The 72,089-nt window shown below is 41.8% G+C and overlaps 1 long non-coding RNA gene across 2 annotated transcripts; it reads right to left on the bottom strand.

The window, feature by feature from the left end:
• Nucleotides 1-47,110: 47,110 nt before the first annotated feature.
• LOC141583190 (uncharacterized) lies at nucleotides 47,111-62,439 on the bottom strand. Of its 2 annotated transcripts, none has more exons than XR_012515898.1 (3): nucleotides 62,419-62,439; nucleotides 49,221-49,310; nucleotides 47,111-47,593 (listed from the first exon to the last, which is right to left on the bottom strand). It is a non-coding gene; the product is annotated as an uncharacterized LOC141583190 (long non-coding RNA). The 2 variants fall into 2 exon arrangements; XR_012515899.1 differs by lacking the exon at nucleotides 62,419-62,439 and adding an exon at nucleotides 60,705-60,765 and having other exon boundaries at nucleotides 49,221-49,306.
• Between the last annotated feature and the right edge of the window lie 9,650 nt (nucleotides 62,440-72,089).

The raw sequence follows: 72,089 nt of genomic DNA, 5'->3' as shown, positions 1-72,089 counted from the left end.
TTCCACCTTTCCAGAGGACTGCAATCTCCACACAGAGTGAAGGTGATATTTGATTCCTGACACTGAGATTAGGTGTTGGGATATGCCTGCTGTGAAAGATGGGCCATTGTCACTTTGCACGCTTTTAGATGATACAAACTGAGGAATTATATCTTCTTGTAAACACTTTTCAGATAGGATGGGTAATGCCTTGATCTAACCAGTGAAGGTATCGGTAAGCATTGGCAAATATTTTAATTTCCTATAGAAAGGTGCCTGAGTAAATTAGAGTTTTCAGTCCTCACCTGGAGAGGTTTCTTAGTGTTGGACAGGTTAAACTAGAGGAGGAGACAATTGCTGGCTGTTTGTGTTATTTCAGGCACAGAGCTCAGGTCAGAGTCACCCGTGTTAGTGTCTTGAAAAGATTTATCCCCCAAAACCAATGAGACATTAACTGAAACAAAGAATCCCTTCTAAGGTGAAAATAATCATGTAAGTGTTTAACTATTTTCCTATGATTAGTACTTGGCATTAGTAATGTATTACCATGAGTCAGCCAGCCAGAGGGGTTCTGGACTAAACTGGAATCCCTGGCTCGTTTTTGTTCTTCTTTGGAGCATTCTGTCTCAACTCCAGGTACGCTGACCAGCATGCCCGTCGGCTTCAGTGTAGTGACCTTGCCTATCACATCTGCAAGGGCAGTTTCTTTCACATGGTCAATCTCTCTTTTGATGTCCTCTGCAATCAATTATAGTCACTTTTCTCTGGCAGCCAAGCAGCACTCTAACAAGCTCAAAATCTGAGTGATGTTGTCCGGAAAAGCCCTTTGTGGTCAAGAGTCCCTACCCATTCCAAATTGCAGCATAAGCATGAAGCACTCAAAAGTCATACTTAGTGTAAATGTTAACTTTTAAATTTTTCCTTGACTACAGGGCTCTGGTAAGTTCAATTAACTCAGCTTTTTGAGCTGAGGTCGAGGTCAGCAAGGCATGTGACTTGATTAACTTGTGCTGACTAATCAGAGCATTAGCCCTCCTGTTTTCCTGATGCATAAAACAACTTGCATCTGTTAATCACTCTTCCTTGGGATGGTCAAGGAGCTCATTTCAAGTCTGGCCTGATAGAATAAATTTGTTTCATAACCTGTGACATGGTTTGGCTGTGTCTCCAGTCAAATCTTATCAATTATAGCTCTCATAATTCCCATGTGTCTTGGGAAGGACCCAGTTGGAGGTAATTGAATCGGGGAGTGAAGCGAGTCTTTCGCACACTGTTCTTGTGACAGTGAATAAGCCTCATGAGATATGATTATTTTATTTTTATTTTTATTTTATTTTTTGAGACATATTTTTGCTCTGTTGCCCAGGCTGGAGTGCAGTGGCATGATGTCAGCTCACTGCAGCATCTGTCTCTTGGGTTCAAGGTATATTCCTGTCTCCGCTTGAGTAGCTGGGATTACAGGCACCCACCACCATGCCTGGCTAATTTTTGTATTTTTAGTAGAGACGTGGTTTCACCATATTGGCCAGGCTGGTCTCAAACTCCTGACTTCAGGTGACCCACCTGCCGCCTTGGCCTCCCAAAGTGTTGGGATTACTCCCCTTTATAAAAAGGAGTTTTTCTACACAAGCTCTTTTGCCTGCTGCCATGTAAGAGATGTAACTTTGCTCCTCATTTGCCTTATGCCATGATGGTGAGGCTCCCCCAGCCATGTGGAACTGTGAGTCCAATAAACCTCTTTTATTTATGAATTACCCAGCCTCATATATGTCTTTACTAGCAGCATGAGAACAGATTAATACAACCTGTATGCTGGGAAGGCTGGGAGCACCTGTGTGCTCTAGCAGATAAGTAGCTGGGTTTAGAGTTTGTCAGACTTCAAGGGTTATGTCTGGAGTGTCTAGCAATAAGAACTGAGACTTTAATAAATGTTCTCCTATCATCCACTGGTGCCCTTTAGCTTCTAGAACCACCTTCCCTTGGTTTGGGGTCAAAAAACCTTTAGGTGCTGTCCTAATGCTTATTAGCCTTGCCTACTAGAAAAGTTGTAGCAGCAACAGCGCTAAGAAACCTAGGACACCCTGAGCCCACCCAGTCTATCTGCTCAGAAAAGTCGGCTACTGGCCTTAGAATGTTCCCCAGTTTTGGGACAAGATTACCCAAGGCCTATGCCTTGCTTTTTGGTCACATAAAGAAAGATGGTTCATCTCACTTATGGACACCCAAGGCTGCAGCAGAGCCTCATTTCTCTTTGTGAGTATTGAAGGTTAGCTTGCGGTTCTAATTACATTCAAGGAGCTCTAATATTTTCCTTTGAGTGTGTTATATAAAGGCTTGGCTAGATGTCCAAATCTGGGCACCCATAAGCTGCAGTACCCAACTGTCCCCTAATAAGGCCCACAGTCATTTGTTGGACTGGGACTCTTGGATGACTAAAAAAAACTTTTTTTTCCTTCAAGGAATGTTGATCAGTTCCAGAGGTTAAGACTCATTCCAAATATTTGAGTCTTTGAGTCATAATCTGAGCCTTGTATGGTGATACCCTATAGCTGCCATTTCCCAGGAAATTTATCCATTTAACAGTATTATATTATCTGAGTCTTTTTTAGTCAGGTTAGCAATGAGCAAGTCATCTACATACTGAATAACTGTGCCCCTTTGCACTTGTGAATTTCTTAAGTCCTTAGCCAGAACATTTTCAAATAATTGGGGCTAACCCAGAACTCTTCAGAGAGGACTGCCCAGGTTAGTTTGGAGGCTAAATGAATATCTGGATCAGTCCATTCAAAGGCAAACATATGGTGAATCTGGATGCATTGAGATGCAGAAAAATGTGTCTTTCATATCTAAGAATGTAAACCAGCTTGCATCCCCCGAGACTTGGGTAAGAATTGGGAACGATGGGGTTTGTGGAGACAACAATTGCATTTATTAATGCTCTGTTTCTGACAAATCTGTAGGCTTTTGATCTGGTAACATGGGATCGTAAGGAAACTCTCATGGTCTTAGTAAGTCAAATGGCAAGAATTTGGCAATAAGGGGTTGAATTTCCTCTCCTGCTCCCTGCCTTAAAGTGTATTGTCTTTTCCAAGGGTGAGGAGCATGAGGCTGAAGTTGGATTTGAATCAGGGTGGTCTTTAGTGTGTTTCCCAGAGCCTGTGTGGCCCAAACCTCAGGATTTACTTGAGACAACACCTCAGGTTGTAAATGTGACACCGATTCTTAAATTTTTCCCCCCTGAGGGGTCAGGAACAAAAGTAATATTTTATTTGCTTTATGAATACACACACACACACACACACACACACACACACACACACACCACTTATTTCTCAAAGACAGAGAAAGAATATTTCCTTCCATTTAGGCATTCCTAAATTGCTGCCCAGTAAACCCTGAGCTCTTGGAGGAGGCCAAGGCAGAGCAGACCCTCAGATAGCAAGGCAATGCACTTGACCCTGAGGAGATCAGGTACCAGGCCCGCCAGCCCCCGCCCACGCCGGAGCTGCCCCTGCAGCCTAGACCTGGCGCCGGCAGCAAGTGGCTGGGCACCCCAGACCAGGCTAGCCCCCCAGCAGCAGGGATCCTGCGGCCGGGCGCCCAGGCGGCAAAGTCAGGCTGTCGCCCCGCCAGCAGCCACTCAGTCTCATCGGTGTGGATTCAGAGTGCCCAGCGCAGGGGCCCAGGACCCGGAGAGGTTTCCAAGAGAAGCGCACCCTCAGGCCATTTGGGCTGTGCACTCCGCGACCCTAACGCCATCCCGCGCCAGTGCCAGAGCTGCACCTGCAACCTGCGCGTCCGACGTGGGCAGCGGTGGGGGCGGGGCGGGGCAGGAGCAACCGCTGACTCTCTCGCTGCCGGACACCTGCCGGGCAGAACCCGGGGCCAGAGCCTCAGGGCTGAAGCCAGGCCATCCGCGAAGCCGTTCCGTGGCCCGGAGTGCCCATGCCAGACCCAATCTCCCTTCCGAGGGGGAGTGGGGCGCCGCGAAGTGAGACGGGGCATGCTCCTCGGGCCGGGCGGGCTGCGCGCCTGCGATCCTGCGCCTGCGGTCCTGGGGCCGCCCGGGCGAGCCCAGGAGAACCCGGGGCCCAGCGGCGCCTGCCCGGAGCTGCAGCCCCACCCGCCTGCGCGTGCACGGGAGTGACTTCGGAGCCTGGGGGCCACCGAGGGGCGGGCGCGCGCCTAAAGGCTTCGCCCGGCTCGCTCGGTCGGAGAGGTCGGAGGCTGCAAGCTCGCTGCTGACGGCTGTGGTGGACCCGGCTGGATCGCGGATTCTGGACTAGAAATCAGCTTTGCGGATAGGGGGTTGGATCGGGGATTTGGGGCTGGAGTGTGGGCGGTGAAAAGGTGACAGGGACCCGCCGCTGCCCAGGAGCGGGTGGCTGGGGATATGAGAAGTCACCGCCTTGAAGTTCCTCCGCCTCGGAGCCCCAGGGGCCAGGCGGTCCTGGGCTTCCTAGACCTGGTCTACACTGCGTCCACGCACCGAATCCGGGACGCGGAACCGCGGAGGATCCGCAGGGCGGCTGTCAGGGGCGACGCTGCAGAGGTGGAGCCGCCGTGCGCGCCGGAGCTGAGACCTGGACGCCCGGACAAGCCGCTCAGGTACCGGCGCTCAGCCCGGGCTGGGAGGGTCCCGAGGCGCGGCTTCCCCGCAGCCCTGGGGACCGGCCCCCTCGGAGCAGCGGAGCCAACGGAGCCTCGGCTGCTTTCCGTCCCTCCTAATTCCCGGCCGGGGCACTTGGTGGAGAAGACGGAAGATGGAACTCATTAAGTGCAGCAGATGCAGTGTTTGGTTGTTGCTGTTCTTACCGTTCACGTTGAAAACACGGTGTTTCATACATTATAGGAGGTTCCTGATGAGAGAACTCACTCCCCTCTCAAAAATCCCGGGAGTCATTTTCAGTAAGCGAAGAGTTCTCAGGTAAAACTGCCCGTTTGACATCGAAATCCACCTGTGTAGATCGGTTCTTTACTGAAGGTTCTCAGAGGGAGACTTGGAAGTGGGAGTGGGTTCTGTGTTCTTCGATGGAAAGACACGTTTTTCTCAAAATGTGAGCTCTTTCTGTGTTTATCAATTTTACATAAACCGAATGAAAATATCGGGGTTTTAACATTGTTGCATGACACCTGCTGTCTTGTAGTATTCTGATGACATTTTAAAAAATGTCATAATTGAGTGAAAAAAACACTTGCTTCTCTAGATACGAAAATGTGCTACTAATTTATTCAATTGTTTACTAACAGCTGGAAAGACAGAAACATGGAATAGTACAGGAAATCCAGAAACGCTGAAATTATGTAAGATATATGTAAGAGTTGATCATAACAGTTATGAATGGGAAAGGATTAATTACTTATGAAAACATGCCTGCTTTTTGAAGACGACTAATAAAATTTTCTGTCACAAACATGAGTTCCTGATGGAATGCAGGTTGAAATTTTTACATATGCAAGTTACAAAAGTACCAGAAGAAAACACAAATGCTTATTTTACAGGTACATTTTATGTTGACAAAGACCTTCCTAAGAATTACCTCACAGACAGGCATTCTGAAGGTTGATTTAGCAAACTAAAAATTAAAACTGCCTGCACATCAGAAAAAATATATATATACTTGAAAAGTGTTTACTGTATTATATATATTCCGAGGAAAAGTGTGTTTTCATTTTACAGGGAATTCCTTATATATCATACTTAGAGAGTACTGATATATATAACATTTTATCTGTAATAACAGATAAAATGTTATATCAGTTATATATACAAATTAGATAAAAATTTATATATACACACACATTAGATAAAAAGAGCATCTTCATTTTACAGGGAATATTTTTCAAATCAAATAAAACTCTAAAAGTGGGCAAAGTACTTTTTTTCAGATCTATAAGTTAAAATCCTTTGTGTCCCTGGTATAAGGATTTAAATTAAAATAGGAATGAAACTGTTTTCTGTTCAGTATGTGTGAGGGTTTTGTACTGCTGCTTACAGTTTAAGTTACCTATTACTTTTCAAATAGATAATTGGTGGCAAGTACTACATTTTAAAAATGTGTATACCCTTTACCCATCAATTCCATTGTTGACAAATGTTAAGTTGTTGTGAAATGCTAAGTGCATGAATATTGCAAAATGCCGAGTGTATGATAGAACCTATTGTTTGATGGGAAGAAAGATGGCAAGGAAAACCTTTTTGCCTTCCCCACTCTGAGTAGAAAATGACTTGGGACATTCAAAAGTGGCAGGACAATATATAAATGTCATACACTGGTTAAAACACTTCTTTAAGTATGGAACATCTGACCCTGCCCCATGGCTTCCTCGTGGAGAATACTTTCAGTTTGTCTGTGATCAGTGGTAAGTGGGTACCAGCTGCCTGCGTGGTATATTTTTGTGTTATGAGAAACGACTGAACATCTGTTTGTTCACAATCATCACCTGTTCAGAGAGAATAATTGCATGGGTCAGAGTCTGCTTGAGGCCCACAGCCTCGAATGCTGTCAGCCCCCTGAGGCTGTCAGCTTGGAAGGCTGGTGGTCCCTTGGATAGCTCACTTAGTTGTTCTATCTGGATGTCTGCTTCTCAATTCCTTCAGCGCCACCTGGATGGGGGTCTCTGTGGCTGAGCTGGTACTCAGTATTCCATTATACTAAAACACCCTTAGGAAGTAGAGATACATGCACTTTGTTTTTTGCAGCACTTATTTTAAAAAGAACACATAGAATAAATTCTATAAATAAATTTCTGTTGCATCCAAAGGATGGAATAATAGGTGGCCACTGAATGTGTCAATAGATATAGAATAATGTTAATGTGCGAAGATGTATTTTGTTATAGCCAGCAAGGAAAAAAAATCAGTTTGATTACACATACACACAACATATCATGGTCTTGTGTTAGCAAAAAAGTGCACAAAATATAAAATTTGTAATTTCTGGGGCTTTCTATTTTAAGTAAAGTTTTTTTTTTCTTTTTCTTATCTATAATTGCTAAGTGAGCATGTATAACACTTTCAGGAAAAGTTAATTATTAATGGAATCATCCTTGGGGAGAGAGGAATATGAATCTTGTACAGATAAAAATAATTTCTCACTTTATATTTTTTGTCATTATTGTGTGTCATATTTGAACACTTTTCCTCTTCAGAAATAAAAAGGGAATGTTTTTATCTGTGTTTCCAGATTTTATGTATATAATATGTACATATATTTTTCACATATATAGATTTATTCCATTGTAAACAATGATAGATTAATCATTTCGTTTTACTTGTATTCTTTAAAAATAAAAATAAAAAATATAAGTAATTGCTATTGCAAAAATGCTGCTTTATAGGAAATACATTTTTGTTAAATGTATATTCTTTTAAAATATTGAATTCCCCATCTGTGTTTATCCGTTCTTTCATTCTGTTTATTCATCGAATGTCACCTGAGTACCTGTTATGTAGCAGACATATTCTACTGTCTCTCAGGACCCTTCCATCCTTCAAACTTTATGTTTACCTGCCCTGCCTGCACAAGCTGAGAGATTTAAAATGGGGATACTTATTCTCATTTAAACTTCATCTCCCACCTTTCAAACAATGAATTTCTGAAGTTAGAAAATAGAAGATAACCTTTAACTGCCCTTTCAAAAGTTTATCATTTAGAAATACTAATATTAATTAATGGAAAGTCTGATCTGCATATATTCTGTAAATATGAGTCATACCTATTCATTGGAATCAGGAGATTCCTTTGACTTCAAATTGTTTGAAAATCAAATAATTAAATTGTTTAGAAAATGTGTTATTGTTATTTCAATGATCTTTTCCCATAGTACCTTTAAGAACTAAAATGTATTTAAGTGCCACTTATATGCCTAGAACTGCCCTAGACCTGCTGAGTCGACCATATTCTACTTAACGTAAGGTCTCATGGATTGTGTGATGCCCCATTATTTTATATATCAATAAAATAATTTTTAAAATACTACCAATTATAGTTGTAATAAATCATGAATTATAGGTGGCATTCCAATATTGGAGGTGTTAAAATGTCACCTATTTAAGTCATCCTACAAAGTAGGTATAATTGTATTATTTTACTTAATTAAAATGTCATTGATAAGTAGTAGTAATAGTAAGAATTATAACATCTAGCTGAGTGCAGTGGCTCACACCTGTAATCTCAGAACTCTGGGAGGCTAAGGTGGGAGGATCACTTACTGCCAGGAGTTTGAGACCAGCCTGAGCAACAAAGTGAGATTCTTACTCTACGTATAAATTTAAATTAGTAGCTGGACATGCTGGTGCACATCTGTAGTCTCAACTACTCAGGAGGCTGGGAATGGAGGACAGCTTGAACCAGGGAGTTCCAGGTTACAGCGTGGTATGATTACACCATTGCACTCCAGCCTGAACAAAGAGGGAGACCTTCTCTCAAAATACAAAAAAATCTAATGATTTTTAAGTTGTTGCTGTAGCAACTATTCTAAAGACTACATAGTTTTTCATTTAAGCATCATGATGTCCTATGAGATAGCTATTATCATTGTCTTTATTCATGAAGAAGTTGAGGCACAGAAAGGGTAAGCAATAGCTGGTCAATGACAGAGTTTAAAGTACAACTCAAACCCTACTTGAACTGAATCCAAAGACCAAGCTCTTTCTATTCAAATAGGCTGCTGTTTTCATTACAGTAGTGAGCAATAAGAACTAGCAAATACTGTACTTTCTTCAGAAAAAATGAAGTTTTTGTTTCGAAGGAAGAGGAAAAATATGCTATTCAATGTTTACAATCATAGGAATAACTGTATGTTTTGAGATATTGCACTACAATTTTCTAAAAAGTCCTCTTACTCTCATAGAACTGCTGCTCTACATTTGACCTTTGCTAGTGGCTGTGTGGAACCGGTCACTCTCCTGGCAAACAGAAGATGCCAGGTTGACATTTGTGACAAACAAATCAGCATGCCTTTGATACAGGCGTATAGTAGCCAACTCTTTCAGAATGACATGGGTTTGATTTATATATATAGAATGAAAATAAATTTATCTTCTTTAAATATAACTAGTTAGTGAAACCTGTGGAATGTGTATTTTGAATTGTTAGAATTTACACTCTATTTCTTGATCTAATATGGAAAGGCTGCACATTGCCAGGAAGAGACTTTTACCATCATTCTGCCGATTATGCTGTACATAATGAGACTACATTACTGGCAGAAAAACTACTTTTTTTGTGATGTAAGTATCAAAGCACTGGGCAAGGTACAGATCAATTAACTTTCTTTTCAAAACATTTCTTTTAACCTTAACATAGGTAAGAGTCAACTTTTATATTCAGAAGCTCAAACATTCCCCGAATGCAAGCAAATTAATAATTCTGAAATAATGGTCTAAAATCGTATTTTAAATATTGACACTTAGAAGCATTACAGGAAACAGCTTTTTAAAATACTCTTTGGAAAATATTTGTGAATTTCTTTTTTTTTTTCTTCATCAGCTTATTTCTAGACATCTTTTTTTAAATTGCATTTTAGGTTTGGGGGTACATGTGAAGAACATGCAAGATTGTTGCATAGGTACACACATGGCAGTGTGATTTGCTGCCTTCCTTCCCCTCCCCTATATCTGGCATTTCTCCCCATGCTGAAGTTAAAAGCTTTTCAATTTTTTTTAAAATACGGGTTTTTTTTTTTCTAATTAACGTAAAACAACACAGGAATGAAAATGTGCCATGAAAATAGGCTTTCTCTTAAAACTCAAACAAAACTAAAGCAACTTACGATAAACGGAAACTTTGCTGCTGCTGACAATTTTCTAAAAAACTGATGTATTATCTCTCAGTGGCAAGGCTTAAGAGAAAAACATGGGAAAGGAAAAGGAGAGCCATCAGAAATATGCAGGTCACTTGGAAATTGGGTAATAAGGGAAAATGCCAAGAATTTTTTTTAAAGTTTGTTGTTCTTCCAGTTTATGTGTTGAGAAAAAGTGCTCCAAACGCACCTTTTAGAAGAAATTTGTTTCTAACTCGCTGAATCTAAACATAGTTGCAACTTCCTAAAAGGAACCAACACACAGTGGATCAGTTTGTAAGAAGCGGGTCTTCTGTGTTTTAAACGCATTCTTACTGCTAACTCTTATATGCCAGTATAGGGCTGGAAATGACTGTTGCTACATTCTACAAAGAAAGGGTTTCTGAACTGGTGAAATACCAATCAGTTTAACTCTGTAAGTTGAATGCACACATTGACAACCATTCTACTGTATAGCTCCGTTTTTGTTTTAGAGTCAGATATTTCTCTTTACATCCTGTACTACCTTCCACTCTGGAATGTCCAAACGCAGCTTTTAGAAGAAATGTGTTTCTAACTCGCTGAATCTAAACATAGTTGCAACATCCTAAAAGGAACCAACACACAGCAGGTCAGTTTGTAAGAAGCGGGTCTTCTGTGTTTTAAACGCATTCTTACTGTTAACTCTTATATGCCAATATAGGGCTGGAAATGACTGTTTCTGCATTCTCCAAAAAGGGTTTCTGAACTGCTGAAAAACAAATCAGTTTAACTCTGGAAGTTGAATACACACATTGACAACCATTCTGCTGGATAGCTCCGTTTTTGTTTTAGAGCCAGATATTTCACATTACAGCCTGTACTCCCATCCACTCTGGAATGTCCAAACGCAGCTTTTAGAAGAAGCGTGTTTCTACCTCGGCAAATCTAAATATAGATGCAACTACCAAAAGGAACCAACACACAGCAGATCGGTTTGTAAGAACCGATGTCTTCAGTTTTAAACGCATTCTTTTTTTTTTTTTTTTGAGACGGAGTTTCACTCTTGTTACCCAGGCTGGAGTGCAATGGCACAATCTCGACTCACCATAACCTCCACCTCCTGGGTTCAGGCAATTCTCCTGCCCCAGCCTCCTGAGTAGCTGGGATTACAGGCACGTGCCACCATGCCCAGCTAATTTTTTGTATTTTTGGTAGAGAATGGGTTTCACCATGTTGACCAGGATGGTCTCGATCTCTCAGCCTCGTGATCCACCCACCTCGACCTCCCAAAGTGCTGGGATTACAGGCTTGAGCCACCACGCCCAGCCCAATAAAACTTAATTCTTACAACTGATGTAATAAATATCACCACTATTCTCTAGCAAATCTTACTGGAAAGTCTCCCAAAATCAATTCAAGCATTTGAGAAGTAATATTTAATAAAATGTGTATAAATTCACTACCAAAGTTCTCGCCTTTAATGGGCAAATAACATATTTGCAGCAGTTTCTTCTCAGCAAGGCAAGGCTGTCATAATGCTGAAAAGTCATTTCTTTTGTTAAAATAAAAAGTCATATAATTTCAATTAAACAGTTGTGCAAATATTAAGTATAACCAACAGAGAGAGGTAAATCTCACTGCTTCAGAATTATTTCCACAATTCTTGCTCTCTACTATTAAACTGGCTTGCTGACTCCAAGAACAGGCTCCACAAAGGCTCTTCCGAAGAGTACCAGGTCTGTCTCGTATATTTAGACCAAAAATGCACCTAGTTATGAAGGTGAAGAGTTACACCATATACTATCTCATTACACTATATACACTTCCATGCTATATTTATTCTAAGCAATCCTATAAAATAGGTAATGTTATTTCCAAATGAACAAATTAAAAAAAATGCTCCTGTCTTGAAGTAGGTGGTAATGATTAACCTAAATCTATCTGACTCTGGACCTTCCTTTTGAAAGGTTTATGCTTCTAGTTTTAATCCTTCTAAAATACAACAGCCGGGCGTGGTGGCTCAAGCCTGTAATCACAGCACTTTGGGAGGCCGAGGAGGGTGGATCACGAGGTCGAGAGTTCGAGACCATCCTGGTTGACATGGTGAAACCCCGTCTCTACAAAAAATACAAAAAATCAGCTGGGCATGGTGGCGCATGCCTGTAATCCCAGCTACTCAGGAGGCTGAGGCAGAAGAATTGCCTGAACCCAGGAGGCGGAGGTTGCGGTGAGCCGAGATCGCGCCATTGCACTCCAGCCTGGGTAATGAGCGAAACTCCGTCTCAAAATAAAATAAAATAAAATAAAATAAAATAAAATAAAATAAAACAAAACAAAACAAAATAAAATAAAATAAAATAAAATAAAATAAAATAAAATAAAACAAAACAAAACAAAATAAAATAAAATAAAATAAAATAAAATAAAATAAAATAAAATAAAATACAACATATCATCCTCTTCTCTGAGCATCACTGTCAACAAAGATCTGAGGTTCAGGAGTGGCAGACAGATGAAGCTGCTACATCCTTCCCACCAGGGGCACAACCACTCTACACAAATACCAGCAAGGCTTATACTTGAGACTGCTTCACTTGAGAGCCATGACAGGAATGATTTAGTGTAAAAACAGTCGCCAAACCCCAGCTACAAACAAGCCCCACAATGACAAGTTAGAATCTGCCTAACTGTTCAAAGCTTAACTCCATCAGGTTTCAGCAGAAGGTCTGCATACCAGCCCAGGTTCGCAAACAAAAGTCTCCTCCTAGATTCTGTCTCCCTTGAATAAAACTCTCCCACACGTGTTCAGCAGGCATGTGAGCAATATTCATAACTCACCTGACCTTCAGTAGACTGAATGGAGTCCTAGGCCTGGGAGTCCACCTCTCCCTGGCCCCTTTCTCCTTTCACATCAATTACCCAGATGGAGCCTGTCCTGCCCCATTCCTCTACGTATCCTGCAACTGTTTTCTGAAATAACTCACAATTGCACCATGATTTGAGCACACAGGTATAACTGAAAACTTTGTCAGGGATATTCCCTTTAATCAGTGATAGTATTTTCCTCCTATCAGGAATCAGACAGTGGCTTAAAAGCACTCCTAGGCAAGGCACAGTGGCTCAGGCTTGTAATCCCAACACTTTGGGAGGCCAAGGTAGGAGAATCACTTGAGTCCAGGAATTCAAGACCAACCTGTGCAACACAGTGAGACCATGTCTCTACAAAAAAATTAAAAATTAGCCAGGTGTGGTCCCTCACACCTGTAATCCCAGCTACATGGAAGGTTGATGTGGGAGAATCAACTGAGCCCAGGAGGTCAAGGCTGAAGTGAGCCACTGCACTCCTGCCTGGGTGACATCAAGACCCTGTCTCAGTCAACCAAGCAATCAATCAATGCATTCCTAAGTCTTCAATGTCTCAACCAGGACATCCTGGACTCTCTCTACCCTTAGTCTCTGCAAAACTGAATGGAACAATGCAGCAACATGCCATGTTAGAAACCTTGAGAAATAATGAGCCATTTCTACCTATACAAAGAAATGATGTGAAAATCATAGTAGCTCAATTTCTTCCAAAATATTTCCAATGCAATGTTAGTCCTAGGCCAGTCGCAGTGACTCACACCTGTAATCCCAGCACTTTGGGAGGCCACAGCAGATGGATCACGAGGTGAGGAGTTTGAGACCCACCTAACCAACATGGTGAAACCCCATCTCTACTAAGAATACAAAAATTATCTGGGCATGGTAGTGGGTGCCTGTAATCTCAGCTACTCAGTAGGCTGAGGCAGGAGAATCTCTTGAACCCAGGAGGAGGAGGTTGTGGTGAGCAGAAATCCCACCACTACACTCTAGACTGGGCGACAAAGCCAGACTCCATCAAAAAAAAAAAAAAAAAAGGAAAGAAAGAAAAGAAAGAAAGAAAGGAAAAGGGAAGAGAAGAGAAGAGAAAGAAAAGAAAAGAAAAGAAAAGTCATATTAGTCCTAGCAGATGCCGTGGTCAAAAAACTTTGGCCTCTTTTACTATGGCTCTTAGACAGTCACAGTGCTAACAGGCACCCCCAAAAGCACCCAAAAGGAAACCTGTTTAACTTTGCTGAACTCCGCATTTTACAAAAATCATTTAACCATGGAGGATTGTTTATTTACCGTATTTACATCACATAAAACAGTACTGTGTGGGATACCATATTCAAGGAAGCATTATGGTAGGCAGTTCCTTAAACACTGGAGTGCAAACCTAAGTCGGTAAAACAAAACATCACTGTGACCACATCAGAGATGCATTTCAGAACCCCGGGGTGTGTGGGGGGTGGCTGTAGTATGGTCACATTTATTATCGAAATACACATATGTAATTTGGTTATGTCACCTAAAAATAAAAAGAGATGATATAAGCTTGAAGCAATTAAAACAACAAAAGATATCTGCAAATGAAGAAAGTCTAAAGGTTTAAAACTAGGAAGACAAAAGAGAAGACTCAATCAAACTTTATAAAACTATAAAATGTACTGAAAAACAGAGAATAAGCTTTTTCTAAAGTACATAAAAATGATGCCTGTAATACCGGCACTTTGGGAGGCTGAGGCAGGAAGATCACTTGAGACCAGGAGGTTGAGACCATCCTGGCAACAAAGAGAGAGACTTCATCTCTACTAAAAATTTAAAAAATTGGCCAGTGTTGTAGCACCTGTCAGAGAGGTCCCAGCTACTCAGTCGGCTGAGGAAGGAGGATGGGTTGAGCCCAGGACATTGAGGTTGCAGTGAGCCATGATTGTGCCACTGCACTCCAACCTAGGCAACAGAGTGAGACTAACATGCCCAGATAATTTCTCAAAAAGAAAAAGATGGCCATGTCCATCAAATACTACAAAAAGGTTTTTTTTTGAGACAAAGAATCGACAATTAGTACACTTTTGACAATCATGTCACTGCTGCACTCAACCAGCAAACAGTAAAATGGAATGAAGAATTTCAATCTGAAAGGGTAACCCAGTATCTGAATAACATAATGCTACACTGGAATCAAAAGTTCTCCAACCAAATGCTGGCTCCACCACTCACCAATTATAGGATCTCATGGTTTCTCAATGACCTTTCATGGCAGAGCTGTGCCCAGGGTTCAATACTGCAAACTCGGCCACGAGAGGACTGTGACCACCTCTGAAGGACCACAGGAAAAGTACAGTCTTTCACTGAAATTATTTAAAAAACAAACAAACAAACAAACAAACAAACAGAAAAAAAACGCCTTTCCTAGCAGAAATAAAGAAAGCCCTAAGGCTTCCAAATAGCACATAAATCCAAATGTGGCTACCTTATAAGACATCTATTGCAAAATACATGTGAAAATATGTTGAAAAATTGTTTACCTAAATTTTTCATTTTAAAAGATGGGGAGAAACTTTAGACCATAGGTTTTTCAGTGGCATCTCCACGGACTCATAGCCCATTCCACCTCAAAGAAGGTTGTCAGCATCCTGTTCCAAAGAGCACAGTAGGAGGCCAGGCACAGTGACTCACACCTGTAATCCCAGCATTTTGGGAGGAAGAGACAGGAGGATCTCCTGAGGTCGGGAGTTCAAAACCATCCTGGCCAACATGGTAAAACTCCATCTCTGTAACAATACCAAAATTAGACCGGGCACAGTGGCTCACACCTGTAATCCCAGCACTTTGAGAGGCCAAGGTGGGCAGATCATGAGGTCAGGAGTTCAAGACCAGTCTGGCCAACATAGAGAAACCCCATCTATAGTATACATACAAAAATCAGTTAGGTGTGGTGGTGTGTGCCTGTAATCCCAGCTACTTTGGAGTATGAGGCAAGAGAAATGCTTGAACCCAGAAGGCTGGGGTTTCAGTGAGTTGAGATCACACTACTGCCCTTCAGCCTGGGTAACAAACCTCTGTCTCAAAAAATAAAATTAAAAATTCGCCAGGCATGGTGGCATGCACCTATAATCTCGGCTACTTGGGAGGCTGAGGCATGAAAATCACTTGAACCCAGAAGGCAGAAGGTACAGTAAGCCAAGACTGCACCACTACGGGTACACTCCAGCCTGGGTGACAAAGTGAGGGTCTGCACCACTACACTCTCCAGCATGGGCAACAGAGCAAGACTGTATCTCAGGAAAAAAAACAAGACGACAACAACAAAAAACACAAATTGCATAAGAGCACAGCAGAAGTGGACAGCTGAGTAATGAAGCAGGAATTACAACCTCAGTGCCCAAAGAGCCAAGCAGGTAATGGCAATTAGTGTAGGCAGCAAGTTGTATGTCCAAAAAGGTGGGTATGGGGTGTGATGTGTATTTGGAGACAATCTACTATCTTGTCTAAAGGAGACAGCCGTTAGTCACTGGGAACGCTGCCAGATTTTCTGATTTTTTTAAGCCCAAAATTCCAATTTTATGTGACATTAACCAACTTTTAAAAACATGTTAACATTGCAGAGAAATGCCAGATATAGATGATGGAAAGGAAGGCAGCAAATTACACTGCCATGTATGTACCTATGCCATCATCTGGCATGCTCTTCACATGTACCCCAAAACCTAAAATGCAACAAATTAAAAAAAAAGCTGATTGTGTAGGTAATAAAATAGGAATTCTGTAATTGTATATTTTCCCTAATTCACATTGGTTTTCTTGGTTAGTGAGATCTTATGATACTAAGAAAAAATACATCTTGTATGTCTATAAATATATAAGTATTTTATTTATGGCCATATGGATTAAACATCTATTTTCTTTATGATATTTAACACATTATTTAACAAGTGGAAAAAAAAATGTGGATCAGGCCGGGTGCAGCAGCTCACATCTGTAATCTCAGCACTTTGGGAGGCCAAGGCAGGTGGATCACTGGGATCAGTTCTAGACTACCCTGGTAAACATCGTGAAACTTCATGTCTACTAAAAACTAAATAATAATAATAATAATAATAATAATAATAATAATAATAATTAGTCAGGCATGGTGGCACGCGCCTGCAATCCCAGCTACTCAGGAAGCTGAGACAGGAGAATCATTTAAACCTGGGAGGCAGAGGTTGCAGTGAGCCGAGATCATGCACCACTGCACTCTAGACTGGGTGACAGAGTAAGATTTCATCTAAAAAAAAAAAAAAAAAAAAAAGGTAAATAAAAGAAAATAAATCTGTGGCCAAATCTGCAAAAACATATAGCAGGCATTTAAGAGTCCATACTTATTACAGTAATTTTAAAAAGATGAAGGAAGAGTTTTGGAGACAGACTATAAATATCAGGTTAGTGGTTGTGAGCTTGGGACAGAGAGAACTACTTTAATCAATCATGCATTTGTCCAACACTAAATAGCTTTATTAGTTACTCCATAAACATCTTTTGTGACTGGAGTGAGATTGTAAAGGTGGCAGGAACCCAACAGGAATTCATTCTATGTGCATGTTTTATCTCTCTGTTCCATCACCAATACCCAAATGGCCAAAGAAAAACAAAGTAAAATGGTATAATGCAAAGCCTGGGCAATTCTGAAAACTGAATAACCAACTCCAGAGTAAGTGGGATCTAGCACAGCCCTGAACAAAACTGCGTAACTTCTTAGAGGAGTCTCTGTGAGGCAGCAGAACGGCAGGGAGGCTCGGCTAGAACTCAGCCACTTGCCAGGCACGGGTGACAATTCTGTGAGCGGCACCGAAGACGGCCTGATAATGCATTCTGCTTTGTCCACCAAGTGGAATAGCTACAGTCACTTGCCCGTAAACCTGAGAAACGGCTCCAATATCAACACTGAGACTGTGAAAGCAGCCTTGGATGACTACAAACACTTCCAAGTGAACACACAAAACAGTGATTTTCTTCACTCTGACATATTTTAGGGGCTGCTTTTTCATTTGCTTTACATAAAAGCATAGGTGGCTACAGAAAAATTGATGAAACTGACACACACAATTATGACTCATCTTTTTCTATTGTTTTGAGACAGTGTCTTTCTCTGTTACCCAGGCTGGAGTGCAGTGGCAGGATCTCAGCTCATTGCAACCTCTGTCTCCTGGGTTCAAGCCATTCTCTTGCCTCAGCCTCCCCAGTAGCTGGGATTACAGACATGCACTACCACACTCAGCTAATTTTTGTATTTTTAGTAGAGACAGGGTTTCACAATGTTGGCCAGGCTGGTCTCGAACTCTGACCTTGTGATCCATCATGCCTGGCCTATTAATCTTTTATTGATTGATTGATTGATTGAGACGATGTCTCACTCTGTCCCCCAAGTTGGAGTGCAATGGCACGACCTTGTCTCACTGCAACCTCCACCTTCCGGGTTCAGGTGATTCTTCTGCCTCAGCCACCCGAGTAGCTGGGACTGGAGCCACGTGCCATCACACTCGGCTACTTTTTTTGTGTTTTTAGTACAGTTGGGGTTTTACCATCTTGGCCAGGCTAGTCTCAAACTTCTGACCTTGTGATCTGCCTGCCCTGGCCTCCCAAAGTATTGGGATTACAGGTGTGAGCCACCACGCCCAGCCTATTAATCATATTTTAATGGTACTTCCCATATAATAGAAAAGGAAAAGTCTATATGGACCTGGTTCCCCAAGATTAGGTCAAAACCACTCTCCTGTCTCTCTCTCACTAAGTCTTTCCACATCTTCACCATTATCAGTCTATAGTCCGTCCTCAACAACGACCTTCCCATTTCCTGCTGTCACCCTCAGCACCTTCAGTATTATCCTCATGGGCTGATCTCCAAACAAAACTGAGAACCCCCATCTTTCTCCTGAGTTTCAGTGCCACACACTCAACTCCAAACAGGGCCAATAATGATCAAGAAAAATTTCTGAGGACGGGCGCGGTGGCTCAAGCCTATACTCCAAGCACTTTGGGAGGCCGAGGCAGGTGGATCACAAGGTCAAGAGTTCGAGACCATCCTGGTCAACATGGTGAAACCCCTACTCTACTAAAAACACAAAAAATAGCTGGGCATGGTGGCGTGCGCCTGTAGTTCCAGCTACTCAGGAGGCTGAGGCAGGAGAATCACCTGAACCCAGGAGGCGGAGGTTGCGGTGAGCCAAGATCACACCATCACACTTCAGCCTGGGTAACAAGAGTGAAACTCTGTCTCAAAAAATTTCTGAAACACAAGAATTCACAGGGGGAAATACCACTTCATTAGAAAATCCAATTATTAAAAAAAGAAGATCCACCACCTAGATTCTGTAAGGATCTGAGAAAATACTGAAAGGACCTGTTAAAGATTCTCAAGTTTCCAGGTCTATCCTGTAACTCCAATGAAGTCATCAAAAAGAATACACAGATGGACAGGACTATAGTCTTTCTTCCACCACGAAAATGCCATCACCAAGTTACACTTAGATGTGCTCTTGGTCTTTCAAAGGGCTGACATAGCTAGCACCCATTTAAATTGTCTCTCTCAAAGCTTGTTAACTGTAGGGTTGGGGACACGTCTAATAATCTGGCATGCACCACCAACTGACATGGAATAATTGAAAACAAACAAGTGGTGGGAAAACCCCCACGGTGGAAAAACAAACGCAAAACACGATCTCATTCTGCAGATGAACGCAAGGTGCCCAGTCAGTGACTCACAGGACTCCTGGTTTGATCATTAGAAGAGAGGGTCAAGCACAGCGGCTCATGCCTATAATCCCAGCACTTTGGGAGGCCAAGGCAGGCAGATCACAAGGTCAGGAGTTTGAGAGCAGCCTGGCCAACATGAGGAAACCCCGTCAGTACTAAAAATACAAAAATTAGTCAGGCATGGTGGCAGGCGCCTGTAGTCCCAGCTAAGCGGGAGGCTGAGGCAGGAGAATTGCTTGAACTGGGAGGTAGAAGTTGCAGTGAGCCAACATTGTGCTACTGCACTCCAGCCTGGGCAACAGAGTGAGACTCCATCTCAAAAAAAAAAAAAAAAAAGAAAAGAAAAGAAAATTAGAACAGAGGCTGGGTGTGGTGGCTCATGCCTGTAATCCTAACACTTCAGGAGGCCGAGGTATGCAGATCACTTAAGCTCAGGAGTTCAAGACCGGTCATTGCAACATGGCAAAACCCCATTTCTACAAAATACACAATAATTAGCTGGGTATGGTGACAGTCGCCTGTAGTCCTAAAGACTCAGGAGACTGAGGTGGGAAAAGCACCTTAGCCTGGGAGGTCGAGGCTGCAGTGGGCCACAGCTGTGCCACTGTACTCCAGCCTGGGTCACAGAGTGAGACCCTGTCTCGAGAAAGAAGAAGAAGAAAAACAAACAAACAAGAAAATTAGAACAGAGCAGTGAGTCTCCTTAACAACAAATGTACTGTCTGTCCGGGATATCATAGATCTTTGTAAACAATCCCTTCATAAATACGGTATTGGTCTCATTTTTGTATTTCAGCATTCGAGACATGGTGTTTCTCATTAACAGATTATTGTGCAGTATTAAAAACAACTTAAAAATTTTAGGTAAAAAATAATCATTTTTAACTATTTTTAAAAAGAAAAATTTGGGCCAGGCACGGTGGCTCACGCCTATAATCCCAGCACTTTGGGAGGCTGAAGTGGGTGGATCAGCAAGTCAGGAATTCCAATACAACTCAACCTACATAGGGAAACCCCATCTCTAGTAAAAGTGCAAAAAATTAACTGGGTATGGGGACGCACGCCTGTAATCCCACATACTCAGGAGGCTGAGGCAGGAGAATTGCTTGAACCCTGGAGGCAGAGGGTGCAGTCAGCAGAGATCACACTGCTGCACTCCAGACTGGGCAAGAGCGCAAGACTCTGTCTAGAAAAATACAAAAAAAGAAAAATCTGGCCAGGAGTGGTGGTTCATGCCTATAATCCCAGCATTTTGGGAGGCCACGGTGGAAGGATTGCTTGAGTCTGGAAGTTTAAAACCAGCCTGGGTGATACAGTGGGAACCTGTATCTGCCAGAAAAAAAAAATTGGCGAAAAACAAAAAATAATAACCAGGTATGGTGGCATGTACCTGTAGTCCCAGCTACTAGGAAAGCTGAGGTGGGAGAATGGTTTGAGCCCATGAAGCCAAGGCTGCAGGGAATAATGATGGCACTACTGCACTCTAGCCTAGGTAACAGAGTGAGACCCTGTATCAAGGGGAAACAAATAATTTATGCCTTTCCTCATTTGACTTCTATCATCCTGTTTTAGGACTCTTATCCAGGTCCAGACTAGAATACTGTATCTTTAAAGAAAAGACCGGCCGGGCGTGGTAGCTCGACCATACTCCACTTCTGTGCTGACAAGTTAAAGCTAGGCTGATGTAAACTACGGCCCCAAATTCAAAAGGCTGGAAGAAGTCTTTGAAGTTTCAAAGATAGCACACATATAGAAAAAAAAATAAAAGGGGCTAGTTCTTTATAGATTTCAAAATTCAATCCACATCACAGCATAACGTATAGTCTTTTCTCTATAAAAGAAAATAGTGCCTCCCAATAACTAAATTGAAAGCTCTGGTCTACACTTTAAAATAGACTGAGGATTTCCCTGGATCTTTACACAATAAGAATAAGATTAGACCCATATGGAGTACATTTTGCTTATAGTTAATTACAGTGTTTGACATAATAGTATTTTTGCTGCTTCTTTTCTAAAATGTCCCACATCCACTAAACCTTTATTTTAAAATGAAACTATTTTCCCTTTGGCATTTTTATACAGCAAATACCTACAATTTTACAGCAGTGCTTTCTGTTTTGGAATTCTCAACACTAACCAACATACGGCAAGTTTTGAAAGAAACAAAATAATTCTACCGTGAAAGTGCCACATAAAAAGATAAAGGCAAACATAAATACAAAAAGGACAGAGAAGAAAGGGGGAAATGTCAAGGCAAATAAAAAACCTCAGAGAGCCTGAGACTCCATCTTGAGTCTAGACTACTGAGAGTGTGAAGTCAATGGAGTTCCTGGTTCTAGGCAGAATAACTCCAGTCCTCTTGTGAGAAAAGAATCATACATTTAGATCTGGAATTATTCCACAAATTAAGATCAGGCCTAAGCATACAAAGATTACCGTGCGTACAGGGAGGAAAGCCAGTGAAAGAATCGTTCAGACCACCCCCTCAAGCAGGACCACCAATATTCTGTTGTATTATTCTGTCACCGAGGAATAAGAAATGTTTCAAGAAATAAAAAAATGGAAGCTAAAACAAGCAAAGAAGAATAAACTATTTGGAATGTGCACTCCAACCTGAAAAGAGAGGTGAACTCCTGGAAAACAAATATATCATCATTAAATTAAAAACTGAGTGAAGGAGTTAAATAAGAAAAGCAGTTAACCAGTATTAACAAGCAAGAAAACTGGTTAACCAGAAGATATTTAGGACATTAACACAGCCCAGTACAGAAATACAGTGAGACAGAGAAAATCTGAAAGGCTGGCCTGGCGTGGTGGTTCACGCCTGTAATCCAAGCACTTTGGAGGCCAAGGCGGGCGGATCACCTGAGGTTGGGAGTTCAAGACCAGCCTGACCAACATGGTGAAACCCTGACTTATAAAAAATAATAATAATAAATAATAAAAAAAAGAAAATCTGAAAGGTAAATTAAGCAATACTGAGGCTAGAATACCCAAGATTCTAAGACAGTTCATTATCAGTTCCAGGAACAATGAGAAACACAAAAAAACTAAACAAATTCATAAAAATCTATCTAGCAGAATGGTTGTCAATGTGTGCATTCAACTTATAGAGTTAAACTGATGTGTGTTTGCAGCAGTTCAGAAACCCTTTCTTTGGAGAATGTAGAAACAGTCATTTCCAGCCCTATACTGGCATATAAGAGTTAGCAGTAAGAATGCGTTTAAAACACAGAAGACCTGCTTCCTATAAACTGATCTGCTGTGCCTCGGTTCCTTTTAGGAAATTGCAACTATGTTTAGATTCAGCGAGTTAGAAACACATTTCTTCTAAAAGCTGCCTTGGACATTCCAGAGTGGATGGGAGTACAGGATGTAAAGAGAAATATCTGACTCTAAAACAAAAACGGAGCTATCCAGCAGAATGGTTGTCAACGTGTGCATTAGACTTACAGAGTCTCAAAACATAGTGAGACTCTTGTCTTTGACAATAACGAAAGAAAAAAAAACCCCTCAAAGTTTGGATATACGCCTGATGAAGCACCCCAGAATAGATAAGTACAACAGATAAATTTCTGTATCTCAAAAATGAAAGAAATATCTGGAAGAGTTGCTAGGTGCTACTTTCTTCAATGTTCTCCTTTTCAATAAAATTACCTGTCTTTCTCTACGTCTGTGGCTGGGAAGTGAAAGGGAATATTCTTGGCAATATCTCTCAGCTTACAGAATAACACGTTTTTCTTCCCATCATTGATCCTTCACTGCCATTCAGAGAGTCTTTACAAATTTGCTTATGAGTAATCTTTCACTAGGTAGAGGCTGATCCTTTAATGATTTCATGTTCCTTTGTCACCATACAGCTGATTATATGTCAACAAATGTTGACATATAATTACAACTGGATTTTCTCAATTAAAATAGTAGCCAATCTTAAACATTGTTTTTGAGTTGAAGTTGTATGATGAACTATCTCAGTATGTCTATTATGTTTATAGGGCTTTAGCATAACCAGGATGTCAGCTTTAAACACTGAAATCCATGAAGTCGATAAGAAAACAGATAGAAATCTGAAAAAAAATTTAGTTTTGGCAATCTTATAAATTAATTATCTATTTGGCTACAATCTGGGAAAATATATCTAAACAGACTGTAAATTAATAATTGTCAGAAAAACTCTTGAAGTGGGTATTATGGCTTTTTAGCAGCTTTTATTATATATTGGGGCCTGATTTTTTGGTAAAACACATAATACTAGAGAAGGAACATATTTTACATGCAAATACTTGGATTATATGCAACCATTTAGTTACACATTCATAGCAAATGTAAAAACAAAAGGGCTATATTTTGACTGGGCGCAGTGGCTCAAGCCTGTAATCCCAGCACTTTGGGAGGCCGAGGCGGGTGGATCACGAGGTCGAGAGATCGAGATCATCGTGGTGAACATGGTGAAACCCCGTCTCTACTAAAAATACAAAACATTAGCTGGGCATGATGGCACGTGCCTGTAATCCCAGCTACTCAGGAGGCTGAGGCAGGAGAATTGCTTGAACCCAGGAGGCAGAGGTTGCGGTGAGCCGAGATCGTGCCATTGCACTCCAGCCTGGGTAACAAGAGCGAAACTCCGTCTCCAAAAAAAAAAAAAAAAAAAAAAGGCTATATTTTAAATGTGCTGCACAGATTTGTTTGCCTCTATAAACTGAGTCAACATGTAAAATTTAGAAGGCTTATGCAGAAATCTGGACTTCAGACTTGTCCTAAACTATCAAATATGGTGTCCCCCGAGTTTCTATCACTGTTTGACCTGCTGTGCAGAGGTTGCTCTTTTATGGAAGGCATATATTCTCCAGTTTGCTAGTGTGCCCACATTAGGACTTTCCTTACTTCAGATACTCTTTCTTTGTCCTCGTAATTATCTGAGTTTACAACTCTTATGTTGTAGTAGATTCTGATAAAGATTTCAAGGCTTTTAAGTCAGTGTGTATTTGTTTATAACACATAGTCTATAGATTATAAAAATCCCTCGATTTTGGTGTTTAACTTTAGAATTTAGTTTAAAACTCTTTCTTTATACCACAAATAATCATCTGCCCATAAGAATGTCTAGAAGCCTTTTTAGGTTATTTCTGGTTATAGTTGGATAGTTTAAATATCCCTGACATTATATCTTTCTCCTCAGCAATCTTTCTTAAAAATGCGAGTGATGTATTGGCTTTCATTATGCTAGAAAATCCCATATGGGCCGGGCACGGTGGTTCAATCCTGTAATCCCAGCACTTTGGGAGGCTGAGGCAGGTGGATCACGAGGTCAAGAGATCGAGACCATCCTGGTCAACATGGTGAAACCCCGTCTCTACTAAAAAAAAAAAAAACAAAAATTAGCTGGGCATGGTGGCACATGCCTGTAATCTCAGCTACTCAGGAGGCTGAGGCAGGAGAATTGCCTGAACCCAGGAGGCGGAGGTTGCGGTGAGCCGAGATCGAGCCATTGCACTCCAGCCTGAGTAACAAGAGTGAAACTCTGTCTCAAAAAAAAAAAAAAAAAAAAAAAAAAAGAAAAAAAAAAAAAAGAAAAACCCATACGGATCAGTATGAGAACTTTTATTGATAAGCCATTATATTTTTTTATTTATATTCTATCTAAAAAGAATTTAAATTGCCATTTAAATGGAAACCAATAAAAATGGATTTAAAATATATAGTTGCAGTAGGGTTCCAGGATTACCATTAAAATTGAGAATGGAATTTCTTTTTTTTTCTTTTTTTTCTTTTTTTTTTTTTTTTTTTTTTTTTTTGAGACTGAGTTTCGCTCTTGTTACCCAGGCTGGAGTGCAATGGCACGATCTCGGCTCACCGCAACCTCCGCCTCCTGGGTTCAGGCAATTCTCCTGCCTCAGCCTCCTGAGTAGCTGGGATTACAGGCACGCGCCACCATGCCCAGCTAATTTTTTGTATTTTGAGTAGAGACGGGGTTTCACCATGTTGACCAGGATGGTCTCGATCTCTTGACCTCGTGATCCACCCGCCTTGGCCTCCCAAAGTGCTGGGATTACAGGCTTGAGCCACCGCGCCCGGCCTGAGAATGGAATTTCTTATTGAGCTTTGGTTTTCTTAATATTTATTTTTAAGCTTTTCAAATCTCTCTCTTACACAAAACATACTGAGCTTTCTAACAGTTAAAATGAAAATCTGTTCTCTTGTATTTAAAAAAAAACCCATGGACTATTTAATAATATGGAAATTAAGTATGTTTGAAGCCAATCACTTTTAATTCAGAGGTCATCTTCTTAGTAACCCCTTTGGAGCAGGAGTGCCTAACATTGACATCTGGGATCCTAACATCGTTGATAGAAGTGAATCAAGCAAGTTTGTACCACCCAGAGGAAACCTCCGAATGTATTGGGAAGCTCTGAAAACTGTATCTTAAATGTTAATTTAATTAAATGAAACTCTTAATTTCTTAAATGTTAATATTTGCCACAAAAGTATTGTCAAATGGGGATTATGTAAATTTCAAAAGATTTCTTCATGATTGGATATAAAATAGAGTTTTGCAATACTTCTCATGAGCAGATTGTCATGGAGTCTTTCTCTTGGGGTACAATAAGCGAATATTATTTGGACTATAAGAAACGGTGCTCTAAAGATAATAATTTAGATTATTAATTTCTGTAAAAATCTTAAAGTATTTCCTACTATGTTTTCATTTTTCTTTGGGCCTATAAAGATAAAAGATACAGCCCTTGCCCTGAAGAAGCTCTTGGTTTCAGTTGGAAGCAATGAAGTGATTACAATACACCATGCTAAGTGTGGTGATCAAAGCAAGGATTCTTGGGACTGGTAAATGTTTGGAAGGTATTTTGGCAACGACCTTGGTTAATGCAGGAAGGCAGGGGAGTGATGTTTACAAGGCAAAGAGCAGCATATCAGAAAGCCTGGGGGAGTGAGAGGGAAGGGCCTGCTTTTCATTTACTTCCTTTCTGTATTGTATGTTGAAGTTCAAAGCACCTCAGAGAAGACTTATGGTTCATTTGAGAAATACATAATTTTGTGAATTACTAATTTTTTCTGACGTTTTATAGGACAGAAACACACTACTTCTTGTTATAATTTGCAAGAGACAGCAAATGGTAGAATTTTTAGTGAAAAATCAAGCAAATGTACATGCTGTTGATAGGCTGAGATGGTATGGTAGTTCTTTTGTAAAATAAAAACCTGACTGTTCTAGAGTGGCAAGAGTCACTCATCAGAAATATTAATAAGATGAACATAATTCTTGGCATATAGTGAAAAATTACACAAATAATCAGGTATAAAAGCAAATATTTGGACAGAGCAACATAAAGAACATATAGAAGGGTTCATCTTCCAATACAGAGTGTTCGTTATTTGTAATCTGATGTTTTAGGTCTGGTAATCGTATAGTAGCTAAAGATTTTTGTATTAGTTTTATGAATTTTTAAAGTGTAGACTTTTAGTTTATGACTACTAGTATTGCCATTATTATTATTTATCGTTTTCAGGCTGCAGATAGCTCTTATCTGACCGCTAGCCAATATGAATTACAATATATCAGACTAGGAATGCAATAGGGAAATTTTCATTTAAATCTTTGCCTACTTTAGATAAGTGACCTCAGCACAGTTTCTCGGCCATCAGAGGACTGTAAGACAGCAACTTAGATGATGTCATAACCCAGTGGAACAAGAGGCTTCCCTGTTATCCCTTTCTTTTAACCTTGGTGATAATTTACAAAGATGAACACGAGCACCCAAGATGCTTATAGACACAAGCTAGTACATGTAAATGGTTATTATGTTTACATTGACAGGCAGGATATTAAATGTATAAAGTGTATCACACTAGTTGTTTAGAAATGTCTTTAATAAAATTCTTGAGTGGAGTTATTTCTTTGTTATTTTAGAACAACGTTCATGCTTGCTGTACATGATGGCTCATCAGGTATGGTCAACATTCTTCTTCAGCAAAATATTATTTGTCTTTACTCAAAATAGATGTGGATGCAGTGCTGAAGATTACGCTGTTTATCATGGGTTCACAAGGTAAGTGTTTGTATTAAAAGGCCAGTTAATACTAAATTGATTTTTAAAATACTTGCAACCATTGCATCTTATACATTAGGAGAGAGTTCATAGTTTGTTTTAGGTAGTTTGTGTTTTAAACACATTCTTACTGTTAACGCTAATATGCCACTATAGGGCTGGAAATGACTGTTGCTACCTTCTCCAAAGAAAGGATTTCTGAACTGCTGAAATACAAATCAGTTTAACTCTGTAAGTTGAATGCACACATTGACAACCATTCTGCTGGATAGCTCCGTTTTTGTTTTAGAGCCAGATATTTCTCTTTACATCCTATACTCCCATCCACTCTGGAATGTCCAAAAGCACTTTTTAGAAGAAATGTGTTTCTAACTCACTGAATCAAAACATAGTTGCAACTTCCTAAAAGGAACCAACACACAGCAGATCAGTTTGTAAGAAGCAGGTCTTCTGTGTTTTAAATGCATTCTTACTGCTAACTCTTATATGCCACTATAGGGCTGGAAATGACTGTTTGTATCTACATTCTCCAAAGAAAGGGTTTCTGAACTGCTGAAATACAAATCAGTTTAACTCTGTAAGTTTAATGCACACATTGAAAACCATTCTGCTGGATAGCTCCGTTTTTGTTTTAGAGTCAGATATTTCTCTTTACATCCTGTACTCCCATCCACTCTGGAATGTCCAAGGCAGCTTTTAGAAGAAATGTGTTTCTAACTCGCTGAATCTAAACATAGTTGCAATTTTTTAAAAGGGACCGAGGCACAGCAGATCAGTTTATAGGAAGCAGGTCTTCTGTGTTTTAAACGCATTCTTACTGCTAACTCTTATATGCCAGTATAGGGCTGGAAATGACTGTTTCTACATTCTCCAAAGAAAGGGTTTCTGAACTGCTGCAAACACACATCAGTTTAACTCTATAAGTTGAATGCACACATTGACAACCATTCTGCTAGATAGCTCCATTTTTGTTTTAGAGCCAGATATTTCTCATTACAGACTGTACTCCCATCCAGTCTGGAATGTCCAAACGCAGCTTTTAGAAGAAACGTGTTTCTGACTCGCTGAATCTAAATATAGATGCAACTTTTTAAAAGGAACCAACACACAGCAGATCAGGTTGTAAGAAACGGGTCTTCCACTTCTCCATCCCTCCAGAAGTCAGGTCTCAGCCTGTGCGGACCCAGCAGTCCTCAGGATTGAGTCTCCAGGAGGCAGAATCTCCACTCTCAGAAAACAGCAGCAACATCAAGGGTTACTGGGGTCCTGCTGCCAGGACAACCAGGAAATGCCTCAACATCTGCTCTGCTGGGATGAATCTGCTCTGAATCCCAGGGCAGGTCTCAGCCCCAGTCAGTAGCTCAGCCTTCCAGAGCTTCCCTGGGCTCCAGTAAGTGCAGGAGGTCGATGATGACATTGACCTAGGACAACAGACTCAGTGCTGAGGACACAGTGTTCAAGACCATGGGAAAGGAAACCCTCAATTTTCCTGCACTGTCAGGACTGGGGCCATCCGCCACTCCAGCCAGGCTGCGCCTCTGATGAGTTCTTCCACCCCAACCCAGGGTGCAAGACCTGACAGGCCTGAGAATGCCATTGCCTCTTTTCTCCACCTCTCCATGACTTGGTCATGGGCTGCTTTGCTGCAGATAGCACAATAGTTCTATGTTGAAATCAGTGTTATTGAAGTCGGCTTCATATGAAATCATATGTGTCTATATTAAAAGCACAGCTTGTGAGAAATGACTAATATGTAGAAATGGATAAACAAATGTGTGTGTGCGCGACTGTGTGTATGTGTGTGTGCGTGTGTGTGTGTGGAGAGAGAGACAGAGAGGGAAAATCTCTGAACTGCTCCACAATGAACGTGCAGACCATCCCTCACCCCAAGCGCCAGGGATTTGCTTTCTGTCACTACAGTGAGATTTCTCTCGTGTATGATTTCACCTCGGTAGAAACACGTAACACATCCTCTGTCATACCGACCTTCTAGCTCTCAACACGGCAGCTTTGAAATTCACTCGTGTTGTTGTGTGTTTATGTTGTGCAGGGCTGCACTGGATGGATCTATTTTCATCTATTCACCTACCGACAATCACTTGGGTTGTGTCCGGCTTCATCCATTATGAACAATCCTGCAACGTCCCTTCCTCTGTGGACATTATGTGAACACACAGTTTTGTTTCTCTTGGGCACTTCACAAGGCTAGAATGAGATACCTTCGGGCAGATTCTATGTGAGCTTTGGGAAGAGTGAGCAAGCATTTGCAGAGCGGCTGTTGTCCTGGCAGCGGGTAACAGAGATGAGCTTGTCCACATCCCGCCAAGAGATCTTCACGCTTGACTCCTTCTGTGCCATCGTTGTGTTTGTGTAACGCAACAGCATGATTACTTAATTTTCCACTGGAGACTCTCGATGCTCTATACATGTGACATGCTTAGTGGGCATCTGCACAGATTCTCTGGCCAAGGGGCCGTGCGGTGCCCTTCACGCTCTCCCTGAGCAGTCCCTGTGGGTTCACCAGCATTGCTGCTGCTCTTCGTCCTGCGTCCTCCACGCTGGCCTGTGCGGTGCTCACTGGGAACAGGAAAGGCCTGCGGGAGGAAGGGCAGCATCCTATGCCTCTGGGACCGCAGCGGGCATCTTGGGCCAGGCTCTGCAGGGTAAGGACAGTGGGAAGGCTCCTCCAGGCCCAGGTACCATGAGCCCACAGCGGCTGATCGGCAGCGACTCAATTCGGTGCTATCCCCATCAAGCTACCAATGACTTTCTTCACAGAATTGGAAAAAAAAACCTTAAACTTCATATGAAACTTTAGTATCTTTATTTTATTTTTGTTATACATATATATATATATATATATATATATATATATATATATATATATAATTAAACTGTAAGTTCTGGAATACACGTGCAGAATGTGTAAGTTTGTTACATAGGTACACACATACCTTGGTGGATTGCTGCATCCATCCCCCTGTGATCTACATTAGATATTTCTCCTAATGCTAACCCTCCCCAATCTCGACACCCCCTTCTATCCCTCCCCTAGTCCCCAACCCCTGACAGACCCCAATGTGTGATGTTCCCCTCTCTGTGTGCATGTGTTCTCATTGTTCAACACCCACTTATGAATGAGAACATGTGGCGTTTGAGACTTATTTCCTTTTATCACAAATTATAGGAAAGGTGGTCATAACATAACAACATATTTCCCTGATGTGTCATAAAATTTAATAAAACTTGTTGCTTCAGTTTTTTTCTGCTAGCCACCTAACTTTCACAGCCTCACATAATAACACTAATTGCTAATACTTATACAGAACTTACGATCTTACCATGTGCCAAACACTGTTTTAAATTATTTCCATGAAATATCTTGTTTACTGCAAATCCACATCCTTTGAGGCAGGCACTATTGTTTTCACTTCCTGACCTTTTTTTTTTTTTTTTTTGAGATGGAGTTTCGCTCTTGTTACCCAGGCTGAAATGCAATGGTGTGATTTGGGCTCACCGCAACCTCCACCTACCAGGTTCAGGCAATTCTCCTGCCTCAGCCTCCTGAGTAGCTGGGATTACAGGCACACACCACCATGCCCAGCTAATTTTTTGTATTTTTAGTAGAGACAGGGTTTCACCATGTTGACCAGGATAGTCTCGATCTTTTGACCTCGTGATCCACCCGCCTCGGCCTCCCAAAGTGCTGGGATTACAGGCTTGAGCCACCACACCTGGTCACCAGTTTTCTTCCATTGGATATCACCCTACTTTCTGAGAAACTCCAAGTGAAGGTTTTACTAATGATAGTCTATGTTTTGTTCAGAGGTCTCAAATTTATAACTCTTTTAAACTCTCAATCAGGTGGTCAAAAATTGACACAATTGTTCATGGAGTAAATATCTTAGGATTTGCAGGCCATACAATCTCTGTGACAATGACTAAACTCTAAGGTTATAAAGTCAAACTAGCCACAGAGAATATGCAACCAAAGGGGCATAATCAGAGGTATTGATGGGACTTTGGGGAGACTCCTCAGATGGAGCTACCACAGTGGTGTGAGCCACTACTTTGCCCTTGCATTTTTCCTCCTTCTTGCTCTTTGAAATGTACATAGTTTTTGGTGCAGGCTGGTGCTCCTACAGCCATCTAGTGCCAGAGACAGCCTACAGGATAAAACCCCTCTATCAAAACATCGTAGCAGATAAGGGTGCCAAGAGGGCTGACTAGAAGGAGCGACGGTGTGTGGCTTTCAGGGAAAGAAACAAAGGGGGAAAGTAAATACAGCACCTTCAACTGAAACACCCAGGTATTCGCACTGGGACTAATGAAGAATGGGGAAAGGCGAGGCACGGCAACCGCTCACCCAGAAGTAACACAAACCCAAGGGAACCTGCCCTGTTCAGGGAACTGGTGAGTAAGTGTGTAACCCTGGGAAACCACACTTCTTCCATGGATCTCTGCAACCTCAGTTCAGGAGATTTGTTTATGAACCCATTCCACCAGGGCCTTTGGTCTGACACACACAGCTACATGGTCTTGGCAAAACAACTGCTGAGACACAAACAGAATCTCTGGAGCTTTACATACTTTGGCTCTGGGATCTCTGGAAAAGATGACTGCCACTCAGACAAGGTGGGAGATTGGACCTCCATAAACACCCTAGAGAGGAAGCTGAATCCATGAGCCTGAGCGGTGTCAGTCTGTGGGCCCCATTTCCATGATGCCTCACATGATACGACTCATTGACTTGGAATTCCAGCCAGCCCCCAGCAACGGTGTTGCACCTACTTGGGATGAAACAGCAGAGTTCCCGGAGGCAGGGGTAGGCTGCCATGTTTGCTATTTGAATGACTGAGCCATTCCAGCCCGGACTTAGGAGAGTCCAAATAAAACTGACGATAGATGGAGGGAACCCTCAGCACAGCACAGTGGCTCTACCAAAATGTGGCCAGAGAGCTTCTTGAAGTGGGACCCTGACACATTTTTTTATCTAACAGTGGGGCCATCTGCCAGAGCCTCCAGACAGCCCCTTTCATATTCTCCAGCAGACAGAGTTTTGGTTTCTTCCTGGATGCAGTGCCCAGTGGAAGGAGTGGGCCCCCATATGTGCTGTTTGGACAACTCAGCCATTCCAGCCTGTGGGCGTAGGAGAATCCAAATCATTCAGGAGCAGAAGAGGTATCCTAGCACAGCACAGTGGCTCCATCATAATGTCATCAGCCTGCTTCTTTAAGTGAGACCCTGATATGCTCCTCACCTCTGGGTGGGCCAGATGTTGTCTGGCCAACAGAGGTTTAAAAACTTTCTGAGAGTTCCTAGAGAAAGGAGTGGGCTACCATCTATGCTGTTTCAGCAACTTAGCTCTTTCAGCCTCTCGGCTATGGAGAGCCCAACCTGATGAGGGGTAGAAATGATATCAGCACAGCATAGCTGATCTACGAAAGTGAAGCTAGGCGGCTTCCTTAAGTGGGTCTCCAATCCTGTTCCTCTTTACTGGGTGAGACCTACCAACCAGGGTCTCCAGGCACCTCCTACAGGTGTGTTTACGCCAGCAACAGGTCCGCACCTCCCCTGGGATGGAGCTGCCAAAGTGATGGGCTCCTATATTTCTGGTTTTACAGACTTCGTTGGTGATACTTGCAGTTACTGGGAAATGTGAGGTGACTAGAGACTGGAGTAGAAGCCCTACAAACTGCAACAGCCCTACACAAAATAGCCAAAGTGTTAAAAGGAAAACAAACGAATAAACAAAAAATAGTCCAAAGGTAAGCAACCTCAAAGATTAAAGGTAGGTAAGCACACGAATGTGAGAAATAATTAGCTCAAGAATAGTAAAAACTCAAAAATCAGAGTGCCCCCTTTCCCCAAAATGACCACATTTCCAGCAAGGTTTCAGAATAAGGCTGAGATTGAGACAGCTGAAATAACAGAAGTAGATTCCAGTATGTGGATAAAAATGAACTTCACTGAGCTAAAGGAACATGTTCTAACTCAATGCAAGAAAGTTAAAGATTGGTCGGGCGCAGTGGCTCAAGCCTGTAATCCCAGCACTTTGGGAGGCCGAGGCGGGTGGATCACGAGGTTGAGAGATCGAGACTATCCTGGTCAACATGGTGAAACCTCGTCTCTACTACAAATACAAAAAATTAGCTGGGCATGGTGGCACATGCCTGTAATCCCAGCCACTCAGGAGGCTGAGGCAGGAGAATTGGCTGAACCCAGGAGGCGGAGGTTGCGGTGAGCCGAGATTGCGCCATTGCACTCCAGCCTGGGTAACAAGAGTGAAACTCCATCTCAAAAAAAAACTATACCTGTAAGCCTCAGTGACACGTATGCCACAAGGAAAACTTTCTCTTCCTCTCCCCCAACTAATCCACAACAACATAATGTCAACAAGTCACACAGTCTGCCTCCCCTACGTCCAGGAAGCCACAGGGAAAATGGAGTGCAAAGGGACCATTCTCTGTGTCACTGATAAGTGATGTTCAATAGGAAACAAGAGACATGAGGGGACAAGAGACACCCAAATGTAGGTGACAAGTTTAGTGTCTCCCCTTTGTTTTCCTGCTTCAGGTATTATCTGCATCTTCTGCTCGTTTCATGATAAGGAAGGAAGCAGCAATAGCGTGCCTACTGTGGAAATGTTGGACTACTCATCAGCCATCACGAAACTCAATGTAGGAGTTTACATAACCCTGGGAAGCTTCAGAACCTGGTCTCCTAACACACACATCTAAGATTTCTAAGGATCTTGCCCAAGAAGTGGACTGTGAACCCTCAGGAGTTCACACAGGTTTTCTTTTTCTTTCTTTCTTTCTTTTTTTTTTTTTTTTTTTTTTTTTTTTTGAGACGGAGTTTCGTTCTTGTTACCCAGGCTGGAGTGCAATGGCACGATCTTGGCTCACCTCAACCTCCGCCTCCTGGGTTCAGGCAATTCTCCTGCCTCAGCCTCCTGAGTAGCTGGGATTACAGGCACACGCCACCATGCCCAGCTAATTTTTTGTATTTTTAGTAGAGACGGGGTTTCACTATGTTGGCCAGGTTGGTCTCGATCTCTTGACCTCGTGATCCACCAGCCTCGTCCTCCCAAAGTGCTGGGATTACAGGCTTGAGCCACGGCACCTGGCCTCACACAGGTTTTCTAGGGTCTTCACACTGCTAACCATAGTCATAGAAACTCCTACATTTCCTTTTAAAACAATTGTTTTCTCAATTATCTCTCTAAAATTGGCAAGTTTAGACTGCGCACAGTGGCTCATACCTGTAATCCCTGTACTTTGGGAGGCCGAGGCAGGTGGATCACGAGCTCAAGAGATCGAGATCATTCTGGCCAACATGGTGAAACCCCGTCTCTACTAAAAACACGAAAATTAGCCAGGCATGATGGCACACACCTGTGGTTCCAGCTACTTGGGAGACTGAGGTGGAAAAATTGCTTGAACCCAGGAGGCAGAGGTTGCAGTGAGCTGAGATTGTGCCACTGCACCCAGCCTGGCAACAGAGTGAGACTCCGCCGCAAAAAAACAAAAAACAAAAAACAAAAAAAACAAAAACAACAACAACAACAAAAAAAAAAAAAAACAAAACAAAAACAAAAACAAAAACAAAAACAAAAAAAACTAAACTATCTATATATCTATATATATACAACATAAAATTTACCATTTTAGCCATGTTAAGTGTACAGTTCAATGGTATTACTTACATACACATTGTTGTGCAACCCTCACTAACATCCATCTCCAGGACTTTTTCATCTTCTCCAAATAAACCTCCATACCCATTACAGAGTGATTTACTATTCTCCCCTCCCACAGTCCCTAGCAACCACCACTTAGGCCAAGATGGTTTAAGCATTCTGCAATTTTTCACTGCTCTTATTCTTTGTCTTGTATCCTACAATGTTCAACCGCAGTGGACTATGGATTAAAAACAAAAAGTCTAAGAACACTGATAAAGCCCAATTATCAATTAGAAGCATAAAAACAGTATCAAGTCAATCAGTTGGCATATAGTGAATATGCGAAGAATCACCATATCCAAATCGGCTTTGTAACTGTTAGAGGAAAGGCATTTCATATCTACGATGTGTTACTCCGTTGTAGATGTGCAGCTGAAACTGTCTGTGGTAACCCCCACAATGTAGAAACAAAACTTAGAAATTACAGGTAAGAGAAATCATTTTAGAGTGTAAAATGCAAAAATTCAAAACATTCGGTCCAGAAAGCATGTTTCTTTTACTTTTAAAAAATGTGGCCAGATGCTGTGGCTCACATCTGTAATCCCAGCACTTTGGGAAGCCAAAGCCACTGGATCACTTGAGGCCAGGATTTGAGACCAGCCTGGCCAACATGGCAAAACCTCATCTCTACTAAAAATACAAGAATTACCCAGGCATAGTGGTGCACACCTGTAATCCCAAATGCTCCAGAGGTTGAGGCAGCAGAATCACTTGAACCTGGGAGGTGGAGGTTGCAGTGAGCTGAGATTACACCACTGCACTCCAGCCTGGGGGACAGAGCAAGACTCCATCTCGAAAAAAAAAAAAAAAAGGTTTTAGGAAGTAATTAAAGTTTCAATTATACTTTAATGTATATTTGATCTCAAACTAAGCATAATATTTTATTAAATTTTTTAAACAAATCATACTCTTTCTTAATCAATTTAAATTAAGTACTGTACATCACCTATTAAATGAGAACGCATCTTTATATAAAATGGAGGTTATTCAATGTTAAAATTTATATTAGAGCAAGTTGTATAATAGTTGAATAATCTTGATATTAAAAATAGTTTACATAAATTTACTTTATGAGAGTTTATAAAAGTCATATTATTTTTTAAATTTCTGAGGGGGTTCACAAACTTGTATTACTCTGAAGTAAGTTTATAAATCATTATTATTGAGATAGAGTCTCACTCTGTTGCCCAGGCTGGAATACAATGGCACGATCTTGGCTCACTGCAGCCTTTGCCTCCTGGGTTCAACCGACTCTGCTGCCTCAGCCTCCTGAGTAGCTGGGATTACAAGTGTGTACCACCATGCTCAGCTAACTTCTGTATTTTTAGTAGACATGGGGTTTCACCATGTAGGCCAGACTGGTCTCAAACTCCTGGCCTCAAGTAGTCCACCCACTCGGCCTCCCCAGGTGCTGAAATTACAGGCATGAGCCAACGTGGCCAGCCCGAGTTCATAAATTTTTAGATGTTGAGAAACACCAGTCTAATATAAAAGTTTTTAAAATCAGACTTCAGTAATTTAAATGGCTTCTTGTCCCTGCCTTCCAAAGGAATTCAGTCTACCAGAGCAGACAGACTATGAAAAGTAATTGCAATGTAATAAGCCCATTATCAGGGAAAGAGAGGATTCTGCAGGAATATGCAGTGATTAGTCTAGGACTTAGCAAGGGGCTCCCAAAGAAGCAATAATGAAAGGATTAAAATTAGCTAGAAGAGGAGGACAAAAAGCGATCCGGCCCAGAGGGAACAGCATGTTCAAAGGCCCAAGTGAGTGAAAAGAAGGCAAGTGCAAGGGTCTGAAATAATCAAAGGAAGCCAGGGTACCCAGAGCATAGAATTGAAATGAGAAGATTAAAAAAAAAAAGCCCTGGTGAGTATTGCAAATAGTATGGAATAATATGCAAATAGTATTTAAAAAGTATGGACACATAGTGAGAATTAGATAAACAAACAACGTTTTTAAAAGCGTAAGTGTTCCCTTCCAACAGAGAGCCGAAGTAGAAGGAAAATGTGAGATTTCTCATTTTCAGAGGGCTCAAGCATTCTAACAATGTTCTAATCATGACTTCCTCAAGTTGAATCTTTCAAATACAGCAAAATGCAAATACAACCTCTGACAAAAGGCTAGCAGCCTAGTGATTCAAAGGTGAACAAGAAAATGACCACACAACCTGACCTTGCCAGTAGACCAGTCTCATTATTTAGATTTTAGAGGCTGCAGCAGGATCACTGTGAGAGTCAGAAGATTTGGGCCTCTGAGTTTCACTATCCTGCTTCGAGAAACAATGGTAAGAATTTATCCCTTGCCTACCCACCTCACACCATCTCAACCATATGTCTCAATAACATAAGTGGAAAAGATTTTACCAGCTGCATTGACCCAATCCACCAGAAAAAGACAAAATGCAGCAAGAAAATGCTTCATAATGTACAGTATGGCTAAAGCGATAAGGCTGCCTGATCATTTCACACTTCTGAAATACACATCCTACTGTTCAGACTCGTACGTGGGCATGTCCTGAATTTGCTTGAGTCGGGAAGAAAATCCAGAGCCAAATCAACTCGCAGTAAAAACCACTGAATTAAATAAAATAAAAACCAAATGAAAGACCTGCAAACTCAGCCCTTGAGTCAGTCTGGTTCCAGTCATGGGCCAGGCTTAGGCAGGATACAGCTGACAAAAGTGAATCAGCCTGGAGCTGGCAGACTCGGGGTCTGGACCCTGAGCACACTACATGACTTGCTTCGATAGCACTTTCATAGGATTTGTCATGATTTTACATGTCCCAAAAAGTTATTAGTGATTTTAAAGATCAATGAGAAAGTAAAAGCAAAGTGTTGCAAGTTCCATCACAGAAAATCATTTAAGTTTTTGTTTTTGAGACAGTCTCACTCCATCGCCAAGACCGAAGTGCTGAACATTATGGTCTTTAAACACAATAATCTAATCAATCACCATCACAACAAGAGCCCCACAACATAATCTGTTTCACTTACAAAAAGCACTGACATTTATAAAATTGTCATAGTCAATTTATAAAACTGTAATAGTAAATTATTTTTCTCAGAATAGTACTAAATTAACAATATGAAACAATAGACTGGTATGGTGGTTCATGTCTGTAATCCCAGCACTTTGAAAGACCGAGGAGGGCAGATCACCTGAGGTCAGGAGTTCAAAAGCAGCCTGGCTAACATGATGAAGCCCTGTCTCTACTAAAAATACAAAAATTAGTCTGGTGTGGTAATACACACCTGTAATCCCAGCTACTCAGGAGGCTGAGGCAGAAGAATCACCTGAACCTGGAAGTGAAGGTTGCAGTGAGCTGAGAACATACCACTGCACTCCAGCCTGGGTGGCAGATCGAGAGTCTGTCTCCAGGAAAAAAAAAAAAAAAAAAAAAAACAAATGCTTCATTTATCCTTAAACTTCACCTGTGTATATTGATAAATCAAGGAGTGCCTGTATTGAGCTTCTACAAAAGATTTTTTGAAGAGTTAAAGGAAGGAGCAGTTCCACCATTTTAAAAGATAAATTTTTAAAAGCTTAAAGATTAATCTGTGCCTTTAAAAAGGATTTCACAACTTTTTTTATCTGTTGTATTTGTTCTTGGCTGAGTAACTTCAGTTGTATTGTGAGTAAGAAGTTCTGGTCTGTAAAAACATAGTTGATATTTGTATCATAATAGAGCATTTAGAAGAAATCTTCAGGCCTTCCTTGCACAGCTATGCACTAATTATTATTATATTATTAAGACAGTCTTATTCTATCACCCAGGTTGGAGTGCAGTGGCATGATCTCAACACACTGCAAACTCTGCCTCCCAGGTTTAAGCAATTCTTCTCAGTCTCCTGAGTAGCTGCGACCACAAGTGCGCACCACCACACCCAGCTAATTTTGGTATTTTGGGTAGATATGGGGTTTTGCCATGTTGGCCAGGCTGGTCTCCAACTCCTGACCTCAGGTGATCCACCCACCTCAGCCTCCCAAAATAATGGGATTATAAGCATGAGCCACCCTGCCTTGCCAATAAACATGGCCAATTCCGCTTCATTTTATAGTTTAAAGACATCATTTTGGTGACTTCAATTTTGAAAATAACAATTTTCAGACATTCAGGTGAGACCACCTAGATGTCTCCAAAGTCATCCTTTTTATGAGATAAATATGCAAAAGTCACTTTTCCCCCCAAACCAGCTCAATTTTGTTTCTGAATCTTAGACGAACTGTCCCACAGCACGGCACGAAGCAGCTTGCTGTGTCATCTGAACCGTTCCTCTTCCTTATAACTCAGTCCCAACGAATAGACACAGATGCACAACCCCAGTCAGTAAGCAAGACTCTACCCACTTAAACGTTCCTTCCGTGAGTAGAAAGAGGCCTTCTGCTCCTACCCCCACACTCAAACCACCCATGTGTTACCCTTCAAAATCAAGCAGAATTACCTTTCTAAAGGGCAGATCCAAATTATTATTATTATTATTATTATTATTATTTTTTGAGATGGAGTTTCGCTCTTGTTACCCAGGCTGGAGTGCAATGGTGCGATCTCGGCTCACCGCAACCTCCACCTCCTGAGTTCAGGCAATTCTCCTGCCTCAGCCTCCTGAGTAGCTGGAATTACAGACACGTGCCACCATGCCCAGCTAATTTTTTGTATTTTTAGTAGAGACGGGGTTTCACCATGTTGACCAGGATGGTCTCGATCTCTTGACCTCATGATCCACCCGCCTTGGCCTCCCAAAGTGCTGGGATTACAGGCTTGAGCCACCGCGCCCAGCCCAGATCCAAATTATTTTAACAGGGACCTGCTATTGAAATACCCTTGAGGCCAGGCGCGGTGGCTCATGCCTGTAATCCCAGCACTTTGGGAGTCTGAGGTGGGTGGATCACCTGAGGTCAGGAATTCGAGACCAGCCTGACCAATATGGTGAAACCCCATCTTAAAAAAAAAAAAAAAGAAAAGAAAGAAATACCCTTGAGCTTGGCTATAATGAATACATTTTAAACAATCCTGACAACTCCATTTTGCCCAACCTGAGCTATGTTTGCCCACCCTGAGTTATGTATGGCATTCCGTTTCAAAGCTTGCGGTCTGAGACACCTGACATCTTTGTAACCAATTTTCAGAGAAACAGGGCCCACCAGTCTTGTACATACTGTATCTGCAACTGTGTAACTGTTACCCCACACTGCTACCCCACATCCTGAGTAAAAAACCAATTTTAAGTAGAACTTTTTGTTAGGCAACCTCCACCCCCCATCCCCGCTTCCCTTAACCCACTCCTCCTCCTGCTTCTGTAATAATCTGCTTACAACCTCCGACCCTAAACTGGCACAAAAATGTGGATTGCCCATTGTTCTTGGTTGAGAGGTTAGAGCTCTAGCTGACTCTCAGATGCCAGCATAAAGGTGGACTCTCAACAAACTCAGTGCATGGTGTTTCTGTTTAAACTCACTTGGGTGTAACACTATGAGACCATTTAATGACTGCCACTGCTTTGGTAGGATCTAAAGCCTTCCTCCACTTGGTCACAAAAGTCTATGTGGGGGCCAGGAGCCACTGTGCCCGGCTCATTATTACTGTTTTGAGACAGAGTCTTGCTCTGTTACCAGGCAGGAATGCAGTGGCACAATCTTGGCTCACTGCAACCTCTCCCTCCCAGGTTTAAGCCATTTTCCTGCCTCAGCCTCCAGAGTGGCTGGAATTACAGGAGCTCGCCACCATGCTCAGCCAAGTTTTTGTATTTTTAGTAGAGACAGGGTTTCAGCATGTTTGTCAGGCTGGTCTTGGACTCCTGACCTCAAGTGATCCACCTGACTCAGCCTCCCAAAGTGCTAGGATTACAGGCGTGAGCTACTGTGCCCTGTCAAGGATTAATTTTTATTTTTTAATTTTTATTTTTTTGAGATAGAGTTTCACTCTTGCTGCCCAGGTTGGAGTGCAGTGGTGTGATCTCGACTCACTGCAACCTTCACCTCCCAGGTTCAAGTGACTCTCCTGCCTCAGCGTCCTGAGTAGCTGGGATTACAAGCATGTGCCATCATGCCCAGCTGATTTTTTCTGTTTTTAGTAGAAATGGATGTTTCACCATGTTGGCCAGGGTGGTCTCCAACACCTGACCTCTGGTGATCTGCCCACCTTGGACTCCCAAAGAGTTAAGATTACGGGCATGAGCCACTGAGCCCGGCCTAATGCTTAGTTATAACTATGTCTGTCCAGAGTTCTTGTTAACACTGTGAGGACAGCTTCACCCCACCCTCAGGCTCCATACGCAGGAAGAGTGCGTTTCCAGAATGAGCTGGAATTGACAAGGTTTGCGTCCTGCCCCAAAAGAAAGAAGCTGATACTTGTTTTCTGTAGTGCTGTAATGGATGACCACAAACCAGGTGGCTTCAGACAACAGAAATGTATTTTTGCACAGTGCTGGAGGCCAGAGTCGGGGTGTGGGCAGGGCCACCGCATTCCCTCTAAAGGCTCCAGGGAGGATCCTGCCTGCCTCCTCCAGCTTCTGGTGGTGGCCGGCAGACTTTGGTGTGGCCTGGCTTCACTACAGCTTCTGCTTCCATCACTGCATTGCTTTCTTCCCTGTCTCTGTATCTGTATCTCTGTCCAAATTTTCCTCTCCTTATGAGAATGTGAATCATTAGCTTTAGGGGCTGTCTCGAGAATTGCTTGAACCTGGGGAGTGGAGATTGCTGTGAGCCAAGATGGCGTCACTGCACTCCAGTCTCGGTGAGGGAGCTAGACCATCTCAAAAAAAAAAAAAAAAAAAAAAAAAAAAAAAAAAAAGGCAGGGCATTGTGGCTTCTGCATGTAATCCCAGCACTTTGGGAGGCTGAGGTGGACGGATCTCCTGAGGTTAGGAGTTCGAGACCAGCCTGACCAACATGGAGAAACACTATCTCTACTAAAAACACAAAAAAAAATTTAGCCAGGTGTGGTGGTGAGTCGCTGTAATCACAGCCATTCAGGAGGCTGGGCCCTAGAATTACTTGACCCTGGGAGGCAGAGGTTGCAGTGAACCAAGATTGTGCGGTTGCACTCCAGCCTAGACAAGAGGGAAACTCCATCTCAAAAAAAAAAAAAAAATTTAAGAGCTGCCTTAATCCAATGTGACCCGCCTTAGTCCAATGGAACCTCATCTTAACTAATCTTTTTTTTTTTTTTTTTGAGACAGGGTCTAGCTCTGTCACTCAGGCTGTAGTACAGTGGCACCATCTTGGCTCACTGCCACCTCTGCTTCCCAGGCTCAAGTGATCCTCTTACCTCAGCCTCTCAAGCAACTGGGACTACAGGTGTGAACCACCACAGCTGGCTAATTTTTTTGTTTGTTTGTTTGTAGAGAGGAGTTTCTCTATGTTGCCCAGAGGAGTCTCAAACTCCTGGCCTCAAGTGATCCACCTACCTTGGCCTCCCAAAGTGCTGGAATTACAGGTGTGAGTCCCTGTACTGAGCCCTAACTCATTATGTGTGTAGTGACCCTATTTCCAAATCACGTCACATCCCCAGGTACAGCAGATGGAGGGGGCTTTTGGACTTCAACAGATACTTTGAGGGAAGGAAATTCTACCCCATAACAAAGCTCAAATAAGAAATTGTCAACCTAAATAATAAACAGGGAGAAGCTCTCTAAAACAGAAGAATATGTATTTGGACATAGGCTTTGCGGTGGGAAAGGAGTGCTATAGTAAATAAAGTGTGCATATTGAGGGAGGGAATGGAAGACAGAGATTTTGAAAGAAGAATTGAGGAGGATGACATAATTGTTTTGAGATAATTATCCTTGGCTACAAAGATCAATAGCAATGGTAGGCTTGGTATGGTGTGGCTCACTCCTGAAATCTCAGCACTTTGGGAGGCTGAGGTGGTTGGATCACCTGCACCCAGGAGTTCAAGACCAGACTGACCAACATAGTGAAACCCTGTCTTTACTAACGTCACAAAAATTAGCCGAAGCAGGAGAATCAATTAGGAGGTGGAGGTTGCAGTGAGCCTAGATCTCACCACTCCAGCCTAAGCAACAGAGCAAGACTCCATCTCACACACACACACACAAAAGTGGGTTTTGAATCTCCTCCTGGACATGGCTTTTCCTTCAAAAGAAATCTAGGCCAGGTGCGGTGGCTCAAACCTGTAATCTCAGCAGTTTGGGAGGCTGAGGAGGGTGGATCATGAGGTCAAGAGGTCGAGACCATCCTGGCCAACATGGAGATACCTCTTCTCTACAAAAAATACAAAAATTTACTGGGTGTGGTGGTGTGTGCCTGTAGTCCCAGCTACTCAGGAGGCTGAGGCAGGAGGATCACTTGAACCCAGGGGGTGGAGGTTGCAGTGAGCCAAGATCAATCACGCCACTGCACTCCACCCTGGCAACAGAGCAAGATTCCATCTCAATGAAAAAAAAAAAAAAAAGAAAAATAAATCTAGAGATACTAGTTAGTTATTGCTGTATCACAAATTGCCCCTACACTTGGTGGGCCATTTATGTGAATTGTTGAAACAATTAACATTTATTATCTTACGGTTTTTGGTGGTTCAGGATCTGGGGGCAGCTTTGTTTGTTCAACATAGGGTCACTCATGAATAATTATTCATGTTCAGGCCTCTATTTGTGTGTGTGTGTGTGTGTGTGTGTGTGTGTGTGTGTGTGTGTGTGTGTGTTTTAAAAACAGGCTCTCAGACTCAAAGGTTGAATACAGTGGAGTGATCACAACTCACGGCAGCCTCAACCTCCCGGGCCCTAGCGATTCTCTGGCCTCAGCCTCCTGAGTAACTGGCACCAGAGTCCCCTGCCACCATGCCCAGCTAATTTTGGTTGCTTGGTTGTTTTTGTAGAGACAAGGTCTCCCTATATTGCACAAGCTGATCTTGAACTTCTAGGCATTTGAGTCTCTCTTTAGACCCCCTACAATGAAACACCTGTCATCCAGAACTCAATTAACAAATCTCTTCTCGGCTGGGTGCGGGGGCTCCTATCTGTAACCCCAGCACTTTGGGAGGCTGAGGTGAGCATATCACGACGTCAGGAGTTCAAGACCAGCCTGGTCAAGATGGTGAAACCCCATCTCTACTTAAAATACAAAAACAATAGCAGGATGGGTGGCAGGTGCCTGAATCCCAGCTAGTTGGGAGGCTGAGGCAGAAAATCACTTGATCCCAGAAGGCAGAGGTTGCAGCAGGCTGAGATGGCGTCACTGCACTCCAGCCTGGCCAACAGAGCGAGACTCCATCTCAAAAAAATAAAAAATAAAAAATAAAAACTTCCCAGTGATGCTTCTCTTATGTATTTATTATTTTGAGTTTTATTTTTTTATTTTATTATTTTTTTCCAGGAGCACATGCACTTTATTGAACCACTGTAGTAAAGTGTGTGAGGGTAAAGGGTTGATACAGGATGGGCTGGGGACAGGGCGAGTGATGGAATCTGGATACCAGGGAGACAGACAGGTCACGAGCAGAGCCCCTGGCCCGGGTCATTCCTCTGGGTCTACCGATAGGCTTGCAGAATCAGGATTGGGATGATGATCATCAGAATGGTCATGATGATGCCCAAAATCAGGGCCCAGATGTTCAGGCACTTGGCGGTGGAGGTGTAGGCCTGGTCCCCGGTCAGGTCGCCAACCATCTTCCTGTCCCCTTCATGGAGTAGGCGAATGCTAGGAAGCCCCAGGCAGCAGGAGTTCACGAAGAGGGTGTCGAACAGTGACCAGACGACATGGTCAGGCATGGAAGTCTCGCTTCAGATTTGGATCACAGTGGATGTCGGGGGTGCAGGGTTGTGGGGCACCCCCAGCGCAGCCACCTCATGCTCCTCCTTCAGCATCTCATAGTTTGGGGGATGGTGGGTGCCGACAGGAGCGAAGAAGGTTTGGACAGTGTGGTTCGTGGTGTCCGGGAAGACCGGCCGTGGTGGGGTTGCTGGGATGCTTCTCCGAGTTTTATTTCTTGAGACAGGGTCTTGCCCTTTCACCCAAACTGGAGTACAGTGGTGAGATCTCAGTTCACCGCAACCTCTGTCTCCTGGGTTCAAGCAATTCTCCTGCCTCAGACTCCTGTGTAGCTGAGATTACAGGTGCCTGCCACCACACCCGGCCAATTTTTGTAGTTTGGTTTAGTAGAGACAGGGTTTTGCCATGTTGGCCAGACTGATCTCAAACTCCTGACCTCAGGTGATCCACCTGCCTTGGCCTCCCAAAGTACTGAGATGACAGTTGTGAGCCACTTCGCACAACCAACACTTGTGTAATTTCAATCACTCCGTCTCTCCCGAGGTTTCCTAACCCATCCCCCTGTGATAGTTTCTTGTTTGTTTCCTTCTTTCCTGTCTATTCGGGACATGCTCTGTACATTATTGCTAGAAGGAGATGACCGAGTGAGTGGTACTTTAACCAATCCAGCTGCATGCTTTTGGGTGTTTGTTTTCCTTGGATTCTTCAGTTGGCTTTGCCCCTGTGGCATGCCTGGGCCTGATGGGGCCCTGCACTTCCTCTGAGCACTTGCTTTCATCAAGTCCAGGCACGGTAGCTCACACCTGCAGGACCAGCACCCTGGAGACTGTGGCAGAAGGCTCACTTCAGCCCAGGAGTTTGAGACCAGACTGGGCAACATAGCAAGACCCCATCTCCACAGAAAACAGAAAAGAAGGAAGGAAGAAAGGAGAAAAGGAAGGAAGGAAGGGAAGGGGGGGAGGAGAGAAAGAAGGAAGAAAAAATTTTTTTGAGATGGAGTCTTGCTTTGTCACTCAGGCTGGAGTGCAGTGTGACATGATCTCTGCTCACCACAACCTCCACCTCCTGGAATCAAGTGATTCTCCTGCCTCAGCCTCCAGACTAGCTGGGATTACAGGTGCCCGCCACCACACCCAGCTAATTTTTTGTATTTTTAGTAGAGATTGGTTTTCACCATGTTGGTCAGGCTGTTCTTGAACTCCTGACCTTGTGATCTGCCTGCCTCGGCCTCCCAAAGTGCTGGGATTACAGGCACGAGCCACCACACCTGGAAGGATTGGGGTCTTTTGAAGGTCAAGCTATGGATCCTCATTTACATTTTACCTTGCAAGGATTATCCCAGCAGGGTTCACTGGCACATACCTGTAATCCCAGAATGCTCCAAGTCTGACGTGGGCAGGTCACCTGAGGTTGGAAGTTTGAGACCAGCCTGGACAACATGGTGAAACCCCCTCTCCACTAAAAATACAAAAAATTAGCTGGGTGTGGTGGTGGGCACCTGTAATCCCAGGTAGTCTGGAGGCTGAGGCAGGAGAATCACTTGATTCCAGGAGGTGGAGGTTGTGGTGAAACTCCCTCTCCACTAAAAATACAAAACTTACCCCGCTGTTGTGGTGCACATCTGTAATCGAAGCTCCTTGGGAGGCTGAGGCAGAAGAATTACTTGAACCTAGGAAGACTCCATAAGAAAGAGAGGGAGGGAGGCAGAGAGTGAGAAAGAGAGAGAGAGAGAGAGAGAGAGAGAGAGAGAGAGAGAGAGAGAGAGAGAGAGAGGGAGGGGGAGAGAGAGTGTGAGAGAGAGAGAGAGAGAGAGAGAAGGGGAATGAAAGAAGTGAAAAAGAGGGCAGCGCACCATGGCTCACATCGAAAACCCCCACATTTTGGGAGACTTAGGTGGAAGAATAACTAGAGCCCAGGAGTTTGAGACCAGCCCTAGCAACACAGCCAGTTCCCGTGTGTACTAAAATGTAAAAACAATTCAAAAGTTCGCCAGGAATCGTGACATCAGGCGCCTGTAGTCCTAGTTTTTTTGGAGCCCGAGGTGGGAGGATTGCCTGAGGTCGGAAAGTGGAGGCTGCCACGGACCTTGGCCAGACCAATGCACTGCAGCCTGTTGCGTGGGCTGGTCTCGAACTCCTTGGCTCTAGCAAAGTACCCGCCTCACCTCTGAACTTGCACCCACCATATTCATCTCTCCCGGAGGTGTCGTTTAACTTTGTAAGTTGAATGCACACATTGACAACCATTCTGTGGGATAGCTACGTTTTTGTTTTAGAGTCAGATATTTCTCTTTACATCCTGTACTCCCATCCACTCTGGAATGTCCAAAGGCAGATTTTAGAAGAAATGTGTTTCTAACTGGCAGAATCTAAACATAGTTGCAACTTCCTAAAAGGACCAACAAACAGCAGATCAGTTTGTAAGAAGCGGGTCTTCTGTGTTTTAAATGCATTCTTACCGCTAACACTTATATGCCAGTATAGGGCTGGAAATCACTGTTTCTACATTTTACAAAGAAAGGGTTTCTGAACTGGTGAAATACAAATCAGTTTAACTCTGTAAGTTGAATGCACACGTTGACAACTATTCTGCTGGATAGCTCTGTTTTGGTTTTAAAACCAGATATTTCTCTTTACATCCTGTACTCCCATCCACTCTGGAATGTCCAAAGGCAGCTTTTCGAAGAAAGTCTTTGGAACTGGCTGAATCTAAACATAGTTGCAACTTCCTAAAAGGAATCAACACACAGCGGATCAGTTTGTAAGAAGCGGGTCTTCTGTGTTTTAAACGCATTCTTACTGTTAACTGTTATATGCCACCATAGGGCTGGAAATGACTGTTTCTACATTCTCCAAAGAAAGGGTTTCTGAACTGCTGAAATACAAATCAGTTTAACTCTGTAAGTTGAATGAACACATTGACAACCATTCTGCTAGATGTCTCCATTTTTGTTTTAGAGCCAGATATTATTCACAACAGCCTGTACCCCCATCCACTCTGGAATGTCCAAAGCAGCCTTTAGAAAAAACGAGTTTCTAACACGCTGAATCTAAACATAGATGCAACTTCCTAAAAGGAACCAACGCACAGCAGATCAGTTTATAGGAAGCGGGTCTTCTGTGTTTTAAATGCATTCTTACTGCTAACTCTTATAGGCCACTATAGGGCTGGAAATGATTGTTTCTACATTCTACAAAGAAATGGTTTCTGAACGGCTGCAAACACATATCAGTTTAACTCTGTAAGTTGAATGCACACATTAACAACCATTCTGCTAGATGGCTCCGTTTTTGTTTTAGAGCCAGATATTTTTCACAACAGCCTGTACTCCCATCCACTCTGGAATGTCCAAACGCAGCCTTTAGAAGAAACGTGTTTCTTTCTTTCTTTCTTTCTTTCTTTTTTTTTTTTTTTTTTTTTGAGATGGAGTTTCGCTCTTGTTACCCAGGCTGGAGTGCAACAGCGCGATCTAGGCTCACCATAACCTCCGTCTCCTGAGTTCAGGCAATTCTCCTGTCTCAGCCTCCTGAGTAGCTGGGATTACAGGCATGCGCCACCATGCCCAGCTATTTTTCTTTTTTTTTGTATTTTTAGTAGAGAAAGGGTTTCACCACGTTGACCAAGATGGTCTGGATCTCTTGACTTCGTGATCCGCCCGCCTCGGCCTCCCAAAATGCTGGGATTACAGGCTTGAGCCACCGTGCCAAGCCAGAAGGAACGTGTTTCTAACTTGCTGAATCTAAACATAGATGCCACTTCCTAAAAGGAATCAACACAGAGCCGGTCAGTTTGTAAGAAGCCGGTCTTCTGTGTTTTAAACGCATTCTTACTCCTAACTCTTATAAACCACTATAGGGCTATAATTGACTGTTTCTACATTCTGCAAATAAAGGGTTTCTGAACTGCTACAAACACACATCAGTTCAAATCTGTAAGTTGAATGCACACATCGAAAACCATTCTGCTAGATAACTCCGTTTTTGTTTTAGAGACAGATATTTCTCCTTACAGCCTGTACTCCCATCCACTCTGGAATGTCCGAACGCAGCTTTTAGAAGAAACGTGTTACTAACTCACTGAATCTAAATAGAGATGCAACTTCCTAAAGGGAACCAACGCACAGCAGATCAGTTTATGGGAAGTGGGTCTTCTGTGTTTTAAACGCATTCTTACTGCTAACTCTGATATGCCACTATAGGGCTGGAAATGACTGTTTCTACATTCTAAAAAGAAAGGGTTTCTGAACCGCTGCAAACACACATCAGTTTAACTCCGTAAGTTGAAAGCAGACATTGACAACCATTCTGCTAGATAGCTCTGTTATTGTTTTAGAGCCAGATATTTCTCATTACAACCTGTACTCTCATCCACTCTGTAATGTCCAAACGCAGCTCTTAGAAGAAAAGTGTTTCTAACTCGCTGAATCCAAACATGGTTGCAACTTCCTAAAAGGAACCAAAACACAGCGGATCAGTTTGTAAGAAACGGGTCTTCTGTGTTTTATATGCATTCTTACTGCTAACTGTTATATGCAAGCATAGGGTTCGAAATGACTGTTTCAAAATTCTACAAAGAAAGGGTTTCTGAGCTGGTGAAATACAAATCAGTTTAACTCTGTAAGCTGAATGCACACATTGACAATCATTCTGCTGGATAGCTTTGTTTTTGTTTTATAGCCAGATATTTTTGTTTACATAATGTACACCCATCCACTCTGGAACGTCCAAAGGCACCTTTTAGGAGAAACGTGTTTCTAACTGGCTGAATCTCAACATAGTTGCAATTTCTTACAAGGAACCAACACAAACCAGATCAGTTTGTACGAATCGGGTCTTCTGTGTTTTAAACACATTCTTACTGTTAACTCTTATATGCCACTATAGGGCTGGAAATGACTGTTTCTGCATTCTCCAAAGAAAGGATTTCTGAACTGCTGAAATACAAATCAGTTTAACTCTGTAAGTTGAATGCACACATCGACAACCATTCTGCTGGAAAGCCCAGTTATTGTTTTAGGGCCAGATATTTCTCTTTACATCCTGTACTCCCACCCACTCGGGAATGTCCAAACGCAGCTTGTAGAGGAAAAGTGTTTCTAACTTGCTGAATCTAAACATAGATGCAACTTCCTAAAAGGAACCAACACACAGCAGATCAGTTTGTCAGAAGCTGGTCTGCTGTGTTTTAAATGCATTCTTAGTGCTAACTCTTATATGCCACTATAGGGCTGGAAATGACTGTTTCTACATTCTCCAAAGAAAGGGTTTCTGAACTGCTGGAAACAAACATCAGTTTAAATCTGTAAGTTTAATGCACACATCGAAAAGCATTCTGCTGGATAACTCCGTTTTTGTTTTAGAGTCTGATATTTCTCTTTACATCCTGTACTCCCATCCACTCTGGAATATCCAAACCTAGATTTAGAAGAAATGTGTTTCTAACTGGCAGAATCTAAACATAGTTGCAACTTCCTAAAAGGAACCAACACACAGTGGATCAGTTTGTAAGTAGGGGATCTTCTGTGTTTTTAACGCATTCTTACTGCTAACTCTTATATGCCAGTATAGGGCTGGAAATTACTGTTTCTACATTCTCCAAAAAAAGGGTTTTTTTTTTTTTTTTTAAAAAAAGGGTTTTGAACTGCTTAAAAACAAATCAGTTTAACTCTGTAAGTTAAATGCACAGGTTGACAACCATTCTGTTGGATAGCTGCGTTTTTGTTTTAGAGCCAGATATTTCTCTTTACATCCTGGACCCCCATCCTCTCTGGAATGTCCAAAGGCAGGTTTTAGAAGAAATGTGTTTCTAACTCGCTGAATCTAAACATAGTTGCAACTTCGTAAAGGCACCAACACACAGCAGATCAGTTTGTAAGAAGCGGGTCTTCTGTATTTTAAATGCATCCTTACTGCAAACTCTGATACGTCACTATAGAGCTGGAAATGACTGTTTCTGCATTCTCCAAAGAAATGGTTTCTGAACTGTTGAAATACAAATCAGTTTAACACTGTAAGTTGAATGCAGACATTGACAACCATTCTGCTGGATAGCCCATTATTGTTTTAGGGCCAGATATTTCTCTTTACATCCTGTACTCCCATCCACTCGGGAATGTCCAAACGCAGCTTGTAGAAGAAACGTGTTTCTAAATCGCAGAATCTAAACATAGATGCAACTTTCTAAAATGAACCAACACACAGCAGATCAGTCTGTCAGAAGCTGGTCTGCTGTGTTTTAAACGCATTCTTAGTGCTAACTCTTATATGCCACTATAGGGCTGGAAATGTCTGTTTCTAAATTCTCCAAAGAAAGGGTTTCTGAACTGCTGGAAACAAACATCAGTTTAAATCTGTAAGTTTAATGCACACAATGAAAAGCATTCTGCTGGATACCTCCGTTTTTGTTTTAGAGTCTGATATTTCTCTTTACATCCTGTACTCCCATCCACTCTGGAATGTCCAAACCTAGCTTTTAGAAGAAATGTGTTTCTAACTGGCAGAATCTAAACATAGTTGCAACTTCCTAAAAGGAACCAAAACAGCGGATCAGTTTGTAAGTAGGGGGTCTTCTGTGTTTTAAACGCATTCTTACTGCTAACTCTTATATGCCAGTATAGGGCTGGAAATGACTGTTTCTACATTCTTAAAAGAAAGGGTTTCTGAACTGGTGAAATACCAATCAGTTTTACTCTGTAAGTTGTATGCACACATTGACAACCATTCTGTTGGATAGCTGCATTTTTGTTTTAGAGCCAGATATTTCTCTTTACATCCTGTACTCCCATCCACTCTGGAATGTCCAAAGGCAACTTTTAGAAGAAATGTGTTTCTAACTCGCTGAATCTAAACAAAGTTGCAACTTCTTAAAGGAACCAACACACAGCAGATCAGTTTGTAAGAACCGGGTCTTCTCTATTTTAAACGCATTCTTACTGCTAACTCTGATATTCCACTATAGGGCTGGAAATGACTGTTTCTACATTCTCCAAAGAAATGGTTTCTGAACTGCTGCAAACAAACATCAGTTTAACTCTGGAAGTTGAATGCACACATTGACAACCATTCTGCTAGATAGCTCCGTTTTGGTTTTAGAGCCAGATATTTCTCATTACAGCCTGTATTCCCATCCACTCTGGAATGTCCAAACGCAACCTTTAGAAGAAACGTGTTTCCAACTCGCTGAATCTAAACATAGATGCAACTTCCTAAAAGGAACCAACACAAAGCAGATCAGTTTTTAAGTAGCGGGTCTTCTGTGTTATAAAAGCATTCTTACTGCTAACTCTCATGTACCACTCTAGGGCTATAATTGACTGTTTCTACATTCTCCAAATAACGGGTTTCTGAACTACTGCAAACACACATCAGTTCAAATTTGTAAGTTTAATGCACACATCAACAACCATTCTGCTAGATAGCTCCGTGTTAGTCTTAGAGCCAGATATTTCTCATTACAGCCGATATTCCCATCCACTCAGGAATGTCCAAACGCAGCTTGTAGAAGAAATGTGTTTCTAACTCGCTGAATCTAAACATAGATGCAACTTTCTAAAAGGAACCAACACACAGCAGATCAGTTTGTCAGAAGCTGGTCTGCTGTGTTTTAAACGCATTCTTAGTGCTAACTTTTATATGCCACTATAGGGCTGGAAATGACTGTTTCTACATTCTCCAAAGAAAGGGTTTCTGAACTGCTGCAAACACACATCAGTTCAAATTTGTAAGTTTAATGCACACATGGACAATCATTCTGTTAGATAGCTCCTTTGTTTATTTTAGGGCCAGATATTTATCAATACAGCCTATACTCCCATCCACTCTGGAATGTCCAAATGCAGCTTTTAGAAGAAATGCGTTTATAGCTCGTTGAATCTAAACATAGTTGCAACTTCCTAAAAGGAACCAACACACAGCAGATCGGTTTGTAAGAAGCGGGTCTTCTGTGTTTTAAAGGCATTCTTACTGTTAACTCTAATATGCCACTATAGGGCTGGAAATGACAGTTTCTACATCCTCCAAAGAAAGAGTTTCTGAACTGCTGAAATACAAATCAGTTTAACTCTGTAAGTTGAATGCACACGTAGACAAACATTCTGTTGGATAGCTCTGTTTTTGTTTTAGAGCCAGATATTTCTCTTTACATCCTGTACTCCCATCCACTCTGGAATGTCCAAAGGCAGCTTTTAGAAGAAATGTGTTTCTAACTCGCTGAATCTAAACATAGTTGCAACTTCGTAAAGGAACCAACACACAGCAGATCAGTTTGTAAGAAGCGGGTCTTGTGTGTTTTAAACGCGTTCTTTTTTATTTATTTATTTATTTATTTTTACATAATATACATCATTGTATTTAATTTTAGAAAATACCATTATCCAGATTTGACAAATGAAGATTCTAAGGCTTTCCAGGATTGGATTATTTTTCCAAAGGGATAGTCTCAGGACTTACCCAGGTGATTTTAGTTTTTTTTTTTTTTAATTGCATTTTAGGTTTTGGGGTACATGTGATGAACATGCAAGATTGTTGCATTGGTACACACATGGCAGTGTGGTTTGCTGCCTTCCGTTCCCTCACCTGTATCTGTCATTTCTCCCCATGCTATCTCTTCCAACTTCCCCTCCCCTCTGCCCCTCCCCCATTTTCCCCCAACGGACCCCAGTGTGTAGTGCTCCCCTGCCTGTGTCCATGTTTTCTCATTGGTCAACACCCGCCAATGAGTGAGAATATACGGTGTTTGATTTTCTGCTCTTGTGTCAGTTTGCTGAGAATGATGGTTTCCAGGTTCATCCATGTCCCTACAAAGGACACGAACGCATCGTTTTTGATGGCTGTGTAATATTCCATGGTGTATATGTAGCACATTTTCCCTATCCAGTCTATCATCATTGGGCATTTGGGTTGGTTCCAGGTCTTTGCTATTGTAAACAGTGCTGCAGTGAACATTCGTGTGCACATGTCCTTGTAGTAGAATGATTTATAATCCTTTGGATATATACCCAGTAATGGGATTGCTGGGTCAAATGGGATTTCTATTTTTAGGTCATTGAGGAATCGCCACACTGTCTTCCACAATGGTTGAATTAATTTACATTCCCACCAATGTAAAAGTGTAAAAGTGTTCCTATTTCTCCACATCCTCTCCAGCATCTGTTGTTTCCCTATTTTTTAATGATCGCCATTCTAACTGGTGTGAGATGGTATCTCAATGTGGTTTTGATTTGCATTTCTCTGATGACCAGTGATGATGAGCATTTTTTCCTATGTTTGTTGGCCTCCTGTATGTCTTCTTTTGTAAAGTATCTGTTCATATCCTTCGCCCATTTTTGAATGGGCTTGTTTGTTTTTTTCTTGTAGATCTGCTTTAGTTCTTTGTAAATTCTGGTTATCAGCCCCTTGTCAGATGGGTAGGCTGCAAAAATTTTTTCCCATTCTGTTGGTTGCTGATTCACTCTACTGACTGTTATTTTTGCCGTGCAGAAGCTGTGGAGGTTGATTAGGCCCCATTTGTCTATTTTGGCTTTTGTTGTCATTGCTTTTGGCGTTTTGGTCATGAAGTCCTTGCCTACACCTATGTCCTGAATGGTTTTGCCTAGATTTTCTCCTAAGGTTTTTATGGTATTAGGTCTGATGTTTAAGTCTTTAATCCATCTGGAGTTAATTTTGGTGTAAGGTGTCAGGAAGGGGTCCTGTTTCTGCTTTCTGCACGTGGCTAGCCAGTTTTCCCAGCACCATTTATTAAACAGGGAGTCCTTTCCCCATTGCTTCTTTTTGTCAGGTATTTCCAAGATGAGATGGTTGTGGGTATGTTGTATTTCCTCTGAGGCCTCTGTTCTGTTCCATTGGTCTATATCTCTGTTTTGGCACCAGTACCATGCTGTTTTGATTACTGTAGCCTTGTAGTATAGTTTGAAATCCGGTAGTTTGATGCCTCCTGCTTTGTTCTTTTTGCTTAGAATTGACTTGGCTATCTGGGCTCTCTTTTGGTTCCATATGAAGTTTAAGGTGTTTTTTTCCAGTTCTGTGAAGAAGGTCATTGGTAGCTTGATGGGAATAGCGTTGAATCTGTAAATTACTTTAGGCAGTATGGCCATTTTCACGATGTTGATTCTTCCTAACCATGAACCTGGAATGTTTCTCCATCTGTTTGTATCCTCTCTTATTTCGTTGAGCAATGGCTTGTAGTTCTCCTTGAAGAGGTCCTTTACGTTCCTTGTTAGTTGTATTCCTAGGTAATTTATTCTCTTTGTAGCAATTGTGAATGGCAGTTCGTTCTTGATTTGACTCTCTTGAAGTCTATTACTGGTGTATAGGAATGCTTGTGATTTTTGCACGTTGATTTTGTATCCTGAGACTTTGCTGAAGTTGTTTATCAGTTTCAGGAGATGTTAGGCTGAGATGATGGGGTCTTCCAGATATACAATCATGTCATCTGCAAAAAGAGACAATTTGATTTCCTCCTTTCCAATTTGGATACCCTTTATTTATTTATCTTGCCTGATTGCTCTGGTTAGAACTTCCAGTACTACATTGAATAGGAGTGGTGAGAGAGGGCATCCTTGTCTAGTGCCAGATTTCAAAGGGAATGCTTCCAGTTTTTGCCCATTCAGTATGATATTGGCTGTTGGTTTGTCGTAAATAGCTTTTATTGTTTTGAGATACGTTCCGTCAATACCCAGTTTATTGAGGGTTTTTAGCATAAAGGGTTGTTGAATTTTGTCAAAAGCCTTCTCTGCATCAATCGACATAATCATGTGGTTTTTGTCTTTGGTTCTTTTTATGTGGTGAATTGCGTTTATGGACTTGCCTATGTTGAACCAGCCTTGCATCCCCGGGATGAATCCTACTTGATCATGGTGGATGAGCTTTTTGATATGCTGTTGCAATCGGTTTGCCAGTATTTTATTGAAGATTTTTGCATCTATGTTCATCATGGATATTGGCCTGAAATTTTCTTTTCTTGTTGAGTCTCTGCCGGGTTTTGGTATCAGGATGATGTTTGTCTCGTAAAATGATTTGGGAAGGATTCCCTCTTTTTGGATTGTCTGGAATAGTTTCAGAAGGAATGGTATCAGCTCCTCTTTGTATGTCTGGTAGGATTCAGCTGTGAACCCATCTGGACCTGGGCTTTTTTTGGGTGGTAGGCTCTTTACTGCTGCCTCGACTTCAGATCATGTTATTGGTCTATTCAGGGTTTCAGCTTCTTCCGGGTTTGGGCTTGGGAGGTTGCAGGTGTCCAGGAATTTATCCATTTCTTCCAGGTTTACTAGTTTATGTGCATAGAGTTGTTTGTAATAATCTCTGATGATGGTTTGGATTTCTGTGGAATCTGTGGTGATATCACCTTTATCGTTTTTTATTGCATCAATTAGGTTATTCTCTCTTTTCTTTTTTATTAATCTGGCTAGTGGTCTGTCTATTTTGTTGATCTTTTCAAAAAACCAGCTCCTGGATATATTGATTTTTTGAAGAGTTTTTTGTGTCTCTATTTCCTTCAGTTCTGCTCTGATCTTAGTTATTTCCTGTCTTCTTCTAGGTTTTGAGTTTTTTTGATCTTGCTCCTCTAGCTCTTTCAATTTTGATGATATGGTGTCAATTTTCGATCTCTCCTTTCTACTCATGTGTGCACTCATTGCTATATATTTTCCTCTAGAGACTGCTTTAAATGTGTCCCATATATTCTGGTATGTTGTGTCTTCGTTCTCATTGGTTTCGAAGAACATCTTTATTTCTGCCTTCATTTCATTGTTTATCCAGTCAACATTCAAGAGCAAGTTGTTCAGTTTCCATGAAGCTTTGCGGTTCTGAGTTAGTTTCTGCATTCTGAGTTCTAACTCGATTGCACTGTGGTCTGAGAGACTGTTTGTTATGATTTATGTTCTTTTGCATTTGCTAAGGAACGATTTATTGCCAATTATGTGGTCATTTTTAGAGTAGGTGTGATGTGGTGCTGAGAAGAATTTATATTCTGTGGATTTGGGGTGGAGAGTTCTGTAAATGTCTATTAGGTTTGCTTGTTCCAGGTCTATATTCAGGTCCTGGATATCCTTGTTGATTTTCTGTGTGGTTGATCTTTCTAATATTGACAGTGGGGTGTTAAAGTCTCCCACTATTATTGTGTGGGAGTCTAAGTCTCTTTGTAAGTCATTAAGAACTTGCCTTATGTATCCGGGTGCTCCTGTATTGGGTGCGTATATATTTAGGATCGTTAGCTCTTCTTGTTGCAGTGATCCTTTTACCATTATGTAATGTCCTTCTTTGTCTCTTTTGATATTTGTTGCTTTAAAGTCTATTTTATCAGAAATGAATATTGCAACTCCTGCCTTTTTTTGCTCTCCATTTGCTTGGTAGATCTTCCTCCATCCCTTTATTTTGAGCCTTTGTGTATCCTTGCATGTAAGATGGGTTTCCTGGATACAGCACACTGATGGGTTTTGGCTTTTTATCCGATTTACCAGTCTGTGTCTTTTGATTGGGGCATTTAGTCCATTGACATTTAGGGATATTATTGTTACGTGTGAATTTGATACTGTCATTTTGATGCTACCTGGCTGTTTTGTTGGTTAGTTGATGCAGATTCTTGATTGTGTTGATGCTCTTTTACCATTTGGTGTGTTTTTGGAGTGGCTGGTACTGGTTGTTCCTTTATATGTGTAGAGCCTCTTTCAGGAGTTCTTGTAGGGCAGGTTTGGTGGTGATGAAATCTCTGAGTACTTGCTTGTTCACAAAGGATTTTATTTTTCTTTCACTTATGAAGCTTAATTTGGCTGGATTGGAGATTCTGGGTTGAAAGTTCTTTTCTTTAAGGATGTTGAATATTGGCCCCCAATCTCTTCTGGCTTGTAGGGTTTCTGCTGAGAGATCTGCTGTGAGTCTAATGGGCTTCCCTTTGTGGGTAACCCGACCTTTCTCTCTGGCTGCCCTTAGCATTTTCTCTTTCATTTCAACCCTAGTGAATCTGACGATTCTGTGCCTTGGGGTTGCTCTTCTTGAGGAATATCTTTGTGGTGTTCTCTGTATTTCCTGGATTGGAATATTGGTCTGCCTTGCTAGGTTGGGGAAGTTTTCCTTGATAATATCCTGAAGAGTATTTTCCAGCTTAGATTCATTCTCTTCATCACATTCAGGTACACCTATCAGACGTAGATTAGGTCTTTTCACATAGTCCCACATTTCTTGAAGATTTTGTTCATTCCTTTTTGTGCTTTTTTCTCTGCTCTTGTCTTCTCTTTTTATTTCATTGAGTTGATCTTCGACCTCTGATATCCTTTCTTCTGCTTGGTCAATTCGGCTGTTGAAGCTTGTGCATGCTACACGAAGTTCCCGTGTTGTGTTTTTCAGCTCCATCAATTCACTTATACTCCTCTCTATGCTGTCCATTCTCGTCAGCATTTCATCCAATCTTTTTTCCAGTTTCCTATTTTCTTTGCGTTCAGTTAGAACATGTTCTTTTAGCTCACTGTAGTTTCTTACTACCCACCTTCTGAAGTCTGATTCTGTCATCTCACCACCCTCCTTCTCCATCCGGTCTGGTTCCCTTGCTGGTGAGGAGTTGTGATCCCTTTTAGGAGGAGAGGTGTTCTGGTTTCGTGAGTTTTCATCCTTTTTGCGCTTGTTTCTTCCCATGTATATGGGTTTATCCACCTGTTGTCTGTCTCTGTCCCAGGGAGTTGGAGCTTTATGTGTTTCCGTTGCACTACTGCCTTTTCTGATTTTTCTTTCAGGTCTGACCCAGCCAGCTAGCAGCACACCTTGCCACTGCCTGCCCACTGGGACTTTGCCAAGTTGCTGTGAGCTCCCCCCAGCCGCCCTGAGCTCTTCCCTGTAGTCCTTTTTATATGGGCATAGTTAGAACTGTCTGGGCAATGGTGGCCCCACCTCTGTTATGGCAGACTCTCTCTGTTGTGGCAAGTTGCCTCGGCAACAGCGGGTTGCCTCGGCAACGGCAGCCTGCCTCCGTATAGGTGGAGAGTCTCAGTAATGGCGGAAGCCCCTCCCCCACCGAGCCGGACTGTCCTGGTTCAGCTGTGCTTGGTTTGAAGGGCTCAACCCAGAGGGTTTAAAATTACTGTTTTTGTTGTTATTGGGGGTGGAGGGGTGAGACCAACTGAGCCAGATCACCTGGATCCCTGACTCAGAGTCTTTTCTTTTAAGTTGAACGACCCTGCGTTCTGGTCGCTTGTTGAAAAGGCGCCGGGATCTCCCGTGCTGCGACTCACTTTGCCGGCTCAAACTGCGGTGCTGGCTCCTGGCGAATTTTTTGCCTAGGAATCTCCTGACCTGGCTGGCTGTTTGAGATGAATGGGCAACTCTGCCATCTCAGGGCTCTGCTCACCAGCTAAGAGGGCTCCCAGACCAGTGGGTTTTCTACGGAGAACCGCAGCAACAGGGAGTGGTCACAGCAGCCACACGGGCGAAATCAGCCTAGCGGAGGCCAAAACAGCAGCACCGGCTGGAACTGTGACGCTGAGGACCCCTCTGCCTGGGTATCTCCTGGTCTGTGGGCAATAAAAGTTCACCTGGAAATGCGGCGTCCACTCACCCTCTGCACTTTCACTGGGAGCTGACGTCCTGAGCTGTTCTTAGGCGGCCATCTTCTCAGCATTCCCGTTTTAAATGCATTCTTAACGTTAACTCTGATGTGCGAGTACACGGCAGGAAATGACTGTTCCTACATTCTCCAAAGAAAGGGTTTCTGAACTGCTGAAATACAAATCAGTTTCACTCTGGAAGTTGAATGCACACATTGACAACGATTCTGCTAGGTAGTTCTGTTTTTGTTTTAGAGCCAGATACTTCTCACTACAGCCTGTACTCCCATCCAGTCTGGAATGTCCAAATGCAGCTTTTAGAAGAAACGTGTTTCTAACTCGCCAAATCTAAATACAGATGCAACTACCAAAAGGAACCAACGCATAGTAGATCAGTTTGTAAGAACCGGGTCTGGTGTGTTTTAAACGCATTATTACTGCTAACTCTGATATGCCACTATAGGGCTGGAAATGACTGTTTCTACATTCTCCAAAGAAATGGTTTCTGAACTACTGCAAACACCCATCCGTTTAACTCTGTAAGTTGAATGCACATATTGATAACCATTCTGCTAGATAGCTCCGTTTTTGTTTTAGAGCAAGGTACTTCTCTTTACAGCCTGTACTCCCATCCACTCTGGAATGTCCAAACAAACCCTTTAGAAGAAACGTGTTTCTAACTCGCAGAATCTAAACATAGATGCAACTTCCTAAAAGGAACCAGCACAAAGCAGATAAGTTTTTAAGAAGCGGGTCTTCGGTGGTTTAAGCGCATTCTTACTGCTAACTCTTACATACCACTCTAGGGCTATAAATGACTGTGTCTACATTCTCCAAATAACGGGTTTCTGAACTGCTGCAAACACACATAAGTTCAAATTTGTAAGCTTAATGCACACATAGGACAACTATTCTGCTAGATAGCTCCGTTTTGGTTTTAGAGCCATATATTTCTCATTACAGTTGGTATTCCCATCCACTCAGGAATGTACAAACGCAGCTTGTAGAAGACACGTGTTTCTAACTCGCTGAATGTAAACATAGATGCAACTTTCTAAAAGGAACCAACGCACAGCAGATCAGTTTGTCCTAAGCAGGTCTGCTGTGTTTTAAACGCAATCTTAGTGCTAAATCTTAAATGCCACTAAAAGGCTGGAAATGATAGTTTCTACATTCTCCAAAGAAAGGGTTTCTGAACTCCTGAAATACAAATCAGTTTAACTCTGTAAGTTGAATGCATACAATGACAACCATTCTGCTAGATATCTCCTTTTTTGTTTTAAAGCCATATTTTTCACATTACAGCTAGAACTTTCTTTCACTCTGGAATGTCCAAACGCAGCTTTTGGAAGAAACGTGTTTCTAACTAGGTGAATCTAAACATAGATGCAACTTTCTAAAAGGAAACAACAAACAGCAGATCAGTTTGTAAGAAGCGGGTCTTCTTTGTTTTAAAGGCTTTCTTACTACTAACTCTTATATGCTATTATAGGGCTGGAAATGACTGTTTCTACATTCTCCAAAGAAAGGGTTTCTGAACAGCTTGAAACACGCATCAGATTAACTCTGTAGGTTGAATGCACACATTGACAACCATTCTGCTATATAGCTCCGTTTTAGTTTTAGAGCCAGATATTTCACATTGCAACCTGAACTCCCTTTCACTCTGGAATGTCCAAACGCAGGTTTTGGAAGAAACGTGTTTCTACCTCGCTGAATCTAAACACAGTTGGAACTTCCTAAAAGGAACCAGCACACATCACATCAGTTTTTAAGAAGCGGGTCTTCTGTGTTTTGAAGGCATTCTTACTGCTTACTCTTATATGCCACTATAGGGCTGGGAATGACTGTTTCTACATTCTCCAAAGAAAGGGTTCTGAACTGCTGCAAACACACATCAGTTTAACTCTGTACGTTGAATGCAAAAATTGACCAGCATTCTGCTAGATATTTCCATTTTTCTTTTAGAGCCAGATATTTCACATTAGAGCCAGAACTCCCTTTCATTCTGGAATAACCAAATGCAGCTTTTGGAAGAAAAGTGTTTCTAACTCGCTGAATCTAAACATAGTTGCAACTTCCTAAAAGGAAGCAACACACAGCAGATCAGTTTGAAAGAAGAGGGTCTTCTGTGTTTTAAAGGCATTCTTACTGCTCTCTCTTATATGCCACTATAGGGCTGGAAACGACTGTTTCTACTTTTTCCAAAGAAAGGGTTTCCGAACTGCTGCAAACACACATCAGTTTAACACTTTACGTTGAATATACACATTGTCCAACACTGTGATAGATATCTCCTTTTTTGTTTTAAAGCCATATTTTTCACATTACAGCCTGAACTTTCTTTCACTCTGGTCCAAACGCAACTTTTGGAAGAAACGTGTTTCTACCTCACTGAATCTAAACATAGTTGCAACTTCCTAACAGGAAACAACACACAGCAGATCAGTTTGTAAGAAGCGGGTCTTCTGTGTTTTAAAGGCTTTCTTATTTCTAAGTCTTATATGCAATTATAGGGCTGGAAATGACTGTTCCTACATTCTCCAAAGAAAGTGTTTCTGAACTGCTGCAAACACACATTAGTTTAGCTCTGTAGGTTGTATGCACACATTGACAACCATTCTGCTATATAACTCCGTTTTTGTTTTAGAGCCAGATATTTCACATTGCAACCTGAACTCCCTTTCACTCTGGAATGTCCAAGCGTAGCTTTTGGAAGAAATGTGTTTCTAATTCGCTGAATCTAAACACAGATGCAATTTCCTAAAAGGAACCAACACACATCACATCAGTTTGTAGGAAGCGGGTCTTCTGTGTTTTAAAGGCATTCTTACTGCTAACTCTTATATGCCACTATAGCGTTGGAAATAACTGTTTCTACATTCTCCAATTAAAGGGTTTCCGAACTGCTGCAAACACACATCAGTTTAACTCTGTAAACTGAATACACTCATTGACAAACATTCTGCTAGATAGCTCCATTTTTGCTTTAGAGCTAGATATTTCACATTGCAGCCTGATCTCACTTTCACTCTGGAATGTCCAAACGCAGCTTTTGGAAGAAACGTGTATCTAACTCGCTGAATCTAAACATAGTTGCAACTTCTTAAAAGGAAACAACACATGGTAGTTCAGTTTGTAAGAAGCGGGTCTTCTGTGTTTTCAATGCATTCTTACTGCTAACTCTTACATGCCACTATAGGGCTGGAAATGACAGTTTCTACATTCTGCAAAGAAAGGGTTTCTGAACTGCTGCAAACACACATCATTTTAACACTTTAAGTTGAATATACACATTGACAACCATTCTGCTAGATATATCCTTTTTTGTTTTAGAGCCAGATATTTCACAGTACACCCTGAACTACATTTCACTCTGGAATGTCCAAACGCAGCTTTTGGAGGAAACCTGTTTATAACTCGCTGAAACTAAATATAGATGCAACTTCCAAAAAGGAACCAACACACAGGAGATCAGTTTGTAAGAAGCGGGTCTTCTGTGTTTTCAAAGCATTCTTACTGCAAACTCTTATATGCCACTATAGAACTGGAAATGACTCTACACTCTCCAAAGAAAGGGTTTCTGAACTGCTGCAAACTCATTTCAGTTTAACTCTGTAAGTTGAATGAACAGATTGACAACAATTCTGCTAGATAGCTCCGCTTTTGTTTTAGAGCCAGATGTTTCTCATTACAGCCTGAACTACCTTTCACTCTGGAATGTCCAAACGCAGCTTTTGGAAGAAACTTGTTTCTAACTTGCTGAATCTAAACATAGTTGCAACTTCCTAAAAGGAATCAACACACAGCAGATCAATTTGTAAGAAGCGGGTCTGCTGTGTTTTAAAGACATTGTTATTGCTTACTTTTATATGCCACTCTAGGGCTGGAAATGACAGTTTCTACATTGTCCAAAGAAAGGGTTTCTGAACTGCTTCAAACACACATCAGTTTAACTCTTTAAGTTGGATATACACATTGAAAAACATTCTGCTAGATAGCTCCTTTTTTGTTTTACAGCCAGATATTTTACATTTCAGCCTGAACTACCTTTCACTCTGGAATGTGCAAATGCAGCTTTTGGAAGAAAAGTGTTTCTATCTCGCTGAAACTAAACATAGATGCAACTTCCTAGAAGGAACCAACGCACAGCAGATCAATTTGTAAGAAGCGGGTCTACTGTGTTTTAAAGGCATTCTTACTGCTAACTCTTTTATGTCACTATAGGGCTGGAAATGACTGTCTCTACATTCTCTAAAGAAAGGATTTCTGAACTGAGGCAAACACACACCATTTTAATTCTGTAAATAGAATGCACAAACAGACAACCATTCTGCTAGATAGCTCCGCCTTTTTTTTAGAGCCAGATATTTCACATTACAGCCTGAACTCACTTTCACTCTGGAATGTCCAATCACGGCTTTTCGAAGAAACGTGTTTCCAACTCGCTGAAACTAAACATAGATGGAACTTCCTAAAAGGAACCAATACACAGCAGATCAGATTGTAGGAAGCGGGTCTTCTGTGTTTTCATGGCATTCTTACAGCTAACACTTATATGCCACCGTAGGTTGGGAATGACTGTTTCTACATTCTCCAAAGAACAAGTTTCTGAACTGCTGCAAACACATATCAGTTTAACTCTGTAAGTTGAATGCATACAATGACAACCATTCTGCTAGATAGCTCCATTTTTGTTTTAGAGCAAGGTATTTCACATTACAGCCTAAAGTCCCTTTCACTCTGGAATATCTAAACACAGCTTGGGAAGAAACGTGTTTCTAACTTGCTGAATCTAAAGACAGTTGCAACTTCCTAAAAGGAAACAACACACAGCAGATCAGTTTGTAAGTAGTGGGTCTTCTGTGTTTTAAATGCATTCTTACTGCTAACACTTACATGCCACTATAGGGCTGGAAATAACTGTTTCTTCATTCTCCAAAGAAAGGGTTTCCGAACTGCTGCAAACACACATCAGTTTCACTCTTTAAGTTGAATATACACATTGACAAATATTCTGCTAGATATCTCCTTTTATCTTTTAGAATGCAAACATTGACAATCATTCTGCTATATAGCTCCGTTTCTGTTTTATAGCCAGATATTTCACATTGCAACCTGAACTCCCTTTCACCCTGGAATGTCCAAATGGAGATTTTAGAAGAAACGTGTTTCTACCTTGCTGAATCTAAACACAGATGCAACTTCCGAAAAGAAACCAACACACATCATATCAGTTTCTAAGAAGTGGGTCTTCTGTTTTTTCAAGGCATTCTTACTGGTAACTCTTATATGCCACTATGGGGCTGGAAATGACGGTTTCTACATTCTCTAAAGAAAGCTTTACTGAACTGCTGCAAACACACATCAGTTTAACTCTGTAAATTGAATGCACACACAGACAACCATTCTGTTAGATAGCTCCGCTTTTGTTTTAGAGCCAGATATTTCACATTAAAGCCTGAACTCCCCTTCACTCTGGAATGTCCAAACGCAGCTTTTGGAAGAAACGTGTTTCTAACTCGCTGGATCTAAACATAGTTGCAACTTCCAAAAAGGAAACAACACACAGCAGATCAGTTTGTAAGAAGCGGTTCTTCTGTATTTTAAAGGCTTTCTTACTTCTAACACTTATATGCCACTATAGGCCTGGAAATGACTGTTTCTACATTCTCCAAAGAAAGTTTGTCCGAACTGCTGCAAACACACATCAGTTTAATTCTGTAGTTTGAATGCAAACATTGACAACCATTCTGCTATATAGCTCCGTTTTTGTTTTAGATCCAGATATTTCAAATTGCAACCTGAACTCCCTTTCACTCTGGAATATCCAAACGCAGCTTTTGGAAGAAACGTGATTCTACCTCGCTGAATCTAAATACATATGCAACTTCCTAAAAGGAATCAACACACATCACATTAGTTTGTAAGAAGCGGGTCTTCTGTGTTTTCAAGGCATTCTTACTGTTAACTCTTACATGCCACTATAGCGTTGGAAATGACTGTTTCTACACTCTCCAATTAAAGGGTTTAGGAACTGCTGCAAACACACATCAGTTTAACTCTGTAAACTGAATACACTTATTGACAAACATTCTGCTTGATAGCTCCATTTTTGTTTTAGAGCAGATATTTCACATTGCAGCTGTACTCACTTTCACTCTGGAATGTCCAAACGCAGCTTTTGGAAGAAACGTGTTTGTAACTCGCTGAATCTAAACATAGTTGCAACTCCCTAAAACGAAACAACACACAGCGTATCAGTTTCTAAGAAGCGGGTCTTCTGTGTGTTCAAGGCATTCGTACTGCAAACTCTTATATGCCACTCTAGGGCTGGAAATGATTGTTTCTACATTCTCCAAGAAAGGGTTTCTGAACTGCGGCAAACACACATCAGTTTAACTCTGTAACTTGTATGCACACATTGACAACCATTCTGCTATTTAGCTCCGTTTTTGTTTTAGAGCCAGGTATTTCTCATTACAGCCTGAATTCCCTTTCACTCTGGAATGTCCAATCACAACTTTTGGAAGAAACGTGTTTCTAACCCGCTGAATCTAAACATAGATACAACTTCCTAAAAGGAATAAACACACATCACATCAGTTTGTAAGAAGCGGGTCTTCTGTGTTTTAAAGGCATTCTTACTGCTAACTCTTATATGCCACTATAGCGTTGGAAATGACTGTTTCTACATTCTCCAATTAAAGGGTTTCTGAACTGCTGCAAACACACATCTGTTTTACTCTGTAAACTGAATATACTCATTGACACACATTCTGCTAGATAGCTCTATCCCAACCTGCAGGACAACAACAGGAGCTGGAAGGGAGGGAATGGGGATGGATGGGCAGGAGACACGAAGAATGGAGACAAGACAGGTGTCTGATCAAGTCTCGTTTATTGTTGCTGAGCTCACAGCTTAAATAGGCCAGGCAAGGAGGCGGGGCAAAGGAAGTTTGCATTTGGGAAATTCCGGCCTTCCTAACTTTCAAAAGCTGAAACTTACCAGCAGGAAACAGAAACTGAAACATTCAGCGGAGAAATGGGAACTGAAACTGAAACATTCATCAGAGAAACAGAAACTGAAACACTCATCGGAGAAACAGAAACTGAAACATTACTGAAACTTAACAGCGAGGAAACAAAGACTGAAACTTGTCAACAGGAGACATTAAACTGAGTCTTGTCGGCAGGAAGCAGGAACTGAAACTTTACTTGTGCAAACCTCAACAGATCACAAAATGGCAGCTATTGCTGCCCACAGGTCCCCCCTTTTTATTTTATTTAGAAATTAGGCTGAGGGGTAGTTATGCCCGTGGGAACTGTGCCTGTCTTAGGTCAGAGGACCCCACATGAGAGAACATTGACTCCCTATCCGTCATGGGGAGGGGAAAAACGTCTTCCTCCCTATCTTAGGCGGAGTGTCCTTACTCATGCTCCTCAGTTGCCCGTCATTTGCTAACCGGTTCAGCTCACCGGGTGACCTGAGAGGAAAGGTATCAAGCTCCATCTCTAGGTCTGCCATCTCCAGCCTGTGGTAATGGGCCTGAATGGGCTGCTTCTTTATGGCCTCAATTTGTGATCTTGAGAAGCTCCTGAGTTTGCTGAGTATAACAGGACCGATAGACAGTAAGACAAGGAGGGAAAGCAATCAGGATAAATAATACCATGTCGTTGACTCCTAAAAAGGGAAAAGATAGAAGACCCTCAGGGCTCGGTGTCATCCCTGGGTGGAGTTGGTTTTTCAGATTTTTTGGTATCTACTTGCTTTACAAGTCTCTCGGGAAGCCACCTGGCCGAATCGACTTCCTTGGCATAAATGCACACCGATCCTCGACCCCAAATCAGGACCGGGTCTGGGCCATGCCATGCACCCATCATGGGATATTTCCACATTACCGATGCATAATGGCTTTTGGATTCAAAATGCCAGTGTCGATTGGCAGCAGAGTGTCCTTCTTGATCCAGTGTTAAAAATTTTAAAATAAATAAGGAGTGTGATAAAAGGTTTTTTGGTGATCCCTTATGGGGATATCATTCCCCCTTTTTTATTTTATTTAGAGTGGTTTTTATGGCGAGATGAGCTCTTTCTACTATGCCTTGTCCCTGGGGGTTGTATGGGATGCCTGTAACATGTTGAATGTTTAGGTGAGTACAGAATTGAATGAAGGCTGTACTGACATAACCAGGCCCGTTGTCAGTTTTGATTTTACGTGGACACCCCAGGGATGCAAAGGCAGTTAAAAGATGAGCAATAACATGTTTTGTGGCTTCTCCAGTTTGTAAAGTGGCAAAGATATATCCACTACAAGTATCAATGCAGACATGAACGTATTTAGGATTTCCAAATTCTGGCATGTGGGTGACATCCATTTGCCAAAGGGCGTTAGGTAGGATGCCTCGAGGGTTAACTCCAAGATGTGGGACCAGTAAGTGAGGTGCACATTGTGTGCAGGACTTTACTATTTGTCGGGCTTGTTCTCTAGTTATGTGATGAAGTAGTCTCAAGGATTGAGCATTAAGATGATGCAAGTTGTGCGAATGTTGTGCTTGAGCTAGAGGGGTGTTAGGGAGTTGAACTAACAGAACACGGGTGGCTAGGTCTGCCTTGGCATTTCCAGAGGCTAATGGACTGGGTAAGCCTGAATGAGCACGTAAATGCCCAATGTAAAAAGGTTGTGTTCTGGAAATTAATAGCTTTTGTAGTTGAGAAAATAGTTTTGCAGCAGTTGAGGTGTGTTTTATGAATGGGGCTGTTTCTAACTTTGGGACAGAGGTAGCAATGTACGCACTGTCTGTATAAACATTGAGAGGATCATTGGGAAACATGGAAAATGCAGCTATAACTGCATGTAGCTCTGCTAATTGGGCAAACGAAGATTGGGATTGAAAGCTGATAGTTTGGTTTGGGGTAACAAAGGCTGCAAGCCCTGTGGATGCCCCGTCAGTGAAAATGGTAATTCCATTTGGAAGGGGATGAAGTCTGGTATTTTTAGGAAAAACGAAATCATGTCTGTTGTCAAAATCTAGAAGCTTATTGGGAGGATAATGATTATCGAGGTTGCCAGTATATGAGGCGAGTGCAATGGGCCATGCTTCAGTAGTTTGCATGAGTCAATGGATCTGCTGTTTGGTATAAGGTTGGACAATGTTGTTAGGTTCCTGTCCGAAATATTCCTTGCCTAGGGTTCTTCCTTTGGTAATTAGACTGGCTACCATAAGGTAGTAAGGTTCCATGACTTTAGTGGGCATATTAGGAAGATGGATCCACATAAGAGGAGCAGTTTGCCAGAACACAGCTGTGGGAGATAATGAGGTATGACATATAATAAATTGGAGTGGTTTGTCAATATCGAAAAAGGTGATGGTTTGGTTATTGATAGCTTGGTTAACTAAATCAATAGCTGATTTTGCTTCAGGGGTGAGTTGTCTTAAAGAAGTAGGACTGGGATCCCCTACCAATGTATCGTATAGGGGCTTGAGATCAGCTTTCATAATTTTAGATAAGGTAACAGCCAGTTTATGTCTCCTAATAATTTTTGAAAATCATTGAGGGTTTTTAAACAGTCTAGCCTGAGTTGCACCTTTTGAGTTGATTGGCAAGTTCCACTTAACTGAAATCCTAGCTAAGTGTAGGGATCAGTAAGTTGCACCTTCTCTGGGGCTATGACTAATCCACTAGCAGTAAGGGCAGTTTGTAGACTTTTGAAACAAGACAAGACCACTTCCTCTTTTGCTGCTGCTAAAAGTATGTCATCCATATAATAGATTATGTATACATCCTTCCAATCTTTTCTAACTTTGGCAATGGCGATGGCCACATATGACTGACATAAGGTAGGACTGTTGGCCATGCCCTGAGGCAAAACCTTCCATTGATATCTCTTCATAGGCTCTTTAAAGTTAATTGCGGGAAGGCTGAAAGCAAAACGCTTACAATCCTCTGGATGGAGAGGAATAGTAAAGAAACAGTCTTTTAAGTCTAAAATAACTTTGTAGAATCCCAGAGGTATGGCTACAGGGGAAGGGAGGCCGGGTTGTACACAAATATACACCACCCTGTTTCAGGGTGCCCAGGGATATTAATTCCAGCCAAACTTGGTTATACTTATTTTTTTATACCACAAACATATTTATAAACGAAAATGTAGCATCACCATAAACAGCTGAAGCTAGACTATCTACAGACAAAATTAGCAACAAATCTGATGCACTGTAAATTCAAGTCCTCAGGACAACAAAAGTGATTAAGCAAGACCTCAAGTAACAATGTTAATGGCATTTACAAAGGAAAAAACTGATACAAAAACATTCAAAACCTGAACATCACTTGGCATGTAAGGGGGAAAAAAAAAGCAAATTAGCTGAAAAGTTCATAAACACAAGGTCTTATTTACACTACACAAAGCACAGGTGTTAGCCTTGAACGTAACTTACAAAATACCTTCAAATATATCCAACTCAGATCACAGAATTTTGGTATCGAGCCGCTTCATCCTCAAGATCATCCCAATCAATGCTTTTGTCCTCTGAATTATTGGCTCGACTGGCTAGCCATACAATCCTCTTTCAATATTTTGGATTAGCTAATTTTTTTTAAGGCCTGCGGCTACACATTCAGCAAATTTCTCTAAGGAACACAAAGGCCCACCGCTCTCTGCGGGTTTCTGTTCCTCTTTACCAGAGTTGCTATTAAATGACATTAAGTCAGCTTCCCCTGACTTTTTCTCCTTGCCCTCTTTGGGTTCTGGTTTTTCCAAAACTAACAAATTTTCTTTAAAGGGGGGGCTTTTATCGGACAAATTTTTACATGAGTCTCTCAGGCAAGTTTCCCCCTGGGTTATGAGATTAGCAATGACTGGATCGTCATGTTTTCGGTTAATGATCTCATTTATTAGATTCCAGTATGAGAAAGCAATTACAGGGAACTTTTGAAGCCCGAAAGCATCATAATAATCTTTTAGGGCATCCCCTACTCTTTTCCAACATCTTTGATCTATGGTTCCTTCTTGAGGGAATCAGGAACAAACGTCCTTAATATAATCAAAATATTTAATTAACCGGTTTACTTCCACCTTTACTCCTCGCGCCTTTAATGCTATGCTGAGTTCTTCTACAAACAACTCATGCTTACTAATTTCCTGACCCATAATATCGTCGTCCACTTACCAGAGAGCAAGGCCACAGCAGGTTCCCGCGGTGACCCCTACTCTGGATTCCGTCCTTCAATCCACCGGTTTCGACGACGTCCCTCACTGTGTCCCTCTTACTTCGAGCCCCACATTGGGCGCCAGACTGTCCCGACCTGCAGGACAACAACAGGAACTCGAAAGGAGGGAGTGGGGATGGATGGGCAGGAGACACGAAGAATGGAGAAAAGACAGGAGTCTGATCAAGTCTCGTTTATTGTTGCTGAACTCACAGCTTAAATAGGCCAGGCAGGGAGGCGGGGCAAAGGAAGCTTGCAGTAGGGAAATTCCGGCCTTCCTAAGTTTCAAAAACTGAAACTTACCAGCAGGAAACAGAAACTGAAACATTCAGTGGAGAAACAGGAACTGAAACATTCAACGGAGAAACAGAAACTGAAACATTACTGAAATTTATCAGCGAGGAAAAAAAGACTGTAACTTGTCAACAGGAAACATTAAACTGAAACATGTCGGCAGGAAGCAGGAACTGAAACTTAACTTGTGCAAACCTCAACAGATCACAAAATGGAGGCTATTGCTGCCCACATAGCTCCATTTTTGTTTTAGAGCTAGATATTTCACATTACAGCCTGAACTCACTTTCACTCTGGAATGTCCAAGCGCAGCTTTTGGAAGAAACGTGTTTCTAACTCGCTGGATGTAAACATAGTTGCAACTTCCTAAAAGGAATCAAGACACAACAGATCAGTTTTTAAGAAGCGGGTCTTCTGAGTTTTAAAATCATTCTTACTGCTAATTCTTATAAGCCACTATAGGGCTGGGAGTCACTGTTTCTGCATTATCCAAGGAAAGAGTTTCTGAACTGCTGCAAACACACATCAGTTTAACTCTAAGTTGAATGCACACATTGACAACCATTCTGCTAGATACCTCCATTTTTGTTTTAGAGCCAGATATTTCACATTACAGCCTGAACTCCCTTTCACTCTGGAATGACAAAACGCAGCTTTTGGAAGACAGCTGGTTATAATTCGCTGAAACTAAACATAGATGCAACTTCCTAAAAGGAACAAACACACAACAGATCAGTTTGTAAGAAGCGGGTCTTCTGTGTTTTCAAGGCATTCTTACTGCAAACTCTTAAATGCCCACATAGGGCTGGAAATGACTGTTTCTACATTGTCTAAAGAAAGGGTTTCTGAACTGCTGAAAACACACATCAGTTTAACTCTGTAAATTGAATGCACACACTGATAACCATTCTGCTAGATAGTTCCGCTTTTGTTTTAGAGCCAGATATTTCAAATTAGAGCCTGAACTCCCTTTCACTCTGGAATGTCCAAGCGCAGCTTTTGGAAGAAACGTGTTTCTAACTCGCTGAATGTAAACATAGATGCAACTTCCTAAAAGGAACCAACACACATCACATCAGTGTGTAAGAAGCTGGTCTTCTGTTTTTTAAAGGCATTCTTACTGCTAAATGTTATATTAAACTATAGGGCTGGAAATGACTCTTTCTATATTCTCCAAAGAAAGGGTTTCTG

The sequence above is a fragment of the Saimiri boliviensis genome (assembly GCF_048565385.1).
Source record: "Saimiri boliviensis isolate mSaiBol1 chromosome 19 unlocalized genomic scaffold, mSaiBol1.pri SUPER_19_unloc_1, whole genome shotgun sequence".
NCBI lineage: Eukaryota > Metazoa > Chordata > Mammalia > Primates > Cebidae > Saimiri > Saimiri boliviensis.
This window is presented reverse-complemented; position numbering and strand designations above follow the sequence as displayed.